Raw genomic sequence first — 53,000 nt, forward strand, 5'->3', positions numbered from 1 at the left:
TTTTGCCTCTTTCGATAAAGAGGCTCACCTCATCATTTTTCTAATCCAATACTAAGGCGTTGGTCATCATGTGAGCTACATCACGTCCCATATATATATATATATATTCTTCATAAATTTGGTAATTGACTTATATTTGCTGAGCAATATATATATATATAAATTTATTTATTATGTTATCCATCTGTAACTGATAGGTGGAGGGTTAGTAAATACCAGAAAGATAACGTGATCTCTTGGAACAAACCCTAGCCACACAACACAACAAAGCTCTTTGGCCACTGCATGATCATGGTGGTTGGCTTTGTCAATACATACTAGTAAAACAGTTCACACTTCAATAAACTAAGTCAAAAGATTAAATTGGTCTGCTTATTATATTGGTCGTACCACCTCGTTTGCGATTCCAATGTCTTGCAAATGGGCGCAAGATTTCAAACCCATAATATATAATGCACACACACGCATACCGACACACACACACACAGACACACACATATACAACGTCTGCAAAACATAGTCATTCAGAATCTTCACATTAATCAACAATTATGAAGGAAAAAAAAAAAAAAAAAACCATTTAAGAACTATTGCCAAGTAGAATTTTAAAAGTTTGAACTACCAAAATGTAAGAATCTGTCCATTAAAGATCTGTCCATTAAATAACCAAATCAATTAGAAATAACAATTATTATAACGAAGTTGACGATGATGAGTGTAGCAATGATGTAAACTAGCGTAGAAAACATTTAACTGAAATAATTAAGGGATAAAAGCAGTTTACGACCTCAAGGGGCAGGATTAACCCTTAATTTGGAATCATTAAGTTCTTATAATTGATGATTATATGCAAATAAGAAGATGTGAAAACACAATAGAATAGTACCAATCATGATATGCTATAAATGAAAGCAAATATCCAATATCACACACTTGCAGTTTCCATATTTAGTTTATTCCATTCCACGTATAAATGAAGCTGACTTTTCATTTAAGAGAGATTAATAGTTTCCAATTTGAGCACAGATATCCTAAAACTGTTCAAATGTCAACTGTGAAAAATCCGGAAACACACTAAATCAGGCAAACAAGTGATGCCACACTTGAAATCAGCAGCTGAATGAAAGTCAAAATAAACCCACCAATCACAGGAAAAGTTCACTATGAACTTGACAATGACCACCCTCACATTTGTGTTTTTTTGTTTAATGACAGTTGGCAGAAGGAAAATATATATCATACATTGTGATGAAAATCATTGACAAGTTGAAGTATAGTTGATGAGGGCTATAGTCATGGTCATGCCTTTATATGGAAAAGTCAAAAACAATGAATCAAAATTTGATGCTAGATCCATCTGTGCAAAACTAGTTTGTATGTTATATGATGAAAACAGAATAATACACGCAACCAATATCTGCCATCAAAATTTATGACTTTTAAGTTTGTGACCTGTCCACGAAAATATTCGACGTAAGGATGTTGGCTTCATATTCCCGTGTGACTTTGGTTTGATTCTCTTGATTCATTCTACTCGCTTCCCCCTTTCAACATTTTTTTCTGCTTTCTCCGTTGATCACGAAAACCTGGCACAGGTATACAAATAATCAGAAGAATTCTCCCATTGGGAGAGGGAAAATGGCTATATTTTGTTGAGGGTGGGGCGAAGAAACAAAGAGAACAAGAGAAGTGAAGAATTACGATTTTTCTCCTCTTTCCTCTTTCTCCTTAAATTGTCTGTATTTCTTCGTTTTTCTGCAATCCCTTTTAGATTCATGCTCACCTGAGGATATATGGGAGCAACAATGTAAAGTTGAACGTTAAAACAAAAGAAAATACCTGATATACATAAATTCTAGATGTGAAATAAGAGGGGAGAAAGATTAAGATTTCATTTTACAAGCAATAGTTGCACATTTCAATGTATCAAGGATATAGTTACCAACTCCAGAAAAAACTAAGATGCCAGGAAACTTGAATCTCAATCCTACAGTATACGAAGAAAGCATAAGTTCAAGTTGAACACAACTTCGGTGAAACTAGAATTGAACATGAGGATGATGAGTTATACGGATCTTTGCAACCAAACTAGGGAAGCATAACAGAAGAAAGAAACTACTCATTGCCATTTTTATTTTTATTTTCTTTTCCTGCTGCTAATAAAATAAGATAAAATAAAAATAAATGAAAGCAGGGATCATAATCCGTTTAAAATATTATATACAGCATAAACACAACAACTATATATATTCCAGTACTTCACTATACATCGGTGATTGTCCGATGATGCCTAGGACAGAAAATGTAAATTTCTAGAGTTAAAAATAAACCTAGCTCCAAGAACTAACTACTACACTGGTTAGAGAAATTGAATGTTTTATATAGAGGGAAACAGAAAAGGGAAGTTGTTGCAGGAAATTCCCAGTTCCTTTATTGCTCAGAGTACCGAATACTGGTTCTTTGTTAAAAAACATAGTTTGTTACTCTCAGAAGAAAAGAAAAATTATTCCAATTTTTTGTCATAAGTAATGGTGGAAAACCAAACATTCCATGTACACTATTTCATACTAACAATATGTATTAGTGAAACAGTACCCACATACCTGTAAAACAATATATTTCGATACTTAATACCACCAACTACATTCATATACTTGATTTCATTTTCCATCGAAACAGGAACCAAAAATCATTAAAAAAAACTTAGAATTCTTGAAATAATCATCCTAATCCACTCCTAATAGACTAGATCTAAACAATGGTAGCTGCTGCAATTACATAAACATGCACCAATATTTAGGCATAAGGAGTCTGTATTTCAGACACTAATGCATATAATTACACCAAATAAAGCACTAATTAGTGTTGTAGTAAAAGCTCAGACCATGTAGGAATAACCACTTTGTACAAAAAATTAAAAGCTAAAGTAATAAACACACAGGAAATATTCTCAAGCATTACCTCATGGCCAGCACTCCTGAGTGCCTGCAGCGGTTCTACACAATCCTGACCAATAACCAACAAATTTCTTCTTTTATCTCCTGAATTCCCAAAGTCACCACGTTCCTGCCTAGCTAATTCTTCAAATTGGTGTTGGAGGGGGGGTGAAACACCAGCCTGAGAAAGACAAAAGTCAACAATTGAAATCATTATACACATAGCAGATACATCTTTCTTGGAGTAAAGTTGAGGATAAACCCACATCATTTCCACTAGTACATGCATTAGTTAAGTATCAGCAAGTATCATCAATCATCTGCCAGTTGTATTTCAAACCATAGGAGTAGGAGATAAGTTAGCATCCCCCATCCTCTCCCCAAAACACACACACCAAAGCACTAAAATAGGATCTCATATGAGAGCCTTCATAGGTGCTCAGTTTTACAGAACACTTAAATCATATAAAAGTAACTATAGACAGAAAAAAACATCATGACTTGTCCAATCCCTGTTTATGGTTATCAGCAAGACCCAGGGAGCTCCTTGTGCTCATGCACCGAAGCAACAATCTCTAGGTCACATTGTGGTGTTTAAAAGGATCCTAGGGTTTTGTGGTTTGACATTTGAAACTAGAGGTCCACAGAGGTGCATCCCAACTGCTACCCACATCTTAAACAGTCTTAGAGAGAGATGCCAAATAACTAGAGGAACGCGTTTTAGAACCTTTGCATGCTCCTCAGTTTTCCATGTGCTCATGCATTTTCTCCTTTGCCTTGCCAGCATCTTTGAGGCATGTATGCCAGGTAATACCAGTAATCCTCGGTACATCAGACTATTATAAATTTACACAACAAAAAATTTCAATTTTTATAACTGAAAATTGTGTCCTACATCTAAGACAGATGAAAATTCCCTTAATCTAACATGAGTTATTTAATTTAAATTCTAATTGACTATATCTCTTAATAACATTATATTATACTACTCAATAACTTTAGCATATTATGCAATTAAATTTGTTTAATTGCCAAATGTGCCTACATACCCTATTACCCATATTCAACTTCTAGAACCATTCAAGTCATAATCCTGTATCATAGGATATGGGATTTAGAGAGGTTTGACACTTAAACCTGCACGCAACACACGTATGAGATACAAATGCACAACATACACAGCTATACACTACAATTTATGATCAATGCTCTCATCTTACTTTCAGTCTCACTCCTGCCTTCACTATTGCTCTCACTCTGCTTAATGTCTACTTAACAATAAAATTTAAAATTAAGCATAGGCGATCTAACGTATTTAAATAGTACATAAATGGAAAAGAGAGAAATAAACCCACAATATAGAGAAGTCATCCATGTCAACTGTCAACAAAAGAGGAAAAAAGTAATTACCCCTGCCAAAAAGCGCCGCGAAAATGTTTTTGGTTGCAATGGCCGTGAAAGCAGCATATTAAGCTCCTGCAGTTTCAAATGTAATGAAAAATTCGGAGGCTGACAAACTATCCGATTACAACTATGTGAAAAATTATACAGATTACAACAATGTGGAAACCTGCTGCAGATTCTTTAAATGAATGGAACTAGCTTTATTATGCTTATGGTTGTTTACTCTTTCCTCCTCACTGTCATTATCCTCCATTACGAATTCTACTGATTCAGCATTTCTTTCCAACCAGCTTTTCTTCGCCTTATCCTTTAAAAGAAAAAAATTAAAAATAAATAAAATAGGGGGCGGGGGGCATAATTTAAGAACCAATCAAAACAGCATCGCAAGAATCTAAACCTTAAATCACAAATATAACAATACAATGCATTGATAGTTTAGTAAAAACTTCCATAACTATAATTGATAACATCTTTTAGAGAGTGATGGGTATTTGAAGATGAATATCAGACTTTGTAGGGTTGGAGTGGTTTATGTAACCAAAAGCGGATTCAGCAAATAAAATAGAAGAAATATGATGAATGTACAGAAATACCTAATGTAAACGATGATTGTGAAAACCATGAACATTTAAACAACTTAACGATAACTCTAAACACAACAATATTTGGACTGTACAACCCATTTTGGAAAAAATGAGATGAGGCACCAAATGTCGGTCGGCTATAGATGCATCAGATGCCAGTATATGGCCAATTATAGATATCAAACAATAGGACTAACCTCATTGCACGGCACGGCACTGCCATTAACCGAGAATCAGAGCAGTCTTCAACACAATGTAACAACAGATAAGTCAGTTGCTCTCCCCCCAGATAAACCAAACAACCATCACCAAAGCATTCCTTTCGAAAGCAAACTCTACTAAAGACGCGAAATCCCAAAAGAGAACTTAAAAAGCTTATGCAACCCTTGCTCTTTTTCTCCTTCAATGCATACATTTTTCATCTTAATCTCTGTGTGTGTGTGTGTGTGTGTGTGTGAGAGAGAGAGAGAGAGAGAGGGAATACAACTGTAAGATAATCCTTGTATATCTGGAATGGGCAGTACAAAAACTTTGAAACTGGTCCATTATATCTCTTTGTGACCAAGAAAACCCACCATTTATTGTGGTGCGTCGGGTACTAACGTAAAAAGAAATATCCTAGGGTCCTCACTTTTGCAGAAGCTATGTAGACAACTAAACATTAGTTTTACCTGTTTCATGGAACATCAATCTGCAATCAGTGTCAACAACTCTACAATCAATTAACAATAGTGCTGAGTCTGACGACACTCAATGAGTTGAAACACGTGGTGGTTAATGCAGAAGTTGCTTTACTAAATTTAAACTTCAAAGTGATAATGCATGTTGAAAGTAGACAGGCAATATGACTTCAACAAACAAAACCAATATTCACAGTTCTGCATATCCATGCTGAAACGTGCATAAATAAAAAAATCTCAGAATAAAGAAATACATCACATCAGCACGTCCAAAAACACAGACGGTGACAAAACTACATATAAGAACTCAGTTTTAGGTCTGTACATAACAAGAACATACACATATAACAGGTATTATTACCTGGGATTCCTTCCGCAGAATCTTGTCAATTTGACGTGCAAGAGATAATCGTTTTGCAACCTCTGGCATGTATGACATCTCTACAGGAAACCGCCGAAAACTTTCCTGGGTATAAAAGCAAAGGTATCATGCATTTTAGTGAACAATGTTACACTATTATATACTTCATTAAAAGTACTTGATTGAAGTCGCCCCTCCACTCCCTGTTAAAAGGAAAAAGAAAAAGTCCAAAGTCTAAAAAATTAGCTTCTATAACTCTGTTGGAATGACATGGAAGGTGTTGACAAGACCGGCAGTCATTTTTCCATCTGATGAAAACAATGAATAAAATGGACAACAAACTGAATTTCACTGAAATATGTTTGCGGATAAATTTTTTTAAAAGAAAGTCGCCACATAGCTTAGGTGGCATTGGCAAGGCATGTTTTGGCAGTTAATCCACGTGAATAGATTCATTGTCAGCTTGACAGTGTGTTCACTAGGAATGAAAATTTGACCCGAGAAACATTCCACCACTAATGTGACGAGGTATCAAACAAGTAAAATAACTATCTGGATAAAAACTTGTAACTCAATTTAGGTTGTTCAAGAGGAGAGCTTTGCACACCCTGCTCTGGACCATGGTGGTTAAAAAGTGCTGCATTGATCCTGCTCACACAACAAATCTCAGGAAGGTAGAGTTCTATTGAATCTTCAAAGAACTGCAGGAACTTTGGAACTCGGTCTTGTCATTCGCTCTACTGATCCTACTCTACAGTCAGTCATAGAATGTTATTCTTATATTCTTTCTAGATAAATTAGGAAACAGATCCATCAAATATCATAAAACAAATATCAAGACCTAGCTAAATGTCCTATACATGACAATTATGTCAAAAATTTCTTTGAATTTTAACTTTACAATAATTCTTCAAGACTGTTTTGAAAGACACAACTACTTTAACATCTGTTTCAGGAGATTTGATTCCTTATTTTAACCAATAGAAGTACAACAATTTTTTTTTTTTGGGTTAGTTAGTTGACAAAAATTTGCTAGAAAAGCACTACTAACTTGACAAGGGTATTACCTTTGAAAATGATTTGCACAAAGTGGCAAATTTTGATCTATCGTTTGGACAGATTAAAGCAACACTGCACCCATCAGCAGAGGCTCTAGCAGTTCTTCCACTTCTATGAACGTAAACCTGCCAGTGTAAATATTTTCAGTCCACAAACTGCATGAACCTTAATAAAACCACAGAAGAAAAAACAATGAACCGATTTTAATTAGTTAGAAGTCAAACTGATACAGTTTACCTCAGCCGAATGTGGAAGTTGATAGTGAACTACAGTTCGAACACCAGGAATATCTAGTCCTCTTGCTGCAACATCAGTGGCAACAAGTATACTATGTTCATTCCCGCGAAAACGGTCAATTGCCTGTGTCAAATAGAAGATTGTAAAGAAAAGGTAGGACGAGCAAAATATTTGTGTGGGGGTGGAGGATTATATCATCCACAAAAAGAAGATAACGTAATTGCCATAAAATAATCAAATCAATCGGGCTTAGGGCCTTAGGCTATATGTTAAGTCTCCTTTCTTCTTTAACCTAATCACTTTTATTCCTTATCTGACTAAATACCCTCAAATAGGCATTTGATTATTAGAATTCAGTTGAAAATGGAGGTTTCGAGACGGTTTGCGTGAAATAATAATGGTTATATTTGTCTTCAGTCTTCCCTTCCCAGCACTTCGTGTCGGTGGGACATGTATTAGGTAATGCACTTTTATCTATGTTGTTAAGAAAAATAAAATTGAAGAGATAAATTAAGCATGAACAACACAAGAAAATAATGGTTCAGCCACTATGGCCTACATCAACGGCAGAAGAAAATTTTATAGTAAGACCTTATAGACTATAGTTCCATAATTGTGAGGCTGTCCTATTATTTTGTTTCATTGTTATTCTTTTTGCAAACTATGATCATATTATTTGCATCTTTTATTCATATATTAATTAAACATAATTTTAATTTAAGCAACACTATAATATTGAAACCAATTTCAATGAGTCCATAAATGCGCATCAACAGACAACATTCTCCAAGGTAGATCCTCTTTACACTGCAGGCCAGACAAATTCTTGGAGAACGAGATAACGTGAAGTAATTAAACAACAGCAGCTACAATAGCAGGGTCTTAGGCACAAATTTCCTAGAAATAAATAAAGAAATAACAAACTAAAGACCGAAAAATACACTAATTCAAAGTTAAATACTGCTATAGGAACTGTACCGCAAGCACCATAGCTAAGAATCCCAAAGGACACCAACCTTTTGGGCATATAGCAAAATTTATTATCATAAGTTCATAACAGCCATCTCATGGGCAAAGATTTTTATGCCCAAATAACTATATTTGCAAAAGAAGAAATGCAAAAAATAAAGAAATAAAAACAAACCTTCAATCGCGCTCGCTGCTGCATCTGAGCATGAAGAGTCCACACATTGATGCCAACAATGCGCAAAAGAGAAGAAATATGGCGCAAAGCCGCAATTGATGTACAGAAAACAATTGTGCGACCTTGTCCATGAACACTCAATATATAATACAAATAGGCATCTTTGTCTTCGTCCCTGCATCTGCAATCCATTCTGTGTGAGAATTTTTTTTTTTTTTTTTTAAGGAGAGGAGGATATAAGAGAAAATGATAACAAGCCAGAAACTAAGAGTAACAGTAAGGGCATGTATATATGTGAGCAACTAGTATTATATGACAAATTTTAACAGGATTGCCTCAATATATAGATAACATAAGAAACAGGTATATTAGTGAAAAAATGTCTTGAAAAATGCAATTTCGATCACAGGAAGCAAGAGTAGCAGATTGTGTCGAGACCCAGCATCAGGGATGTACAAAAAGGGAAGCAGCTGAATTCGTATAGGCTACATATTTTAGTTGAAGATAGAATACAAACAGATTCACCACTTCCAAAGATGAATGAATAGCATATCAGGCAAGAACTTACCAAGAGTAACACTACTCTCACCTCCTTAGTAGAATTTAGGACATGATAAAAGCACAATTCATGAGCCATTGGTCAGTGAAATACAAGCAATAGCATGTGCATAATCATAAGCAGGTAGAGATGCCGAAGCAAATTGAATGTCCTATTACATGTCACATTTTTAAGCCACCAATATCTTTGCTTTGAGAAGCAAGAATGAAACATAGCAATAAAAGGTGAGACGAGGTAAACAACGTACCTATGGTCAACAACCTTTATCTTAGAAGGCAACATACATATGAATTTAACAATTAAATGTTTCAGAAATTCAAGCTATTTAGCCGTTCAATTTAAAGGTAAAACACAAAGAATTCTCTACAAGTTTGTAAGGGAAGCATATAATTTCTTATATGGGAAATAACATTTATCAGAAGTTAAATCCAAAAGGAACAGGATACCTACCGGGAAAGAAAAACAACAAAAACAAAAAAGGTGTTTAGTGCACAGGGAAAACAAAGTCCAAATCATTTAGACATTGTTATGCAGGAGATGCATATCAAAGAATTCATTCACGAGAGGGAAAAAAATGTTCATATCAAACAATTTAACAACAGAAAAATGAATTAAAGTATATCTTCTAATGGCCAAATACAAAAGAATTCTGTAACTAGAATTCTCCATATTTCAGGGGCTAGAAAAGGGAAAATACATACTCAATGAATGATTCCTCAAGTCTATCTGCCATAATTGACGCATTTGTCAGATCGATAACAGCAGCATTTGCTCTCATTCCTGCTCGCTGAGAGAGAGTTTCCATAGAATTGAATCCATCGTTCTCAGACTGCTTCAATTTTAGTGCTCCTCGCTTTAGCTTCTTACGGAAATCATCAGATAGCGCTATAGTTGCTGAAAACACAAAGGTTTGCCTCTTCTTTCTTTGTAAGCTTGAAACTGTCCTACAATTCTGAGTGTTCTGAGGATTCCCTTCAATTGAGCCACTAGTCACTGGAAGCATGTCAATAATGGACTGCAACTCATGAAAATGACCATTTTCTATCATTCGATCGGCCTCATCCAGAATGAAGAAAGATAATGAATGTAACTGCAAAAGTAAAAATGTGAATCAAAAAATCATTCTGGTCAATTTGATGTCAAGTGATAAAGGACTTGAAGGTAGGTGACAGCACCTTCACAAGTTTTCCGAAAGATATCAAAGGATTTCCAAGGGCATGTTAGATTTGAGGATGAAGAAAAAAGATCAGAGCAGAAATTCAGTTCAGCTTGTATGAACCAAATGATGTTGGAATTATGGATAACAGTTGTTGAATGAGAATAGTTGTAGTGAAATTGGCTGAAATATGGAGCATGCTAACTAGGGTTGTAAGTGAACCAAGCTTTCGGCGAACAGCTCAAGCTCGACTTGCTACGGGCTCAATTCGTTTGATTAATAAACAAATCAAGCTCAAATAAAATTCTTAGGCTCGTTTATCAAACGAGCCAATCTAAAACACCTCTCTACTCTGCTTGTTTGTTCATAAACGTCTTCATGAACAAGCTCGTTTAAAGGCTCGTTTTGAGCTTGTAATATACACACACACACACACACACACATATACAATATACACTTTCTTTTGAGTCCATGTTATACTAGATCAGGCCACATAAAAAGGCCCAGGCCCACCTAAATATATAATGATCAGTCAGCTCCTGGCCCAAAAAATAAAATACATAACATAATTTCTCTCTCCTTTAAAGAATAAAATCCAACCCTTTACCATTTTAAAACAAGCTCATATGCCCCTAAAATATAATCCTGCTCTTTCCATATCAACTCTTGAGAGAACCCTAGCTGTCAGAAGACTCATAACAACAGCCCTAGCTACCAGCGGCAGAAAGGTCAACATGCACCGATCGGCAACAACAACTGCAGCAACTCCATTACCCAAGGCGAAGAAGTTCTATCTCTCATCTGAAACTAATCTCAGCTTCTCTTTTGATATCAACGGTGGAATTCGATTTTATTTTCTTTTAATGCATAAAGAGGTCGAAGACGGTGGAAATCGAAAATCAAGTGATTCTTCTTCAACCACTTAGGTACCTGTGTGCGTGTGTATATCTATATATGTGGATTGTGTAGGTTGTATTATTGTATATATTGATGATTTGCGAGCTTGTCGAGCCGAGCTTGACCATGATTGAGCTAGAACACCTACAGAGATATGTCGAAACGAGCCCGAACACCTCCAAGCTCGACTCGACTCAGCTCGGCTCATTTGCAGCCCTAATGCTAACACTGGCAAAAAGTGGAAGATGATAAAGAAGGGAGAACTGCTTCAGTAACAGTGGTGATAAATAAGGTGATTTGAGACAATAGATGTGTTGGCAGTGGTGCTTGACTGGTAGAAAGTTGTGGTGACTGTAGATTGGTTGGACCGTGGAGCTGGCAACGAGCATGGATGAGGATGGAGAACAGTGGGAAGGAGAGGAGACTAGGGTGGTGGTGAGGTCACTATGGCAGCAGAGTAAATATTAACGGTGGAATTGGGGCAGCAATCTTATGATAGACACTGTGCTTAGGAGAAAAATAGAATGTTGGAGGTGGTGAAAGTGGCAGGGCACATACTGAAGCTTAAATTTAAAGAACCACCAGATACAATATAGGTCCAACAGAAGCCCGAATCAAAGAACAAAATTGTTTATTAAGATTTAGGATATAATAGCTATATTGTTATACGCCAGTTACAAGTCGTTAAAATCATATAAAATTCTCTAATTCAACTTCATTGCACAAAATAGTCACATATAACTAGATGATCAGTATATGTTGGTGCCAAGTAAAAAAAAATAAAAATAAAAATAAAAATAAAAACACCTATAGCACCTTTTTAGTCTTTCAATCTCACTCTTTATCACTTTATCCCTGGTTTTAACCCCTAACTTCGAACTTGTTGAACTAAGAATTTCAACCAACATCTAGCTTCTTTAGGTGATCAGTAGTAGGATTCCTATTAAGCTCCACTCTTCAATCATTCATTGTCTATTTTTTATCCTTGCCATAAATGAACACCAAGCTTTTAATCATCCTAGCTTTATTATTTTAAGAAGGCTATCTATGTATATATCACTGTGGAGGGAAAATAATGTTTTTGCACATAAAATCACAAACCTTGAAAATTGCAATTCACATACTTACTCAAGAGGACATCGTTATTTTATGATTAAATCTAAAATGTGGTGCTATAATTTTTCATAACGATCCTTTTTAGGGTAACTTTCTGAAATGGTACACCTATTGTTATGTAAAATTCCTCAGAATGTATTCAACCAAAACGTGTTTGTCAACTTTTAATCTGAACAATGTATAGCAAGTATTGGGCTACAATGCTCACAAATGTGTGTTGAATGTCTACACAGCCAATGCATTAATTTGGTCTATTTACAAAGATATAGAGAGCCGCTTTCAACAAATCAACGAATAACCTCAATTGCCAATTTATCAACATGGAGATTGAACATATTTCTTCAAGTTCTACCTATGAGATGTACTAAAGCACGTTATTGCACATAGGACTAAGAAATACATTACAATTAAATTACAAGAGTTAGATATGTAATATTTTTCCCACGTAATTAAAAGGTAGTAACATTTGTTCTTAATTTGAATTGTCGACCTCTAAGCTTTTGAGGGCATTCATGTACCAAGGTTTGTTTAATAGAGTGGTTACACTTTCTAACATAAAGAGGTCACTCTGATTCATAATATGGATTTGTTTTTCCAATGTGATATAGAGCAAGTGAAGAACAGAAGATAGGGATTTCGTAGGGAACATGCTTGGACTCGTGTAATCATGTTTAGGGTTCAAGTGTTTGACAGTCTTATTTTATTATGTTGCTGGAGTGGTAATTTGAAACAGTGTTCGCGTTTAGCAGTAGTAATGGCCCATATGAGTCAAGTTATGATGATGGATCTTCATAAGATGCATGCAACAGAATAACCAATGATTGAGTCATTAAGATGTTCAAGATAATAACAATAAAAAACACAGTAATTTCATAATAATACGGATATATGTGCTCTCTTATGTCCAATGCACACAACACAATAAACATTAAAATTGACTGCTAATGAAATGGTTACATCATACATAAACTCACTGTATCCGTTTAGCAGTAGTAATGGCCCATATGAGTCAAGTTATAATGATGGATCCTCATAAGATGCACGCAACAGAATAACCAACGATTAAGTCATTAAGATGTTCAAGATAATAACAATAAAAAGCACAGTAATTTCATAATAATATGGATATATGTGCTCTCTTATGTCCAATGCACACAACACAATAAAAATTAAAATTGACTGCTAATGAAATGGTTACATCATACATAAACTCACTGTATCCTCCAATCAGAAACATGCAACAGTACTAACCTCAACAAGATGGATTTCTCCACCAGACATAAGTTCCCATAGTCTTCCTGGAGTTCCAACAACAATCTCAGGCCTTGCTTTCAGAATTCTTTCCTGTTTTTCAGTTGACATCCCACCAACAATAGGAACCACCTTTACATTGGTACCCTTAGCTACTTCCTTGAGATGATCAGTGACCTGGAAAAGAAAAATAAAGAAACCAACATTAAAGATAAAAGCCAATAACCAGGATATCATAAAAATAAACAGCTACTCTGGAAAGCCAAGAAGTGGACCCGCAAATTCTGTAGAATCAGCCTAGCAAGGGCATCAAATGGCAATGGAAAGTTCTTGAAGGGAAATGGAAAGTTCTCTGATTGAACAATGAAGGGTATTGGTCGAAGGGCACCAAGACTCAAGGAAAGTTTTGAGCACGGATTTTTTTTTTTTTTTATCTCACGGATGAGGAAATATGGGTTAATTACTTGGACTTTTTCCAGATAACCTTTTCTTTTTAGACACTAATCACAATGTTAGCAGCCAAATTTCAGCTAGCTCTTAGATCACGACTGACCTATTCTTTAAGTTTTCCAAACAACCCCCAGAGATGATACTACAGCAACTTCCACTCTACTGTCTAAGCGAAACAATATGCTACAGTAGTTTCCTTCTATTAATAGTACCAACCAATTATGAAGAAATATATATATATATATATATATATGGTACCAACTCAAAATATCATGTCATCAAACACATGATTGCTGCAGCAAACCCGTTTTTGCCACTTCCTAAAAGTGAACTGCTAAATTTAACCAGACTGAAAATCAACTGGCCTAAATTTGAGTTTCAAAACAGTACCAAGGGGTAATACAAAACCAGTCTACACTACTCACACAAATTATGTGAAATATATTTTCTCATAGTAAAAAAACATATAGGCTCACCACTAGACAAAGAAAAACAATAAAAATAGAAGGAAAAAAAATCAAAGAAGTCATGTCACTTAGGTGATACAATAGCAACCTCCACTCTACTGTTTAAGTGAAACAATACGCTCCAGTTGTTTCCTTCCTATTAAATAGTACCAACTGCAAAATATCATGTGACCAAGCACCATGATTGCTGCAGCAAACCCTTTTTTGCCACTTCCAAAAAGTGACCAGCCAAATTTAGCCAGACTGAAAATCAACTGGCCGAAAATTGAGTTTCAAAACAATGCCAAGAGGTAATACAAAACCAACCAACAGTACTCACACAAATTATGTGAAATATATTTTCTCATAGTCAAAAACAATATACACTCACCAATCGACAAACAAAAACAAAAAATATAGAAAGAAAAAAAAAAAAATCAAATAAGCCATGTCACTTAGGTGCAGCCAGTAAAAGAAGAAACCAATAAAGCAAATATGATTACCTGAATTGCAAGCTCTCTTGTAGGAGTTAAAATGAGAGCCCGTAGAAAACATTTGGGAAAATTTTTATCAACCGCCTCATCCTTTTCTTCAAGGAGCTCCTCAGCTTTTTCTCGTTCTTCAAGGAGGCGCTGCAAAATGGGCAAACCAAATGCAAGTGTTTTTCCTGATCCTGTCTCTGCAGCACCCACAACATCCTATCACAAAAACTAACCAGGATGAATATCATACCATATGTTTATTACAAAATGCAACACTTCTATTATGAATGAAACCAACCTTTCCTTGATGAGCAGCAGCAGGAATACAAGCTTTCTGTATTGGTGTCGGTTCTTTGAACCCAAGCCTGTATATTGATTTCATAAGTAGCGGGTGGAGCCTTAGTTCACTCCAAGCATAATATTCTGCTTCATCCACTAAATCTCCTTCAACGTCATCCTTAGTATTGCTGACTACACAATTGAAATATCCACAAAGGCAGAAACTTTTTGAGAGTCAAATATAACTCAAGGACAAGGACTATCTCATAAACTTGTTTTAATATAATCATTCCATAATGCCGCATCAACCTATGAATTACTGACCCTGGCAATTCATGGGTAGCCAAACTACTTTTATGTAAAGATAAAAAATTTATATAACTAAATTTAGACCGATCCAAAGACATTTTAGAAGTATCTGAATCATCAGAATACAGAGAGACCAAAACCAACAAAACTTGAAATTAAAAGTGACCAGGAATTGAAAACATTGATAACACGCACATATAGTTTTATATCAAACTGAGTCCAAGACTGAAAAAGTTGATAATATACAGTGTGAACGTAAAGAGATTAAAATGTATACACCTAATTCGACACTGACCCAAAAAAAAAAAAAAAACAATACCAACCCAATGACATGTTCAACAATGAGTTCACTAGTTCAAATTCCAAAGTTCAAACTGTACTAAACTAAATTTACACTCCCCATAATTTTAAAAATTCACCAATATATCAAAAGTACCAATAAACTGATCCAAACCTTCAAAAACTACAGGATTCTAAACAAAACCCAGCAAACAAAATTTTTGTTACGTAGAGAAAACAGAAAAAATATATATACATATATATATATATATATATATATATATATATATAAAATACTGACCAGGAGCTGATTCTGTGTTTTCCCCGGTCTTCTTTGCCTTCTTATTCTTACTCTTCTTTTTCTTCTTCTTTGTTTTCACTTTCTTATCCTCTTCCTCAACCTTTTCTTCATTCCCAGTTTCAGCCTCACCACTAGACTCACCACCTCCATCGCTTCGTTTTCGCTTCTTTGATTTCGTAGCTGGTTTCACTCTTCCTTTCCCAATTTCTTTTTCCGGTTTAGGGATTTCCAAACCGTACTCTGCTTCATCAATCTCTTCAAGCGATAAAAATCCTACATTCATACAAACCATTTTAGAAAATCATCAAAACTGGCAGCATTAAACACCGAAAACCCTAAAACCAGCAGTTCAGTTAACGAGAAAATGCAATAATGTGAAAAAAAGCTCTTCTTTATTATTGTTTTTTATATAAACACGTATTGTACTGTTTGGAAAAACAAAACGACTGATAGCATGAAATTCAAGTTTTTTTCTTTTTCCTTTCCCTTTGTTTTATCGGGAAAGTGATGGAGGAGTTGAAAAAAAAGTGAAAACGAGCGGACCTCCTTCGAGTTCGTTGGAGCCGGCGACGAGAGAGAACGAGTCGTCATTGTTGGAGAGAGATTGGTTCCACTGAAGTGAGTCGATGCGTTCGAGTTGGTCCGATTCTTCTCTGACTCGACGATTCGACCTCTTTGGTTTCTTCTTCAATGGTTGAGAAGCCATGAGCAGAGCTCTGCGATTACACACAGACAGTTTAAGGCGGTTCTGGCCTTCTAGGGCTGCTGTACCATACGGTTCTGCGCATTAACAACTTGTGCAGCGCACAAAACGACTGGTACAAAGGTACTACAGCTTAAGCAAGCATACCAACTCCAAGGTGATAGGGTTAGGGTTCGAATCCTTGCACCACTCCTGGACAAATCATAGTTGCTATTTTTTATTATAATAGCCGAAGAACTACATATTTTTTAAAAATTATTTCATTAATAATAAAAAAATCTCAATTTTTAAGAAGGTACCAAAAAATTAAATAAAATTTTATTTTTAGTTATCTTTTATTTGATGTGATGCACGAAAATTATTAATATACCTTTTGTAGTAAAATTGTAAGGACTTATATTCTATGTACGATATGCTCTTATTTATATGATTTAATTTAATTATTATTAATTTTTTTAATGAGAAAAATACACATTCTTTACAAACTCACATTGTCCATTTGGGATTTAAATCCTCACTATCCATTTTGAAAAATGGATATTGAGTGTATCAGGTGTACGACGAATCAGCTCATTCAAGTCAAACATGTACAACAAGAGTCTGCACATGCACAACAAGTACGACTTAAATGAGTCGGGATCCAATTTGAGATTTTTCTCGAAAGGTAGCGGGAAAGAATTAGAATGTAATAAAAAATATCAATTCATACACAAGAAAATGTTCTCCATTAATTCAAACACTGTACATATGGAATGAAGGATAGACGAAAAGAAAAAACCAAACATTTCACCTAATACTTTTGATCGAAAAATCAATTTGATTTATTTCGTGCCCTTCCAATGGGAATATTTGTCAAATTCTACAGGATCAAACCTACATGATGGAAGCACCCAAAACCTTCTCTATTTTAGGAGATAGACAAGTCCACTAGTACTTTTTTATTTATATAAGTCTAATTAAGAATAGTTAAAATTCCTAATACAAATTTAAATTTTATTTAATATTTTTAAATTATTGCAAGTGTATACTTTTTTATAATTTGACTTATTATTATTATTTTTAATAGTATTTGCTGAATCACTCTACAAGAGAGAACATGAGATATACTATGATACAAAACACTTTAATTTTGTTTTTCTTATATAATTGTACTACTTAAACATACATAAGTTTTCTTTTAAATTTGTCTGATATATACATATTAATTGAAGTTAGTTTAAAAACAAGTATACTGAATGAATGAAGTTGAATTAATTGTTTTTTTCTATTTCAATTATATGTCGACGATTTAATGCTGAGCAGGAACCATTATAAATGAAATAAATAAATAAAAATTTATTTTTATTATTTTGTTTAAAACAATGCCGTATATCTTATAGAATTATAAATGAAATAAACTAAAATAAATTTTTTTCTTTTTTTTTTGACTTGCACCTGAACTTACTTGGGCAGAGCCCCTTCGAAACCCACTCCAGGCTACAAATTGGGATGCTATCGACGGTCCATACCTAGGCTAAAATTAAAATTTTGTTTTTATTATTTTATTCAAAACAATATATCTCAAGTGTTTTGAAAAAAAAAAAAAAAAAGTGTTTTGAACAAAATAATAATAAACTAAGTCACTGGGGGGCAAAAAGGACCAAGCTCCATTACAAGAATCTTAGGAGAGGGGAAAAAACGAAAACAATAAGCTTTGTATTGGGGAATCACAAACCCTAATCTCATTCCTCCTCGTCGGCGCACCTTCTCTGATTCTCCTTCAACACTCGGGTATGATTATCCCAATCACACACTCTCTTTCTCTCTTTCTCTCACTCCATCTCCTCTGACTCGCTTTGTTTCATTTTTCTTCTCTCATCACGAACCCACTTTCTCTCACCTCCTGCTCAAATAGTGTGCCAACCTAGGGATTAGTTTTTGGTCGTTCGTGAGGCTATGGTAGGTCAAGGGAACCATTGTTACTTCCAAAATCAAGAGGGTTTTTCAGTTTTGTTCATATTTCAATAGGGTTTAAGAGAACAGAGTGTCGAAGCAACAATTTATGTGTACTCCTTTCTCTGTTCTAACTCTTCACCTTTTTTTTTTTATTTGTTTTCGTCTTTCTCAGCCAACTAAATAGAAAGTACCAATGCAAAGTCGTGTACAGTTGCAGTAGAAGTTTTGATGTGAATTGAGTTGCTTGATTTTTTTTTTTTTTTTGTTTATATCTCATTGTATATTTATTTATTTATTTTTAACTTTTTTTTTGGGTTTATATATAATTATAACAGGGTATTATATTTGTTTTGTTAGTGAGATGGGGTCCAAAGCAAAGAAAGCTATCCAGAAGAAACTGAAGAAGAATTCATCCAAAATGTTGGCTTCAAGTCGTAAAGATGAAGCTGCTGATTTCTTGGTATGCTCATTGATTTTCTGTAATTCTCAACTTTCCTTATTTTTATTTAATGGTCTGTTTTTATCTATTCAATTTCTCATTCTGATTTAATATTCATCTCTTTAATAGCCCTTAGAGGGCGGTCCTGGCCACAAACTTCCAGAAAGCAACACACATGGGAATACTGCTACAGTCTTGTACATTGGTCGAATTCCACATGGCTTCTTTGAGAATGAAATGGAAGGTGTGATTCAGCTTTTACTTACACTATATATAGTTCCACAACACGCACATATGAATGCAGATATATATAGATATATGTACACACACTCACATAAAAATGTCAATGAAGTGAGAGCAAAACTTTAAATTTTTTTGCAGGTTTTTTTAAACAATTTGGTGCGATCAAAAGACTTAGACTGGCAAGGAATAGGAAGGTTGGGGGCTTTACTCGTTTATTTTATCTTTTACTTTAATTAAAATGAAGTTATATTTCAGTGATTATCGAATTTCAATTCTTGTTTGCTTAACCATGATAGTTGGATTATCATTTAGAGAACGGAATTTTTGTCTTAGCGTTATCAAAGATTTACTTGATAAAACTTAATAACCTTTATAAACTTAGTGGTTGGAAGAGGTTATACTATTAAAAAAAGAAAAGAAATTGTTTTCATGCATTATATATGTTCGTTCTGCTGAAATGTGCTGCCGTTAATTATAAGTCTGGGTTAGCTGAATATCCTTGTACGCATATAGTTGTTACCACAGATGTAAACATGCACCGATAGACACACATTACATCAGTTTGGTGCAAGTTGAATTTTTTAATGAAATGTTCGAAGTTGCAAAAACTGAGGTAGTTTAGGATGAAAGAGAAGATCCGCTCATGCTTTGAATGATTAGACTATACTGTTCTCCAATACGTTCAAGAGTCAAGGCAGAGAAGATTAGGTTTCTCGCTTACCTTTTGTTTTGGAGTTAATGGAGTGAACTTTGGTGAAGTTTCGATTTTGTATATATATGTAATGTCTATGCTATGTGTTCAAATATTCTGCTTACAGATTGTTCATCTTAACACTGGTACTTTATGCTATCTACATCTCCATATTTTTTTATTGCTAAACAAAAAATAAAGAATACGATTTTTTAGTGTATAATTTGGAAATGCAAAAGTCAAAGGAGATGCATGTTATTTTTTTTTTCAGTAAGGAAATCGTGGAAAAGATTTACAGTTGTAGACTAGTAGGTTGTATGTCTTGTTAGACGAATATCTTGATACAATATGTAAGCATTCGCTCTATGTTACGAAAAGATACAGAGCTTCCATGTCATTTGATCAATGTGTTTGTAACAGCTCATTTATCTCTAAAATTGTTCAATAAAGAATGAAAAAATCTATTTAGCATTTTACGTTTATAGTAAGAGTGGTGTTACAGAAGCAGTGAGATCTGGATAACATTAACTTTGGGGGTTCACTAAATTTGTTTTGTCTGAAGCACTGGCATTCCTATTATATCATTGGGTTTTTATACTTTAATTTCCTTAACTGATTTCAACTGTTCCTTTGAACTGATGTTTTACAGACAGGAAAATCCAAGCATTTTGGCTTCATCGAATTTGAGTCTCCCGAGGTGGTGTTTGTGTTGACAGAATTTTTGGCTGAATGCTTGTTCTTCAATATGTTTGTCTTAACTTCACTTTCTGATAAGTGCAGGTGGCAAAGATTGTAGCAGATTGTATGCATAATTATCTGTTGTTTGAGCATTTGTTGCAAGTTTATCTTATTCCTCCGGATCGTGTTCATCCAAAATTGTAAGAAATTATTATAACTTGTTTATGTAGTTTTATGTAACATATCTTATTATGTGCTTTCGTTTCTTGGTGTTTCCTTAAAAGCAATTAAAAATTTCATCTTAATTTCCGTCATTTGGTTATAGCTGAGCCCAAGTAGTTGGGAAAAGGCTTTGTTGCATTGAGTTCCATTATGTGGTTCTTTGTAAATTGCGCCAGAAAATATCTACTAATTTTTGATGTTGCAAATTTGGCAATTGACACACATCTGAATATGGTATAAGATTGACCATCACCACCTCCCCCTCCTTTTGGACTAAATTGCCTGTCTACAAAGTTGCGCAAGGAATTTTATCCATAAAATTCTGTTAAAGTGGTGATGGTGGGTGCCCAAGTAAAAAGAAATTGAAAAATCATACATACGGAGGAGAGGGCTACTTGGACCAACACCCTGTATGGCAAAGTGCTGGTGACTCTTAATTGGGAAAAAAATGTTTTCCCCAAATAGGTTGGTTTAGGTTATAAATTGTCACCCTAATTGAAAGGAAATTGCAACACTATGTCTTTACTTTAAAGCTCTGTTTGGTTCGTGTAAAATTTTGTAGCAGTATTGCAAGAAAGTCTTGTAAGAGAAGGATAATTAGTGTCCCGGTTATCGAAGAAGAGAAGGATAATTAGTGTCCTATTTGTTGTTTGATGTACTAGAGGAGTTAATCAGAAAACACATTGCTCCTTTTTTGGGTGCAGAGAATACAGATTTAAGTCATTTAATGCTGCGTATTGGTTGATATATTTAAACATCCAACATGAACAAATAAGAGTACATCTAGCATTTGCTGTATGGTGTGCAGTTGTTTAATTATGATTACTGTTGTTTATCAAAATATAGCTTTTTCTTATTTAGGTGAAGAATAATGTGAACTGTGACAAATTTATTTTTTAACGTATGCTCAAAATATAGATTAAAATAAATTAACAAGCTACCATTATATAATGATAACAATAGTACAAAGATTGTACCATTGTTTTCTAATATCCTAAATCCTTGAAATGATAATAAAGATTAAGAAAGAAGAAAAAGGGAAAAAAAAGGAAAAGCCTAACATGTTTGAAACTGGACTGCCTACCACAAATACTCCCAAATGTGAATCTTTGATGAGATGAGTGTCATATTAATAGAGAAATCTGGGAACCCAGAGAAATATCTTTTCAGCAACAGAAGTGACTTTCCCTGTGGGCTAAGTTAGAATTCCAGTAATCATCTTCTAAACGCAGCACATACTTCTGTGGCTCTTCTATGATAATTTCTGGAAAACTTGATTTGTAATTGAAAACAGCGCTTGATTTCTTTAATTTTTTTCATTATTATTATTTTTTATTTTTGAGGTTGATCTAGTAGTGAAGGGCCGATCCTTGATGACATCAATCTCTGCATAAATTGTCGAACTCGATCAGATTCTGATAATTATTGAAGTGTAATGTAGCTCAGTAATCGTGTTTATTTTACTAAAAATTCTTCAAGAGAAATATGTAACTGAAACTAAAGCCAGCCTTTCTATATATGTGGAAAATGGTGGTTGTTATGATGTTCCCTGTCTTTTAATTTAGATGTTATGTCTTTAACTAGTTGCTGATAGTTCTATTCTCTAATTTTAGGTGGAAAGGTGTTAACCGTTGGTACAAGCCCTTGGATTGGGTCCGTATTGAGCGTAAGCAACATGACAAGGTATGTAAGAATGAATATAGAATTATACCTCTGGCTGATAATTATTTTGATGCTTATGAAACAGATTGGAAAGCGAAAATGACAAAAAGGGCCTTTTGAGTTATATATGGTTGTTATTTTTAAAGTAATGATGTCACTGATACGTGATGATTATTCAGGAGAGAACATTGGAAGGGCACAAGAAGTTGGTGAAAGGAATCATGAAACGGGACCAGAAAAGGAGAAAGAAGATTGAGGATGCTGGTATTGATTATGAGTGCCCAGAAATTGTAAGGATTTCTATTCTTTTCTTTTTCCTTTTTTTTTTAAATTAAAAAAAGAAAACTACAAAAACGAAAAAATTGGTAAAAAACCTAGCATTCAAGACAGTGTTTGCGTAAACATTAGTCATTCTGGGCAGTCTTTGCCTTTCTGTTTATGTGAAATTTGGATGTATTTTACCCACATTATGAGAAAAAGGCATGTATAGGTTAGTGATTTTGGAATTCTCCTTAAGAGCGCAATATTGTTACAGTAACTACTAACAGTAGTGAAGCAGTAAGAATTTGAAGCTAAAAGTAATTTGTCCTAGTTGAGGTTTTCAAAGCCAAACTGTTGATCAACCTTTAAATAAGATGTCCTTGATCTAATGGTTCAATGTTGGGTCAATGGGTTGAATCGTGACAGTGGCATATGTCATTAATAAATTTAAGAGCTGCTTGACCTGCTTGCCTTTTGAAAATACAATAGAAGTGAAAATTCAAGCTGCATTATGTATTGCACAGGCTCGGATCATGCACCAAGAATTAATGAACGATTTATCCTTCCAAGTACTTATATACAGAGGGAAAATATTTTTTCTTCCTTTTGTTGAATAAGAATATCGTGTACCAATCTGATCAACGAGTAAGAAAGGAGTTGGAGAAATTCTATAAATTTGAAAGAGAAGACAGAGAGAGAATGTTGGCCTAGGATAAGCAATGGAAGATCTTAATTTGTTCTTAGACCAGTAGCAAGTTTCTATTTCAGTTGGCATATATACAAATATGAATAAATAGTATAATACACACATTGAGGAAGGGAGGGGGAGAGAATTGGTGAACCTTGGGCTTGTTAAGGATTAGGGGGAAGACTGTATGTTGAAGAATGGGAGGAAAACCCTGTAGAGTGAGACGTGGCTATTTCATGTTTTAGTGCATAAAACCAAGGCAGTTATGCGAGACCATGACTTCATTGCTTTGTTCTGATGATACTGAAGAAATAAAACGGCTCTTTGGAGGGAATAATTTGTGTTCTGACTGGACCAAAAGTTTGACAGATTGATTTTTCAATTAGTTGAACTGGCCACTCCAGTCTGTTTTTCAGAGTATAGGTCTCTCTGGAATATCGAGTAGCATGTGATTATGTGACTCATCTGAGCCATCCAGATTATCCATCATAACTTTTAAATGACAGTCTAACTACTCTTTAATAAAGGGAAGATGTCTATATCTGAAATTTTGTCCGTCTCGTGAAAATATTGCATTCAGTTTGACGACTTTTTGATGAATACAATTTGTTTCGACTTTGCTTGAATCATATCTACGCTGATTGATTCAAGTTGGTTTAATTTGTATTTTTGTTCAATTAATGTACTTGGTATGTGATGTTGTATAACATCTTATTAAATATGATGTACTTGCTGTTTTTAGTGTCCCTGTCACCTCCTTTCCTCAAGGGCTTCACTTAATTTTGTGTTTTAATTGTCAGGAAAATTTTTATTTGGCTCCTTATTTATTTGTTTGGTTCTGTTGCAGGTGGGCAACCAGCCCGCGCCGAAGAAGATTAGGTTTGACGAAGACTAGGATGTCGTGGGACAGAAGAAGTACAATTTCAGTTACTTTTCCTTTTACTTCCGTTTCAACTGCACTGTTGTCATTCTCTCCAAAATACAATACATGAGACAACCGACAGGCTTAATACGGTTTCCAAATTTTCCCCGTCAGGTTTATATAGACATTGGAAAGACATGAGAAGCAGAAAAATATTATGAAGGTTGTAATATTTTTGTAGCTTATTCTATTATGTTCATATATTAGCTTTGGTTATGTTCGTAGTTGCCAACAAATGAAAAGGGCTAGACCAGGAAGAGACTTGCCTGAAGAATTGCCAATGGTCTGCCACAGATCAGTATTCTCATCCGTGCTGTATGTTATCTCCAACAATTAAAATTTGATATGTTTAGTTGCTGGACAACTATAATTTTTTATTTATTTTTTATCTAAAGCACCAAGGGTTGCATTTTGACAACTATTTTCACGTTGGTACCTATGTTTGCTCAAGTTCGAGAAGGTTTTAATAATATTATGAGATAATTTCATTGACATTCCTGAAGTTTGGTCAAATATCAGTCTAAAATATCTTTCGAAAATAACTATCACTTAGGTCCAAAATGACTTTTCTGTCAATGACACCGTTAAAAAATACGAAAAGACAATTTTACCCTTATTTTTTTTAATACTTTTAAAATGACTACTTTGCCCTCTCACTTACCCTCTTATCTCTCTTATCTGAACCTTTATACGAACAAAAACCAAACAACCGATTCTTGCTTCCTAGAACAAATTGACCCCATCGGACCACAATCAGGACAAACCTCCAAACACTCGGAGTTCACCATCTCCGCCATCGACCCAGCTGTCGCCGTCCATAGACGGACCATCCACGGCCAAGACCCCCACCGGCCGACTCCGCCTTCATCATCCGAGACCTCCACCACAGGCCTCATCTAGCAGAGCTGACCGAGGCCGAAACCGCAGTCCAGTCCATCGCGCCATCCTCACCGCCGCAAGCTCACCGCCGCGTGTTCAGCCGACACCAACTTTGGCCCCTACAAATTTGACGATGGTATCATTACCTTCTTTTGCAGGGGTGTTGAACTGGGGAATGCTTTTGTTCCTAAATCAACAGCTAAATTTCAATCCACCAAGAGGTTCAACGTTGCTATAAACCTATCATCAACTAGCTTACCAACCAAAATTAGGAAGTGATTTCTATTCTGGAATTTTGCTGTTGAGCTGCACATCAAGATTGACCGGAAAGGTGGAGCTAATGCTAGTGATGAAGAAGAAGAAAGCTATCAATATGAATTGCACCATGGAAGTTAATATCGCAAGCCAGTAGCTCTAGAATTTGGAATGCAAATGATGTGATTTTACGTAAGTGTTAGGATTTTAAATCTTCGGAAAATATGTACTCTGTTTGTAAGGGGGGATAGTATATTCTGAGACTATATAGCCCCCTTTTCCAATTCTTTATGTTGTCCTATTCTTATTTGGATTCGTATTTAAATTTATTCTATTAGTTTACTGCTTAATATTAGTATTTCGATGTGTTAGTAGCGTATTTCATAAAAGAATTATCTCACTGCCACATATTGCTAACAGAGTTTCAAACAAATCATTAAGAATAAATATGTATATATATTGACCCAATTGCAGAGGTCGATTCGGGTTTTGACGGAACAGAAAGAGACGGAGGCGAGACGACTTTTGGGCTGCGGCGGCCGGATTGACCGTTGAAAAGGGTTTTGGAGAGACGGTTAGTGAGGTCGGAGAGGGTGGTTTAGTGCTCAGCCACCACGATTTGGCTGTCGCTGCCGCTGCCGCTGCCGCTGTCTCTTGTGCCGACATCCTCGTCGGCGTTGATGGTGGTGTTGTGCTTGTGTGTGTGTGTGTGTATATATAGGAGTATATATATATATATATGTCTGTGTGTGTATATATAAGAGTATATATATGTCTCTGTGTGTGTATATAGGAGTCAATTTGTTTTTTGTCAATTTGTTTGATGAAGATGACAAGGGCTTGAAGGTCTCATTTCCTTGGTTAAGTTTGTCAATTTGTCTTTTAAGAGGTCATATTGTAAAAAAATGAGGGTCAAACCAAAGTCAAAAGGTTAGAAGATCTTTTTACATATAAAAAGTGATCTGACATACTTGTCAATTAACTTTTGAGGTGTGAGTGAAAAAAGGAGTAAACGTTTGTAACGTGAGTGATAGTTATTTTTGAAAAATATTTTAGATTGATATTTGACCAAACTTTGGGGGTGAGTGAAATTATCCCTAATATTATTAGGGAATCATCTATATACTGAACGAATTGAGAAAATTGAGGAAACAATGCATTTTAAGTGAAAAATGGTTCTTTCTACAATCTAGCACTAGAGCTGTTTTATGGTGATGGACTGCAAATTGGACATGCAGGATCATTCTTCTAATTGGACCACCCTGTTCAGGACGGAGCTAATGTATGCCCGGTGACACGTGCATCTGCCTCGCTTAATATATACTAAATTTATATTTTTTTTACATGTATATATGAAATCATTCATATAATATTCCTTTAAAATTTTTATTTTTTAAAATTTTCTCTTAAATATTGTATTTCTTTTATTTTTTACTCTTTAAATTCTTTAATTTTCTTTTAAAAAAAGTCAAATTTTCTTTTTTGAATCAAATTTCAATTTTTTTTCCTTTTTAAATTTTTTGTTAATTATTTATCTTTCTTAAATTACTCTGATTGGTATATTATTTTGAGTAATTTTTTTTTCTTATCTCTTAATTTATAGCATTTATATTTATTGTGGCGATTATTATTAATTTTTTTTTGTTGTAATCGAACCACTCTCTCAACCCACTATTCGAACCTTGTTATAATCGTGATAAATTACGTTTACCCAGATCCAACCCATAATATAATGCTTATTTTCTTGAAAAAAATTATGAGAAAAAGGAATTGAATAACGAGAAGACGTGAGCGGTTGAGTTGCGAGCGACAGACGCCTGAGGGAGCAACTTGTATATGACAGTCTCCCACTTTATGGGACCTCAACGGCTCAGTTTTATCGTTGAAACTCACCCATGTTATAATCACATAACACAATCATCATTAGATTTGATCTTCATTTTTTTGTACCTGAACTAGGAAATTTCAAACATCTGGGCCTAATCGTTCATTGTCCTCACCTCCACGACCTATTGGCGCGTGTTCAACAACAATGGCTTCCTTGTTACTTAGTAGGGCCCTTTAAATCTCCCAAAAGAAAAACAACAAAAACCCAAACCTCAACATCGGTTTTGCTGGAATCCTCCCTCTCTATGTGTGTGTGTGTGTGTGTGTGTATATATATATAATATACACTAGTATTACATATACTTAGCCCTGTGACTCCTGTCCTACACACTTCTAGATCTATCTCTTCTCTCTATCTAATCTACCTCTTTCTCTACTCAACATCGTATACCATATTCTTTCTTGTTGTCTGAGGAATTGAGTGTCAAAAGGGTAAGTTAGTGTTCCATCTGATATTACTCTGTTTCTAATCCCTGTCGTCTTCTCCAAATCTGAAAACCCCCAAATGAACACAATGATTTACCCATTAGTTTCCAATAAAATCCCATCAATACCCACCAATCCAGCAATCAGAAAACCTCCACAAAGGCCATCTTTTTCACATTTCAGACCCATCCATTGCACACAATCTCACAACTCCAATAACACTGTTAGCATCAAGACAAAGAGGGTATATGAGGAGAGAGGAGGTTGTTCACAAGTGGGTAGTCAACAGATGTTGGCTTTGTGTGGATTTGGGTATGGGGTGCAAGGTTATAGGTGCTTTCCTTGGCTGGCTCTCAATTTCCACATGGCCCACAATCTAAACTTGCATCCATCAATGTTGCAGCTGGTCCAGCACTTTGGTAATCTTCCCATGGTGGCTAAGCCTCTCTATGGAATCTTGTCTGATGCCCTCTATATTGGAGGTGCTCATAGAATACCCTATATTTCTATTGGAGGTTTGTTAGCATCTCTTAGTACCACCTCTGTTTTTATTTTTTATTTTTAATGTATATATATATTTCAAAATTTAATCCTACCATATAAAACTTCCAATGACAAATGTTGTAGCTTAATGTGCTTCTTAGTTTTGTCATATTCTAGAATTGGTGGTAATTTTTTTTTTTTTTTCCTACTCAGCTTAATGTGCTTCTTAGTTTTCTCATATTCTAGAATTGGTGGTATTTTTTTTCATTTTTTAGTTTACTTCACTGAGTGTTAATGTTGCTGCTGTATTCTATGACGCTTTATTTACTTTGATAGCTCCAAATTGGTTATCCGCGTGCCCTTCCCCAGGGAGCCAGTGTATGCCCAGGGGTGCACTTGCCCCTGGCCTGCCCCGCTCACTATACATATAGAAATTTTTTTATATTTTATATGTGTATATATGGAATTTTTTATATAATGCCCCTCTAAAATTATTAGTTTTTAAAATCATATCTTATTTTTCTAGTTTTTTCCTAGTTTACTCTTCAAATTCCTTAAAAAAAGTTAAATTTTCCTTGTTAAATTAAATTTTAATTGTTTCCTTTTTAAGTTGTCATTTTTCTTACCTTTTTTTCCTTTTTCTTATTTTTTTTTTTCCCTTCTACTCCCTTAAATAAATTTTTTTCTTAACATTGTGCCCCCCTAAACTAAAATTCTGGCTCGCAACTGCCCTTGCCTTTTTGGTTTTATTTACTTTTTAATGTATTTATATTTCAAAATTTATACCTAAAATATAAACTTTCACCACAATTGTTGTAGCTTAATGTGCTTCTTAGCTTTTTCAAAATTTAGAATTGGTTTCATGTTGCTGCTGTTTTCTATGATGATTTTTACTTTGATAGCTTAAAAATTGGTTATCTACAAGCCCTTCCCTTTTGTTTCTTTCAATCTATATGATCTTCTATCAATGTTTCTGTTTCAATTTAAGGTTGACTTTATATGTTATATATTAATTTTCATGTTTGAAAGTTATTGCACATGGAAGTACTAAAATTAAGGTAGCTTGAAATTTTAGATTCCTTTTTTCATTAGAAAACGTCTGGCTAAATCTATGTATAAATAGTACTCTTAGTTGTAAAGATCAAGCAAAAACCTCAATCACAATGTTCAAGGAGGAATTTGTAACAAATAGTCGTTATAGTAAGTATATTGAACATAATCAAGTTGAGGAAGTCAATGTGCTATGCGATCGGAAAAGAATGGGAGATGGAATATACAATAGAGGCTAACATCTTATGGATATTTAAAATTCTAGATGCAATCTGTAATATTTATTGTCGAACTGAAAAATTTACAATATTCACTTTATTGTGGGCAATACTTCATTTATCATCTCATACTCAACGAAAGTATATTTAATTTTGATTGTAAACAATTTCTGAATTTACTAAAAACTAGCCTTCATTATGGATCGATTTTGAGGACTAAATCTGATGGACAAATGATAAGCTGAACCGTATACACGTTGTCAGGACAATGTCAAATTGATCATATGAGTTGTTGAAACTGGTATTTTTTGTTGGACTGTCGACTATTTGACCAATTGGATCAAAGTTACTAATAAATTCCATACTCTTTAGTCCTGCTGCAGGTTTTATCTTGGGGGTCTTTGGCATTGATCCCTGTTGCAGGAGAAGACCTTCCTACTCTAGTGGCATGTGTTCTTCTCACTAATCTTGGAGCATCAATTACAGAAGTTGCAAAGGATGCTCTTGTTGCAGAGTATGGCCAAAAGCACAAAATTATTGGCCTACAATCTTATGCATTTATGGCCTTAGCTGCCGGTGGAATCTTAGGAAACTTGCTCGGTGGATTTTTCTTACTAAAAACACAACAGCCGAAATCCATGCTTCTAATATTTGCAGCTTTACTTGCCGTTCAACTCATAATTTCCTCTGCCACAAGAGAGGATTCTCTTGGTTTACCACAACCATCAAATCACAATCTTGTGGGGAAACCGATCTCAGATACTATTGAAAAACAGTATTCTGAGCTTATGATGGCAATTAGTGAAGCGAGTATCGCCCGCCCTCTGATTTGGATTGTAGCTTCTATTGCCATGGTTCCAATTTTGTCTGGTTCTATGTTTTGCTACCAAACCCAATGCCTAAATCTTGATCCTTCAATCATTGGAATGTCACGAGTGACTGGCCAGTTGATGCTTCTATTTATGACTGTGCTCTATGACCGATTCAGGAGAATTATTCCTGTGTGGAAACTTATTGGCACGGTGCAGATTTTGTATGCTTCCTCCCTTCTTCTTGACCTCATCCTAGTAAAGCAGATTAATCTTAAACTGGGAATTCCAAATGAGGTGTTTGCCCTTTGTTTTTCGGGTGTAGCAGAAACTATTGCACAATTTAAACTCTTGCCATTCCAGGTGCTTTTCGCAAGTTTAGCTCCACCTGGTTGTGAAGGATCTCTCATTTCTTTCTTGGCTTCAGCATTATGTTTATCGTCAATAGCTAGTGGCTTTTTGGGTATTGGATTGTCTTCTTTTCTTGGAATAACGTCAAGCGATTACTCAAGTCTGCCTTTAGGGATTGTGATACAGTTTCTTGCAGCTTTGGTGCCACTGAGATGGATTTATAATGTGTCCATGTCAAAATCTGTTGCTGAAAAGGAGAAGAAGAGAGGTAGGAGTAAAAGAACTCGAAGAAACAGAAGAGTTGGAAGAGTGGTGTTTGGTTCAGTTTATGAATACCGACGAGGAAGAGAATCTGAGATGCAGTGGTGAAGAAGCTAATTCAATCCTCATATACTTGTAAGGAAAAGAAAGGAAGCATGAACTTGTGCACATCTCATTTTCCAGTCTTCGTACTATTTCAAACACAGTAATTCTTTGTCTACCACTACGATCACATTGGATCGTCTGATGTTGTCTTTGGACCTCTAAAGAAAGCAACTGTGCCATTCCGAATTTATCATGCCTCATTAGTGTAATTTTCAGTTGTTCTGAGTTTGGGCCTTTAGGACAATGGATGTGGCTCTCGACAAAGCTGATTGGAGAACTATTTACATGTTTCATCCCAAGTAGCTGGGCTAATTGAGGCTTCTTTTGATCGATTTGTGGGATTAAATGGGGTGCATTATTGGTCTCAGTGCTTCATTTGATTTGTAAGTTAGTGGATACAAAGCGGCTGCATTGCCCTCTAAATTTATTGTGAAGACCTCTCCATAAGAAGGATGATGATCAAAGAAATGTAAGTGCCAAGATGATCTTACCATTGTTCAAGGATGTCTAAGCATCAACTGCAGATTTGGATCAGAATTTCTTAGAGGTCTTCAAAAATTCAAGGTTTCAAGTACTTCTGTGTGTGTTGCAGTTGAATGAATGCAAGCAAGAGGACGTGTTATATGACACAAAAATCTTGAATCATTCTGAGAGCTGGCAACATAAATTCCAAGAGGGTACCTAAGACCAGAATAACTTCTTGAAGGATCCGCAATGACTCTGGCACAGCGTGGGATTGAGAATCTTCCATCCGATTTAGGTTCCCTTGTGGAGGGAGGGAAAAAAATGAAAGAAGAACTTTAATTTAATCGAAAGGCAAATATTAGCGGTAGCTTGTGCACGTGTTTATGCTTGTTTTACTCGTTTAGTTATTTCTAACTATATTGTATTTGTATATGTTTTCTCTGTTGTTGCTTTTGTCACTCTCTTTAGTACGCAGTTGTGATAGAATTTCTGTTAGGATTAGATTTTGTTTCTGATCTCAAAATAAGTGGCGTGATTTTTAAAATTAAACATTTATTTCGGGATACAGGAGCATTATTTTTATTATTATTATTATTTATTATTATTATTATTATTATTATTATTATTATTATTATTATTTTCTTAATATGAGTTTAATCTCGTGTTAATGAAAGGACAAATGAGTTTCTCTCAAACTCTCTCTCTCACACCTCGTAGGGTCATATCATAATTTTGTTAAAGTAATGATATCACAAATGAGTGCACTCAAAAATATGTTCCAATCATTTTAAAATTAGACTAAATATTTCCCTTGTTCGCCTACCTCAATTCTGAAATTTCTCCCCTTGAGTTTGGAAGTTGGTGTAACAATTAGAACTCATACCTATATAGACAATTATCCTATCTAATAAACGATTAGGATGCATTATAATCAATAGTTAATATTTAGTTTCTAGAATTCTCATCTAAACATATACATATTAACAAACTCTCATAACTCTCCTAAAATTTCTACCATCTACCAATTTTTACAAACTCTACATTGTCCTAGAATCCCTCTCTCTACAAAACTCCATACAAACTTATTATTTTTAGTCTCAATTCTGAAAATTTTCCCCTCTAGTTTTTTTTAAATAAAAAATAGCACTTTTATAATAGCTCTATTGATAACAGCACTTTACCATTACAGAAGTAACCTCAAACAAGTTCTAACTATGGTAGTGTATTGACAGTGTTGAGTTTGAAATTACCAGTGCTTTTTTTAAAAAAAAATTTCTCAGCTTCTGTCATTAAGTTTATATTACTCCGGATTATTGATAAGTGATGAACTAGATTTAAACACCAACTCCTGTTCCAATGCAAGTGTACAAGCTGATACTTGGGAACCTTTTGGTTCAAATAACTAGTAGTACAAGAATAAGAAGACGCTGATTAAGACTAACATGGGGCTGCTAAACTGTGAAGACTAGCTCTGCTTGTTGCGCAGGCCAGCTCAAATTGCCATGGATATCATCCAAGTTCCACAAACCATCCAATAAAATGTCCTCATGAGAGGCCTCAGGAACATATGCATAACCATTGAACATGGAACACAAGAAGCCATGTTCCTCAGCTGTGTTGGTATACATGGTATTATTGGTGACCATGTCTTGCCTCACTTGAGGCAGATATGACACTCTGTTGTCACTTCCATCAAGCAATGACATGACCCTTTTCATGTCCACTTGATCATTCTGCTGAATTTGTTCATAGTCTTTGGACTTCACATTGCTGTCTGAGGAAACTTTCGGCTTCTTCTTGAAATGAGTCCTCCAGAAGTTCTTGATCTCGTTATCTGTTCTTCCAGGCAAGCTTCGCGCAATTGTTGACCATCTGTATTTTTATTTTTTCAAATATGTTAAGATTAGTGATGGATGATTTGTGATTATGAGTATAATAATCTTGAAATATTTTATTGGAGAAGCTTGGTTGATTAGTACCTGTTTCCCCACCTAGCATGTAACTCTAGAATTATGGTCTCCTCATGAGGGGTTATTCGTCCCCTCTTAAGGTCTGGCCTCAAGTAATTCACCCACCTCAATCTGCAGCTTTTCCCATTTCTTTTCAATCCTGTATAGGCAATAAGAAAAAATTATATATTACCCCGAAAATAATCTAAAACCGACACACACGAGTAGACTGTTCAACTGAACAAATTTTATCGTGCCATTCTGCTCTATTTAAGACCATATCCATGACTTCTAGGGTTAGAAAACTGGAGGTTTTGGTTTTTAGGATGGTGAGATGAGTGTACCTGTAAGGCCAGCCACAGAGCTCCATCTTCCTTCACCATGCAATTCGACATGCTCAATAAGCAGCCTGTCTTCTTCAGCAGTCCAAGGGCCTTTCCTCCACTCTTCTTCTATGATTCCACAACCCAAATGCTCTGCCATCAACCCCAAACACGAGAGCAAAACACTATACTTCTTTTAGTTTGGTAGGTTGGTCTTCAATATCAAGTGACTTAAAAGGGGAAGTGTTTGTTTCATATTTATATTGGCACAAAGGCTTTACTTCAGCTCATCAGTCACTAACTACAATGTCCTTGTCAAATAATCTTTATCTTTTACCTGTTAAGTTACCAGGATGCCCTAATTCATTCATTGTTTTCAAGGGTGGAATAGTGTTTAATGCTCTCTGAATCAGATATGCTTTGCATTGTCATAGGCCCCTTTTGAGATATTTTCTAGAATTTTTATTTGGCAAAGGTTAGAGAGTTGGGAGTTAGTGGGGTTTGAGAGGAAGGGTATTCGATCCGAGGGTCATCCTCTTATCACTCTGGCAATACCGCCACACCTAAAACACAAATTATAACACAAATTATGATTAAATTCTTCAATTCCATGACTAGAAGTGACTCAGAGAAGGAATAAAAAAACATGGTCATGATTTGATTAGTAATATCCAATTTAGTCATGATACAAAGCTTAAACATTCAATAACTTCACTATTTTTAGGTGGCTGAAATCATTTACCGCTGATATCGTCGTGAAGTCATACTTATAAAATAGTCCGGTTAGTAATACCAATTCTTGTAAAATTTATGAGGGGCATTTGGAAAAGCTAAAATTTGCAAATGGCATTAGAGTACAAATATCCATACGGATCGAAGCAACTAGAATATAATCTGTTGATTGTTAAGACATGTTCATGGTACAAGTCTAGGATGTCTGCAAATGATATTTTATGTACGGATGTTGAAAAAAAAATGAAATCTTGGACAAGCATGCCTGTGAGATTTAGTGGTTCAATAGTAATAATAAAAAATAAAAAATAAAAAGCATTGAAGGTAAAAGATCTCTAATTCTTTGTGTGGTTCTGTTCTAGCACCTTTTTGGATTATTTTTATTTTTGGATGACTTTTCAAAGTAGATTAGGATAAAGTTTAGAGATGTTGTGGGGCAATAACATTTTTATAAAGTATATAATCTCTTTTGCTCTTTTGTTTTGCTTATGCTGAAGGGAAGTTAGAGAAATGCCAACTGGTTTCTAGAAACGTATGTAGCTTTTGACTTAAATATCTCAATACTAGCCAAATTTTTGGATTTGCAGTATCTTAATGAGTTAAATAATCATCAACTCTTTTGTTATGAAAAATAAAAAATGATAATAATAATAATAATCATCAACTCTGTTTCACTGTAATTGGATAGAGTACTCGGTTCATTATGCTTACATATTAATTATTGAGTTTTTGGTTGATCATTAATTGGGTGATACAAATATTCTTTTTGTTTTTAATTTTATTTAACTTTAGACTTTTCCATAGCTACTCAATAGCCACTAATCACTAAAACATTCTAAAGCATCATATGAATTTCGATGGGTTCTTTGGCATTGTTCCTTAATGATGTCCTTGTGATGACCTCACCCTATGCCTGCATGTTCAGCTAATTGCAAGCTAATTCCAAACTCAGCCAGGCCAAGCCATATATATATATATATATGGGATAATTACATTTACCTTCCCTATATATTGCTGAAATAACAAAAACCTCTACTGTATTTTCAACATAATTACATTTACCTCCCTTGTATTATGTTCTTTTATTATTTTTTTTAAAAAATGTATATGTTTGTTTACGGACAAAGTAACATTTTTAAGCCTAAGAGGGAAGGTGGAGAGGTAAGTGTAATTATCTCTATTTTAAAACATCCACTTGCTACTTGAATTCTTAACCTTTATATTTTAAAAGGTAAGAAATACCACTTATGTTTAACATTTCAATAGGTTGTTATATAGTTTAAATTATATTTAATATTTAAATCCGTCTCATCAGATGACCTTCATTTGTCACTTTTTGGTGCAACAACTGTTGCAATTTTAATTATCAAGATAATAGGATAATCACTTTTATTTTAAAATTTTAAACTATTAAGTGGGTGAAATTTTAATTTTTAAATCTTTGTCGGGAAGTAGTTTGATTAGGTAGGCAAAACGAATATTATTATATCCAAAGAAATCTAAATGCTGAACATTAAACATGGTTTGAAATGCAAGTTCGTCTTTGACTCGAGGTCTTGTGGTTTTGGATATTGTAATCAAGGTGGGTAAAAAGCAAAATGAATAATTATACTAATTAAGATAAAAAAGATTAAACCGTACGCAATTTAATTCCAACCAATTGCGATTCAGGTCAAATTAATCCTCATTTATGTTCCTAATGATCAATTAAATATGGGAAAAAATGCTCGGTAATTGAATTTATTCGGAACATCTTTTACATTAAAGAAATGTTAAAGATAATTCCTTTTACTTTATTTTTATATAGATGCAAAGAAAATGGTTAAAAAAATTTGTCGGAAATTATAAAATTCAAAGTATTTTAAGGAGCTTTAATTACGTCTTCTTCGCCTACTAAGAAACTAACTTATCACTAATCGGCTTTCCCTTGTTCCAAATTAATCTTGATCATGCTCACTAACATCATTTGGGGAGCAAATGTTTTGGCTAATGAACCCAATTACAAGTGTTTTTTTCTACTTTTCCCGTAATATGTAAAAGAAGTCATTCATATGTTTTAAGAATCCAACTAATGTTTTAAGAATCCAACTAATTTGATGCCTTTGATGTGTGTGTGTGTGTGTGTGTGTGTGTGTGTGTGTGTGGGGGGGGGGGGGGGGGAACTTTTAGAAATGCCAAAACCGCATAAAAATAAATAAAGTTTGACCGAATCTTAGTTGAGTGTTTTCTCATCGTTTCACACGAGAGAATGTGTGATTTCTTGCCTCAATCTTCTTCATCATCTTTGTCTTATCTCGCAAAAAAAAGATCGGCTATATAAATTCTCTTTCTCCACTAGGAGTGTGAACCTAACTAAAGACCAGATGTTCGTCATCTAACTTAAACTGATTGTTTAGTCAAAACAAAATCTTTAGGTCATAGGGCAAAATGTTAGCTTAAGGCATCCATGTTACGTTTAGGTGGGTTTAGCAATGAGTATCCTCAGCTATCCCATTCATCAAGGCAAAATGCAGTTTTCAATTTCATTTTTCTCACTTTTTTGTAAGAGAAATTATTAATTACATGATCCAGGACTATATGGCTCTGGTCAAAGATGGACCAGAACACTGGGCTAGGGCAAAAATGAAAAAATAAAAAAAATCAGACCCCATGCATATAGGTAATTAAAAAAATAAATTAAATTAACACATTTAATTACATGTCATCTTCTAATAATTTTTACATTTATATGGCTCATACATTAATATATTTATAGCATGAATTACACACTTCAAATAAAAGGGTAGGTCGGGCTGTGTTGCACTGCCACTACGGACCCGGATTAGTTCTGTACTTTGACCATATCTTCTTCCAAAAGAATCACAAAAGAGGTCTTAAAGGCCTCAAACTTTAAGGGATAGAATAATAAAAATGTACTTTTATTTTGCACTTATCATTGAATCAATTGACCCACAAGTTCAATAAAAAAAAAAAAAAATCAATGCTTTTTTTTAACCAGATTTTAGTTTTATTAAAGACAAACTTTTTGACCGGGTCAACGAGTCAACACATTATCTTCAACCCTCTCATTCTAGTAATCTGATAATCTCTCTCTCTCTCTCCCAATAACATCCTTTGGGTAGGCACGAATTAATTGTCATCAACACCAAAAAAATCTTTTTAAGTGCTTGTTACTGTAATACTAAGCATTAATTTGATTCCTTTCTCTGTCCCACTTTTCTCATTTTGTAGGAAAAAAAAAAAAAAAAAAAATTAGTTACTGAGCCTACACCACTACGAATAATGACCTGTTATCTTGGAAATTTCGAATTTCAAACGAAGCTTGCATTCATTAAGGAATTTTTAGGTTTCGATTGAAGCTTGCATTCATGTCTGTGATTAATATTTGCTCAGCTACGATTGATCCCATTTCGATAATGATGAACACAAATTGCTTCTTAAAAATAATAATAATAAAATAGTAAACTCTTCAGTGTTTGCTAAAATCACAGTTCTTGTGAGGATGCAAATGGTTATTCTTCAGTTTTTGCTAAAAGTCAGAGTTTAACAAACGTATCACTCATAAATGCCAACCTCAAAACCATAGTTTTAACTCATTTACCACTCATGCCAAACCAGTTTTTGTTGTACAAATACAAGTTAGACCTCCATTCATTGAAAGCATTCTAAACTATTAACTCCTATTATAAATAAATTTCCTCCTTTACCAACTTTAGTTTATAAAATTTAACACTCTTATTTGTGATGTCCAACTTTAGTTTATAAAATTTAACACTCTTATTTGTGATGTCATTGTCGATATCTTATTTAAAAATTTTAAAATATCATTGAAATGCTTAAAGGAAGGTACGTGTAATTATTTTAAATAAAAATATAACTATTCTAAATAAATAAAAATTTAAAAATATATATTCGGAAGGTACATGTAACTATTTCAAATAAAAAAAAAATTATAAAACTTCCATTACTTTAACTATTTCAAAAAAAAAAAAAAAGGGTATATTATAAAACTTCCATTACTTTTAAATTTTGAATCTAAGCAAATTTTGATAATGGTATCTAACCTGTTAATTATAACCATAAATTTAACTTTATTATTTAATATTAAATTTAAAATTATTTTTAAAATTACAAAAATACCTTCTAAAATTAAAAAATTATATTTAAAAAAGATGGATAAGAGTTTTAGAAAGAGAGGGTGAATAAAAAAATTAAAAGATATTTTTTTAATTTAAAAAAATAATTTTTAATTTATAATTTAACATTAAATAGTAAAATTAAATTTATCCCAATTAACACGAATACTGTGTGATTACTTTTTAAAAGGTTTTCTAAAAAGACTTTATGATCGATCAAAATTTGATGAAAATAGTGAGATTTTATAAATTTAACCCTAAAAAAAATGCAGAGGAAAAAAATTAAAAAAACGTGTCATTTCTAGAGAGAGTTGCCACTTGTCACATTAATAGAGTAGGAGAGGCCACGTTCAAAAGTATTGAGTAGAAATTTCTTAAACACAAGATAAAAATTAATTAACATGAGAGAGCTACTGCTACAACATTCTTGTACATGTTAAAAAAGAGCCATTACAAATTTACAACACCCGTGACATATAGAACAGTCCGCCTTCCACCATTATTTACACAACACACAACACAAGATGTTTGACATAACAGGCTGCACTGGAACACCAACACCAACACCATAAGAGTCCAAAGTTCCAGAAAAAAAAAACCCTAAAATTAACCGTGAAAATGGCCACACACACATTAAACACGCACTAGTTATTAAACCACCCTAGACCCCGTGACACCACCACCACCCTTGGGCGCCGGATCAGCCCCGGTAGGGACGCCGTAGTCGGGGTCTCTGTAGCCGGGACCGTACCTGCTGCCAAACATACCAGCATGAACCAAAATGAGGTAGAACAATTGGGTGACCGTCAGAATTATTATAAATGCTTCCAAAACCTTTAGCCTCCACCCTCTGTACCCTCCTAGACTTATCTCCTTGCATGCCAACCTGCATATATACGTAGCACAATTTATGTAAAATTAGTCACTTAAAATTTACTCCATAATTAGTTCTTAATTAAATTGAAAAAAATTAGTAATTTACATAATACATACCCAAAAGCTAGTGCAGTTGCGGCCCAAGCTGCCAATCCTGTTGCTCCTGCTGCTGCCAGACTATCATTCCTCCAAATCCTAATATGGTAGCCCCCTGCAAATTTCGATACGATTCCGAGGACTGCGGCAAGTATGGAGAAGATCAAGAAGAACATAGTCGCACCATTCCCTCCAAAACCTACAAATCAATATTTTTGTCACATTCTTTTTAATCCGGGCAAAAAAAATCACCACCCATGTATCACATACTCTCTTCACTAAAACTTACCGAAAGAAAGTATTACTGAACTATAACCCTTCCCACCAAACTAACTAATAGTGAGTAAAAACAAAGGTATATTACAAACAAAAATACTATTAATTTTGGCAAGGTGTACATGCACAAAAAGAAACCAACATGCAAATAATGTTAATTTTCCCACATATATATAGAGAGAGAGAGAGAGAGAGAGAGAATGGGGGTTTAATTATTAGAACTTACTAGGATGGTATGTTTGGCCATTAATGAACCTGTTAAGACACCAACTAGCAAAACCCAACACAATTAAATACATGATCAAGTTGAGAAACAGCAATGGAGCTGCTACGTTCCTCCCCAAAGTGGCCATCCTTCTTTTCTCTTCCTTCAAACCCACAAATCCAACACAAATGACAAACCCTAGCCTTCACTTTCTTTTCTTTATTTTCTTGCCTTTCTTCTTTTTATGTTCTAGAATTTGGTAAGAAAAACAGCAAAGGATGTGAAGCTATATAGAGTAGCTAAAACCTAGACATATGATACGTGTCATGCTTGTTTGCTATAACTGTACTCTAAAGCTTACAGGTGGAGGGACACTTGTCAACTTTTCTTCACACTTAAGATGAAGTGCTGTACTTTGGATTCTGTATATTACCATACATGAACGGTGCCTATATATCCAAAAGAATGTATTTTGTATTTCTATAGTATTCCTTTCAGATTTGTCTGCCTTAGTGGGACCACAAACATCATTGGTTAATAAAACATCTGAATTAGAATCGAGGGTTCATCTGATTCATTGTGATATACATCGAATGGTGAGAATTGATGGCTGAAAATTTTCATCATAGTGGTTATACATATTATGATTTGTGTGATTATAGTATTTTGTAATATATACCGTGGGTAACTCTGACTTGAAGGGAAGTTTTCACCACTTTTTTCTTTTTTAAGATTATGTATTCAGAAACACCATTTGTATAAAATATACATGGTCATTATATTTGTATAAAATATATACGATCATATATAACATGTAATTTAAAATTATTAGTATTTTACACGATTAAAATATTTCTTTTGTCTTCTCTTTCTAATTCTATTAATGAATAAATTTTATATTAAATAAATTTATAAAAATTATGTGGGATCTCGGGCATGACTCATGACGGATTGTTATTAACAAATTTACAAATATATATATACACAACCGTTAGAAATATTTTAAGATAGACCTTTAGGTTAGGTGTGTTAACTTAACTTTCATGAACTCTTATGTTTTATTGTTATATAAAAATAATTTTAATTAAATATATATATATATATATATATATATATATATATATATTGGTCATATAAATCTTTACATTTGGCCACGTCAACATTGATTATTGTTAACGGAAAACAAGTTTACTCTAAAAAGATGCTTTGTATTGAGTAATAAGTCAAAATAAAAAGACTCGGATCCTTCCTCTTACAAATTTATGTTCCGTCCATCGAAATTGTGCTTAGGTACACATGGTATATGCAACATAAGTAATATAAAAAATTGTAACACACACAACACTGATTACATTGAAATGCTGGTGTTGGCTATCAACTGTTCTATTGATTTTATTTGGTTTTGTTTGGATTCAAACATGGTACAGGGATATGTCTTGCCATTTGGATATTCTGATTTTTATTTATGATATTCACTTATTTACCGAAAAAAAAAATCCCATTTTTATGCACTTTTGATTTGAGGAGAGCTAGCAACGGGACTAACGAGAGGCTCCTGATTCAAGAAGCAAATGGTAAGCAATGTAATGATGATTTTGATGACGTGTAAGCATAGGCGAATTAGAAATTGTCATAGACTAATATTTTTTTGGGTGAGTTAATAGTAATAATATATATTTATTTTTTTTGGTTGGACTAAAATTAAGTACAGCAAAAAAAAAATAATTATTTTTTTGGTGGGCTCAGAATCCGCGGGAAAGCCTCAATTAAAAAACAAAAAAGTGCAATTCAATTAGATCTTCTCCCATATTTCAACCCACTAAATAGAAATGCATAATTTATGTACAGAAAGTTGATGTTTGGGCTAGTGAAAACATGGGCCGTGGTCTTATTTTATATGAGTAAAAGGCAATGGTAAGCAATATAATAATGATTTACGGTACGTGTATGGGCGGGCCTCTTATCAAAGAGTCCATTTCATTGTACTGTCTCAACGTCGAGGGTAAATTACATTGGCCACATCTCTACTTGAGCGAAATTATTACTGTGTATTATTATTATTATTTTGAAAGGTATTACTGAGTATTATTATTTTTATGAATTATGGCAGCAAAATACTTATTTAATTAAAACGTATTTTCCCAAAAAGTTACTTTAAATTTGAATATAATATAATATAACTTTTGCTAATATTATCTGAATGACAAAAATGTCTCCAAACCAGTTTATTCATATTTGAATTCCCTTTAGTCTATTATTGGTGTAGGTTTTTTTATAACTCTTATTTAATACTGTCCCCACAACTTTATTCTCTTAGGCTATGTTTGGTAGGGTGGGTTTGAAGGGGAAAGATAACATTAGTTATAAGGGAAAGATAATTGAATGATAATTTTAACCCCGTGTTGTGTTTGGTTGATTAGTGAAAGAAAAGAAAGAAAATGAAAGGATAATAATTATGCTTGGGAAAAGAAAGGGAATATAAGTATTTATGTAAATTTACTATTATACCCTTTTATATTATAAAAAATAAAGTTATGGGCCTTATAATTTATAGGCCCATGGATGATGGGCCACCAGAATAACAAATATATTTTTAGGGCAAATAATTTCAGCCTTCGCCTCTATCTCTATTCTCGTTCTCAACTCTGAACTTGCCTTCTCTCCCACACTCTCTCTTTCTCTACAATTGCAAACTACAAAATCTACAAGAATCAAAAGTTCGAAACGCATATATTTCAGAACCAATAGTGAAGTAGTTAGGTCCGACGGCTTCCATGAGCGGTGAGGAGGTCTGGTCAACCACAAAATTGAAATTAGCTCCATCCATGTACCTATCTGCTATGTTTGATTCATTGCCGGACTGAACTTCGCTGCCCACTCGTCGTCACGCGCACATGCAAGTAGATCTAACGTGTTTTTCACGCGCACACGTGCTCCTTCGTCTCCGGCAACTGCAATTCTGTTCCAGCCTCTCCTCAACGCAGTGAATTTTGGCGCCCTAGAATCAAAGGTAAATTTGGTATTAAATTGCTCTCTCCTGCTATGTCCTCCCCTTTCCTTCCATTTTTGCCCATTTTTGGGAGGATTACAAAAGTACGTCACTGTTGAGCCTATTTCTATCCCTCCAAAACCTTCAATTCCCTTTCCTTTCCTTCCAACTTTTAATACCAAATACGTTTTTTTATCACCCTCCATATCCTTTCTTTTCTTTTCCTTTCATTTCCACTCTACTAAACTAAGCCTTAGCAACCAAAACGGGAAGCTGACATGCTATTATTATCATTATTATTATTATTTTAATTCTGTTTGTTTGTCTTGTAGGTTTAGATTATGCTTTAATTGTTTCCCATTAATATAAACGCATTTGTGCATGATGTATGCCATTGGATAGGGGTTCACAACGGTTCCTTAAAAACGGAACTGGACCTAAACCCGTATAGTATGGAACCGAACCGGAACCGTAGAAACTCTACGGTTCCAGCTCGGTTCCCGTGGAATCGTTAACTCTCGGCAAGCAGTCAAGCACGGAGCTTCAGACGGGACGACGGGTTAGGTTTCAGCATCGGAAAGAGATGAGCTTGAGAGCTTCGTCGCCGATGCTCGCAAATCTGCGATCACATTTTAGATCAGAGCGAGTTTAGTCACCGCATCGAACCTCGAAAACAGAGACGGAACCACCGAGAGTGGATCGGCTTGGGCGTTGAGAGAGAGACGGTGACGGCTCTGTCCCTCGATTTGAAACCACTGGCGACAGACGAGAGAGCATCATTTCTGATCACCGGAGCCAAGCGACTGGAATATGCAAGCTAAGCACTCATCGGGAAGGTTGGAGATGTAGTCGGGGAGATCAGGAGCGTCGATAATGATGTCCTAAAATGACCAACATGCCGGCGTCAGTCAACTCTCGGCAAACAGAGACGGAAGTCACGGAACCACCGAGAGCAGATCGACTTGGGCATTCGTCACTTCGTCAAACCCTAAGATGAGATCATGAGAGATTGAGAATTTGAGAGGACTCGGAGGAGGCGACTGACAAGGACTGAGAGAGAGACATTTAGGGCAAAAAAAAACTAAAAAGAATATGTTTTTTTCAGGTCCAGCGACTTTTCTTTAGTCTTTACTTCGTTTTTTGAGTATATAATTATATATATATATGGTTCCGGTTCTTACCGGTTCCCACGGGCTGGAACCGGAACCGGAACCGGAACCGTATGTCCATGGTTCTTAAATTCGGAATCGGAACCGGAACCGGAACCAGAACCGTGAGAATCGAAAAAAACAGTTCCGATTCTCACGGTTCCGATTCTTTTGTGCATTTGATGAATTAGAAGGAAGGAGTGATGACTGAGAAAATAGTAAACTAATATAACTATCCCCGATTTGCAATTGAAGTCCGCTTGAATGAACAAGTAAAAAAGTCTAACCATCGAAGTGACTACTTTCTTTCCAATGAATTGCCTGAGAGATACCGCTATGGACAAATTGACTAATTGGTATTTCACATACCTTTCCGTTTTTCTTCCTAACCAAAATAATTCTTGACAAAGCCAGTTAGTATATTCATTTTTACTGGTTTCTTTCTATATTTCTATTTCAAGGTGAGTTCAGTGTTTTGTAATAAAAATTTGAGTGAAAAGAATTATCTAATTTAAGAGGAATAATTTAAAATAAAATTTTAAAAGACATTTTAGACGTGAACAATTATCTGATATAATTATTTTATTTAATTAAATAATAATAAAAAATAAACTTCCAAAGCATCCATTTTTTAAGCCAGTTTATTTTACACGGATTTCAATTTGCTGAATAATTCAGCTGTCTAATCCATTATTTTCGGAATTGGTAATACCCCTCCCAACTATATTAATATAGATCTTCTTAATTTAATTATATCCATCGGTACCGGGTGGGTTAACAGGTGATTTCGATAGAATTATTGTAGAACACTCTCACATTCCTAAAGGTTATTGGTTACAAATGATACCTCCTCTCCATATATATATAGGCACCCTATCAACGTTGAAAAAATTTCTACAAAAATGTCCTACTTGTATATGCTCTACAAAACTCACCACTCTTTCAAAAACTTCTTGCTCTCAACCAAAGTTCTTAAATTTTCCAACTTTCTTTACATACTCCATAATCTCTAACAAATTTAAAAGACTTTAAAACTTAACTTTCCTCGTACAATGCAGACATAATGCAGTGTCATTCTCAGCGCTCACCTGTCATTTACTTGGCGTAGCCCCTGACAAGAGACTCGTGTCGCATGTCTCCTTTGCATGCAAGCAAACGGGCACCTACCACTGGCAACTTCCCTTGGCGCCCAACAACGCATAGCCCGGTCGCCTTTGCTTGTCACGACTCGTTGTGACATTGGCATTGTTGTCCCTTTGTGCATCTTCCCACTGGCAAGGGGCAGGACTGCCTTGCGACTCACAAAAGCGAAGATTGTCTGCAAGCCCTCCATGACTCTCGTCGACTCCCCCACCTATCCTCTAGCACACTCCATGAGCATCTCTACGCTCATTGTCTTCTCACCTCGGACATTGCCACCGAGCTCCTTAGTTGGCGACAAGAATTCTTCTCTACACGTACGACACGATCTCGCCTATCATACCATGTCCTTTAATTGCTCAATCGTGCACTTCTACAAGTCGGGCTCGTCTATATATGGAAAGCTCCTCGTCCTTGCTTGGCATGGTCTCTCCAGCATGCCTTCCCCTACTTGGCCCTCCTCTCCGGAACACAAACTCTGGAGCCTCTTCCTCCTTTGACTTTAGTAGCTTGGCCTTCACAAGGCACTCTTGAAAGCTAGTGCGCCCCCTCAACAAAAAAGGCAACTCCGGCCATTGGCGGTATAGAACTTGGTAATTTCCCTTTTATACTATGCATACGGTGATTATGGTATTTTATAATACATATATATATAGTGGATAATTACTCTGACTTGAAGGCATTCATCTTCGCTACTTTAGCTTTTTCTATTTACTGAAAGCTGAGACTTGGCTACTAAAAACCTAAGAATGAAAAAAATAAAATAAAAAAAATTATCCTCTCACATGTCCATTACTTTGAGGTTCATATTACACAAAATATCGTTTACGGTTGTAATATTTTCAAATATATGCATCAGACAATGACGTTTTTTATGCACTTTTAAAAGGAGGGCTTGTAAGGAGAGGATTCAGATTGAAGAAGCAAGTGGTAAGCAATGTAATGATAATTTTGTGTACTCTCAATCCTTAAGAAATAAATAAATAAAAGAAGAAGAAGAAGAAGTCCAATTCAATAAGATCCCTATTCCCATATCTGGACCCACTAAATAGATAAGGAAAAATTATCTACAGAAAGTTGAGGGCTTGGGCCAGTGAAGACATGGACGATGTGGCCTTGCTTTCTGTGGGAAAAAAAAACAAATGGGTAAAGCAAAGTTGCAAAGTTTAATTATAAAATTAAAAAAATAGCTACCCACTCTTGCTAAGCACAACAATAATGCCTGTGCCCCCGGTTGATTCTTTGGCCAAGTCCTCAACTACAAGAAGAGTAAATTTCTGAAACAAATGGTGATGGTGATGGTGGTGGTACTGGTTTTATGGCCTCTTTCTTAATTAGTTAGTACGGGAATTAGTTGCCAGAAGATTCTGCTCATCATCCGAAGGTAGGACGATGAGGGAGATGTTGGCGTCAATTGCCGTCAAGGATGGAAGAGAAAAGAGAGAAATAAAAAAGTGAAATAGAGAGAATTGGTAGGAGGTCATCATAGGACAATCAAATTCAGCGAATAGCAAGAAGAGACAGGTTGTTTTGACCATAATTTGTAAAATTGTATATATTAGCATATTTCTATTTTAGGAATTGTTGTTATTCAAATATAATTTCGTAAAAGTTGCAGTTATGTACAAGGTGTAACTACCTCCCTCATTAACACGGTTAAAAAAAAAAAAAACTACCTCATTAACACCATAATTAGTAGTAGGGTTGGGGATTGCGATTACTAAGGCGATTGTTATTCTCTATTGTTGGGTTATTAACTCTTACGGACATAATTCTTGATTTTAACATACTGAAATGACGAGTTAATTTAATTTACCAGAGCAATTTGACACAAATTTGTATTAGTTTTAGTGTTTAAGGGGAGGCGAGCTATAGACTCGGATATTCTGTGTTGGAATGATAAAAATAATTTGAATTGATATAAATTGTCACGAATTTAATATTAATAAAAAAATATTTCGATATATTCAGCTCAAGCTGTCAAGCTCCGGAGATTCGTGGACTAGTTTTGGTGCGTTGTTGGGCCCTCTCGAAAGTAACCTATGGTTGTCGAGGATTGGGCTAAAGAGATGGTCTTATAGTGGCCCAGGATTCAAAAATAAGACCACTAGTATTCAACTAAGTGATATAAAATGGCCCCGAAACTTGGTCCATTTTAAACATATGGGTCTCTTCTCATTATGAAGCTTATCTGTTGGCCATTTCTCATTTGTTGTCACTAGTACTACTCACCACACCTGAAGTTTTCGGTGTTGTTTCATAAAATTAAAAATTAAATATTAAATATTAAAAATTTTAAGATCTAAATTTGCAGTACTGAAGTTTTTAAAAGGTAACTAAAAGCAGACGTAAATTTGCAGTACTGAAGTCTTTTTATTTAAAATTTTACTTTATTTTAAATATTTTCAAGTAATATTCAAATTACGTTATCAAATATATTTAATTCGATAAAACACTTATTCTCAAGATCGGAGAGAGAAATTATGCCTTGGGGGAAAAATGTAATAAATTTTTTAAAGGTAGGCAATTTAAAATTTTATAAAACAATACATATAGAAATGATATTTGCAAAAGTTTAGGGGTGAAAATTTAAAATTTTTAAAGAATTATACATACAAAAATGAAATTTTTTGAAGTTAAAGGGGACAATTTTAAAATTTTAGAAAATTATGAATACAAAAATGTAATTTTTGAAAAGTTGAGCTGGGCACATGGCCCTCGAGCCTTAACTGGCTCCAACCCTGCTTATTCCATTCACAATTAAGTATTGAATTAGGTTATTATAATTTCTTTGTAGGCAGTAACATCCAAATTCATTGCTTTTTAATTTCACCTTTTTAAAGTTTTGGCCTAATAGAAACAATTGTTTAGGTTGAAAATTATATGAATACATGTAACATATCTTCTTCATGACCAAGAACGGATTTAAAAATTCATATAAGGGGGGACAAATTTATATTAGGGGTTTTTTTTTTTTATAATTTAAGTGGGGGCAATTTCAAAATTTTATGGGCATAAATGTAAAAAAGTACAAATTTAGAATTGTAAAATACAATATATATATATATATATATATATATATATATATATATATATATTCAGTGGGACGGATGCCCCCACTGAGCTCACTGTAGATCCGTGTTTCTTCATGACACCAAGGAGTCTTTGGTGAAAAAAAATAATGAAAAATAGACTTTAAAAAAAATATATATATATATATATATATATATATATATATATATATATTCTTTAGAATACGTGTATCGGCCCCACAACATACACATCATTTCAAGTCAGCAGTGCGGTTCGAAAGCGAGACATCAAGGGCTTACCTCTCAAATCTCTGGCAACACCACTCGGTTTCATTTCGAAACCTTCAGACGAGTTTTCTCATTTTTCCTCTTAGAACACATAAATATTTCACCTTGAGTATCACGGCTTTAGATTAAATTTATTAATTAAATCATGGTTAGAAGCTAATTAATCAAAAGCATTAAGTTAATTTTATTGGATTAAATCAGGATTAAATCAGAATAGTTAAAAGTATGAATTATTATTATATATTTTTTGAGTTTTGAAGTTTAATTGTATTATATAGGTGTTGTGTATATTTTAAATTAATTTATAGGTTGATTTATAACCCAAGAGGGTTAATTATGGTTTTTGTATTTTTTGGAATTTTTTGGAATTTTTCTGGAATTGTTTTATATTTTTTGTTATATTTTAAAAAAATTTTTTTTTAGTTTCTGGGCAATATTTAATCTATTGGACGTTGAAGAATGAAGAGGGTTCTGCCCAATGGCACGTCCACAGGGGTGAGTGATTCAGTGCAGTGTGTCGCATGGTGTTTCGGTGCTCCCAAATCAGGACCATCTAGATGATCAACAATAAATTTGATGTAGTGTGGCGCATAGGATTTCGGTGTGCAACTGATCAAAGATCGCTAAATACAGTTGGATCAATGGAAGGGATCCGATGTGGCGCGGATCATAGGGGTATGGTGCGCGCAAGGGTTTGAATGGTTGAGATATGTAGATGGATAGCGTATGATCCTATTTAGGTGCGCCCATATAACAAAGTTGAGCGCAACCAATGAGGAGAAGCCAGCACACGCGGAGGGCCAAATCAGGCGCTTGTGCAGCCAATGTGGGTGCGTGAGGACAGCTGCCAGAGCAAAGTGGTGCGTAATGGTGCGTGCAGCATGTGTAGGAGCGTGTGGCGGTGCATGGGGGCGCGTGAGACATTATTTACAGTACCAGAAAGTTGTTGTGGAGTCCGATGGTGGCCCAAAATTGATTTCAAGCTTGTTTGGGTTGAAATCAATCATAAAAGGATGTGTTCTTAGGTTTTGAGAGTCGTAAAGTATTTAGTAGCATTTATTTTGCTTAAAATATAATTACTTAATATTATGCTATGAAAGGAGATGCTAATTTTTCTAATTAACAGTCCATTCAGTTAAGGAATTTTTCTAGTTAACAATCGCAAATTTTCTAGTTAACAATCTATTCAGTTAAGCAAATTTTCTAGTTAACAACCCATAAAACATTATAAATAGAGGTATTGAGTAGTATTGAGTATATTTTATACAAATTCTTCTAATTTTATCAAAATGGTTTGGAATGTTATCTTCAAAGGTTCGTCAGTTGTAGGATTGGTTCGCTTTTGTTATGCTTTATTCGCAGAGAAGCGTTGTAACGACCAAAACCCAGGGGTCTGAATCGCTAATCAGGTCCTTACCCGAACCTGAGAATATACTAGGGGTAAAATGGTCTTTTTAAAATGAGCAAGGATAATATATCCTTAAACTAGTCAAATGAAGTTTAAAACAATCATCCTAGTCAAAGAGGTTCTGCAGTCATTGATCATGATTTCCTAAAAGTGCCCCAACTCAGTTCAAGGAAAATTCCAACATTGTCTCACTAAAACATCCATATCTCTTAGCATGAATGGAATTTGAAGATAAGATTACTATCATTGGAAAGCCGACTCAAAATCTTTGAAAATGGACTCAAGAATAACCCTATTTGAGTTCGGAACGAAGAAGTTATGACCGCACAAAGTCAGGTGATCAAAACTGACAAACTGTTAAGGCAAAAGTGGACACTGGAGGGCTTGAACCAGTTCAAGGACCCTGAACCGATTAAACAAGGGCAATCTGCCCAAACGTGAACCAAATGCACCCCTTCAACCGGTTCAGCCCTATTGAACCAGTTCCAGATGACTAGAACCCCAAAAAAATGCCCAGAAAAGCTTAAAATTGTGCACATGCATATAGGCACCCCCTTTGGTCCATTGGTGACCTTATTTAAAGTCCAAACCTGTCCCAATTTATGCATTCAATAGTGTGTAAAATATAATTAAACCCCCATGCCTTCAATTAAACTGAATACGAGTCCAATACATCGTTTAAAGATGAACAAGTCCAATTACATCAAAATATGGCCTTAAAGCCTTGCATATACAACTTAAAATCAAAAATGAATTTCCATCCAAGCCTTAGATACAAAACATAACTCTTTGCAAATTTACAACAAAATGGAAGTGAATACATCAATTACAAAGGGAAACCAAAAATCCAATTCAACCCAACTAAGCTTGTGGGGGAGTGTTGTCAGCTACCTCTTTCCCATGACCTAAAAATGGTGATATAAGGGGTGAGCACAACGGCTCAGTAGGAAATACCTAAAGCACACCTCTTAATGACCCCGTTAATCCAAGCAAAGCTTAGAATACAGGAGAACGAGATCATACTATTTGGGAGAAAATACAATAACCTTCTCATCAACGAAACCACAAGTGAACTATGTTATGCCAATGGAATGCAATGGTATGCAAATGTCACTCCCCATCTCCAAAACATTTTCGTTTCGCCATTCTAAACCGTTAATGCGCCACGGAACACTAGGCAACTCCTAGGCGCCCGGGTTTTTGCAAAACACTTTTCCATTCTTTTACAATCAAATTTTCCTTTTTCTTCCCAAAGCTTATGCATGAATGCTTTATGTCTTTCAATGTCAAGCCAAATATACAATTCCACACATTACATCAATATCATACCTGCATGATTTTCAAAAGGATTAAATCAATAAATTCTCAAACAACCTTCACATCAATTATAACATTTAACATTTAAACCATAATATAACATAATTCAAGTGTACAACTACACAATATTCCAATTAAGCATGCAAACTTTAACATCTTTACACAATTAACTTTACAACTATAGTATTTAAACATGCAAGGCATCTAACAATTACAATCTATCATGCTTCTTTATATAGACTAAGTAAATATTCACACTTTAACACATTCAACACAAAAAAAAAAAAAAAAAAAAAAAAAAAGGTACAATTATCACACTTCATATGTATAAACCCCGACTTCCAGTAACAAAACAAACAAATTAAACATGCTAAGACATCACACAAGAGAATTAACTCACTAAAATCAAAGATTGTATGGTTTTGAAACCCCTACCTCCATAGAGCAAGCCAAACATGCCCTAAGGCCTGCCAAAATTCAAAATCCTTCCAAACCTAATCAATAATGGTGTCAAATGGTAGTCCTAATCAAGTCCTTCCACTTTCCCTTCTATGGCTTCACCAAATTTGTACTCTAAATCTTGCAAAATGTAGCTTTTAGCATTGAAGTATATGTGTGTAGATAGATATAGAAAGAGAAAGATAAGATGTAGAGAGCTAATGGAGTTAGCTGAAAATGGGCAAAAAGAAGAAGACTAGGCTTGGTCTTCATTTTTGCTTTGTGGTCCTAATGGTGCCAAGTGTCACCATTTTGTGGTTAGTAGCTTTTTGGTAAGTTACTCCTTTGCCCTTTCCCTTTCCAAGCAATGTCATCCAAGTCCCTAAAATATCTACCTCAATGCATAGATATATGTATATGTGTCTGTACGAGAAAAGTTCATTATGCCCCTCACGCAAAATGGTAAAATCGGGAGAGGTTCCCAAGCCTGAAAATCGCCCCGACTTACGAAAATCCTAAAATCAATCATGTCGCCTCTAATTATCTTAAAGTAATGAAAAACACATTTATAAAACGTTTGGCTCAAGAAAATGACCAAAAAGATCATTAGGACCTGTGTGGCACGCAAAACGAGGCACAAAAAATAAATAAATATTTTTTAAAAAAAATCCAGAAAATTCGGGACATTACAAGCGTGGATCCGACAAATTAAATGAGATTTATAACTATTCAAAAATTTTAAATTAGCAGGTCGGAAACCTGAGTGCTAATTACAAAGAACTCAGTAACCGCTTCCAGACTTTGGAAAGTCTGGTGAAAAGCCTGGAGGAGAAGAAAGGGAAATCCTCGGAAGGGGGAAACTCTGATGATGAAGAAATTGAATAGACCATCTCAATCTGATATCTAACTATGTTGTTTTTTTTTTCATTTTGGTTTTTGTTGTTTTTTTTTTTTAAGTGTCGTTGACTGGAACTTGTTGTCACAGCATTCAAGAATGAGCAATTATGTGTTTTGATGTTTACAACTTAAGAATTGCAACTCAATTGGTTTTTCTATTTCCAGGCTCTTCACCAGATTCTCCAAC

General features: G+C 34.6%; 4 protein-coding genes and 1 pseudogene across 7 annotated transcripts; 2 read left to right on the top strand and 3 right to left on the bottom strand.

Moving 5' to 3' along the window:
• Nucleotides 1-1,157: 1,157 nt before the first annotated feature.
• LOC132274930 (DEAD-box ATP-dependent RNA helicase 13) lies at nt 1,158-16,797 on the bottom strand. The gene is made up of 15 exons (XM_059776296.1): nt 16,474-16,797; nt 15,931-16,203; nt 15,061-15,233; nt 14,784-14,978; nt 13,385-13,561; nt 9,666-10,054; nt 8,406-8,586; nt 7,262-7,384; nt 7,033-7,149; nt 5,966-6,070; nt 4,507-4,647; nt 4,347-4,412; nt 2,962-3,117; nt 1,702-1,783; nt 1,158-1,586 (listed from the first exon to the last, which is right to left on the bottom strand). The coding sequence occupies exons 1-15, from the start codon at nt 16,634-16,636 to the stop codon at nt 1,531-1,533; spliced, it is 2,397 nt and encodes a 798-aa protein (XP_059632279.1). The 5' UTR covers nt 16,637-16,797; the 3' UTR covers nt 1,158-1,530.
• A 1,450-nt stretch (nt 16,798-18,247) lies between these two features.
• LOC132274932 (uncharacterized RNA-binding protein C1827.05c) lies at nt 18,248-24,795 on the top strand. Of its 4 annotated transcripts, none has more exons than XM_059776298.1 (9): nt 18,248-18,403; nt 18,926-19,028; nt 19,137-19,251; nt 19,389-19,444; nt 20,591-20,638; nt 20,722-20,819; nt 22,455-22,524; nt 22,683-22,793; nt 24,300-24,795. In XM_059776298.1, exons 2-9 carry the CDS (start codon nt 18,930-18,932, stop codon nt 24,345-24,347), a joined length of 645 nt encoding a protein of 214 aa, XP_059632281.1. In that variant the 5' UTR covers nt 18,248-18,403; nt 18,926-18,929; the 3' UTR covers nt 24,348-24,795. The 4 variants fall into 4 exon arrangements, with proteins under 4 accessions (XP_059632281.1, XP_059632282.1, XP_059632284.1 ...); XM_059776299.1 differs by having other exon boundaries at nt 18,283-18,403; nt 18,904-19,028; XM_059776301.1 differs by lacking the exon at nt 18,248-18,403 and adding an exon at nt 18,422-18,678.
• Nucleotides 24,796-27,498: 2,703 nt separating this feature from the next.
• Nucleotides 27,499-32,090, top strand: LOC132274931 (probable folate-biopterin transporter 8, chloroplastic). The gene is made up of 2 exons (XM_059776297.1): nt 27,499-28,336; nt 29,945-32,090. Exons 1-2 carry the CDS (start codon nt 27,901-27,903, stop codon nt 31,099-31,101), a joined length of 1,593 nt encoding a protein of 530 aa, XP_059632280.1. The 5' UTR covers nt 27,499-27,900; the 3' UTR covers nt 31,102-32,090.
• Nucleotides 32,091-33,000: 910 nt separating this feature from the next.
• Nucleotides 33,001-34,000, bottom strand: LOC132273104 (MYB-like transcription factor EOBI; annotated as a pseudogene).
• Nucleotides 34,001-39,052: 5,052 nt separating this feature from the next.
• On the bottom strand, nt 39,053-40,411 carry LOC132274934 (membrane protein PM19L). Its single transcript, XM_059776302.1, has 3 exons — nt 40,178-40,411; nt 39,697-39,874; nt 39,053-39,589 (listed from the first exon to the last, which is right to left on the bottom strand). Exons 1-3 carry the CDS (start codon nt 40,302-40,304, stop codon nt 39,355-39,357), a joined length of 540 nt encoding a protein of 179 aa, XP_059632285.1. The 5' UTR covers nt 40,305-40,411; the 3' UTR covers nt 39,053-39,354.
• Nucleotides 40,412-53,000: the final 12,589 nt, after the last annotated feature.

This window comes from Cornus florida, unplaced genomic scaffold (genome assembly GCF_030987335.1).
Source record: "Cornus florida cultivar Cherokee Brave unplaced genomic scaffold, ASM3098733v1 CherokeeBrave_3.0.0_Hap2_Chr09, whole genome shotgun sequence".
NCBI classification, from domain to species: Eukaryota; Viridiplantae; Streptophyta; class Magnoliopsida; order Cornales; family Cornaceae; genus Cornus; species Cornus florida.

Coding starts and splice junctions, on each gene's coding strand:
- LOC132274931 (XM_059776297.1), top strand. CDS start 27,901: ATGAACACAATGATTTACCCATTAGTTTCCAATAAAATCCCATCAATA. Junction 28,337..29,944: donor ACCCTATATTTCTATTGGAG/GTTTGTTAGCAT, acceptor CATACTCTTTAG/TCCTGCTGCAGGTTTTATCT.
- LOC132274930 (XM_059776296.1), bottom strand. CDS start 16,636: ATGGCTTCTCAACCATTGAAGAAGAAACCAAAGAGGTCGAATCGTCGA. Junction 8,587..9,665: donor CTTGAGGAATCATTCATTGA/GTATGTATTTTC, acceptor AATGGATTGCAG/ATGCAGGGACGAAGACAAAG. Junction 4,413..4,506: donor ATTTAAAGAATCTGCAGCAG/GTTTCCACATTG, acceptor TTGAAACTGCAG/GAGCTTAATATGCTGCTTTC.
- LOC132274934 (XM_059776302.1), bottom strand. CDS start 40,304: ATGGCCACTTTGGGGAGGAACGTAGCAGCTCCATTGCTGTTTCTCAAC. Junction 39,875..40,177: donor TGGCCAAACATACCATCCTA/GTAAGTTCTAAT, acceptor ATTGATTTGTAG/GTTTTGGAGGGAATGGTGCG. Junction 39,590..39,696: donor GCAACTGCACTAGCTTTTGG/GTATGTATTATG, acceptor GTATATATGCAG/GTTGGCATGCAAGGAGATAA.
- LOC132274932 (XM_059776298.1), top strand. CDS start 18,930: ATGGGGTCCAAAGCAAAGAAAGCTATCCAGAAGAAACTGAAGAAGAAT. Junction 19,252..19,388: donor CTTTGAGAATGAAATGGAAG/GTGTGATTCAGC, acceptor ATTTTTTTGCAG/GTTTTTTTAAACAATTTGGT. Junction 20,820..22,454: donor GATCGTGTTCATCCAAAATT/GTAAGAAATTAT, acceptor CTCTAATTTTAG/GTGGAAAGGTGTTAACCGTT.